This window comes from Bos indicus x Bos taurus, chromosome 4 (assembly GCF_003369695.1).
Source record: "Bos indicus x Bos taurus breed Angus x Brahman F1 hybrid chromosome 4, Bos_hybrid_MaternalHap_v2.0, whole genome shotgun sequence".
In the NCBI taxonomy this organism is placed as follows: domain Eukaryota; kingdom Metazoa; phylum Chordata; class Mammalia; order Artiodactyla; family Bovidae; genus Bos; species Bos indicus x Bos taurus.
The window spans coordinates 37,103,055-37,167,640 of NC_040079.1; the positions used below are offsets into that span (position 1 = coordinate 37,103,055).

The following is a 64,586-nucleotide window of genomic DNA, read 5'->3' on the forward strand; positions in this document are numbered from 1 at the left end:
CCAGCAAATTTGGAACTCAGCAGTGGCCACAGGACTGGAAAAGGGCAGTTTTCATTCCAATCCCAAAGAAAGGCAATGCCAAAGAATGCTCAAACTATCGCACAATTGCACTCATCTCACACGCTAGTAAAGTAATGCTCAAAATTCTCCAAGCCAGGCTTCAGCAATATGTGAACCGTGAACTTCCTGATGTTCAAGCTGGTTTTAGAAAAGGCAGAGGAACCAGAGATCAAATTGCCAACATCCGCTGGATCATGGAAAAAGCAAGAGAGTTCCAGAAAAGCATCTATTTCGGCTTTATTGACTATGCCAAAGCCTTTGACTGTGTGGATCACAATAAACTGTGGAAAATTCTGAAAGAGATGGGAATACCAGACCACCTGATCTGCCTTTTGAGAAATTCGTATGCAGGTCAGGAAGCAACAGTTAGAACTGGACATGGAACAACAGACTGGTTCCAAATAGGAAAAGGAGTTCGTCAAGGCTGTATATTGTCACCCTGTTTATTTAACTTCTATGCAGAGTACATCATGAGAAACGCTGGACTAGAAGAAACACAAGCTGGAATCAAGATTGCCGGGAGAAATCTCAATCACCTCAGATATGCAGATGACACCACCCTTATGGCAGAAAGTGAAGAGGAACTCAAAAGCCTCTTGATGAAAGTCAAAGAGGAGACTGAAAAAGTTGGCTTAAAGCTCAACATTCAGAAAACGAAGATCATGGCATCTGGTCCCACCACTTCATAGGAAATAGATGGGGAAACAGTGGAAACAGTGTCAGACTTTATTTTTCTGGGCTCCAAAATCACTACAGATGGTGACTGCAGCCATGAAATTAGAAGACGCTCACTCCTTGGAAGGAAAGTTATGACCAACCTAGATAGCATATTCAAAAGCAAAGACATTACTTTGCCAACAAAGGTTCGTCTAGTCAAGGCTATGGTTTTTCCTGTGGTCATGTATGGATGTGAGAGTTGGACTGTGAAGAAGGCTGAGCGCCGAAGAATTGATGCTTTTGAACTGTGGTGTTGGGGAAGACTCTTGAGAGTCCCTTGGACTTCAAGGAGATCCAACCAGTCCATTCTGAAGGAGATGAGCCCTGGGATTTCTTTGGAAGGAATGATGCTAAAGCTGAAACTCCAGTACTCTGGCCACCTTGTGCGAAGAGTTGACTCATTGGAAAAGACTCTGATGCTGGGAGGGATTGGGGGCAGGAGGAGAAGGGAACGACAGAGGATGAGATGGCTGGATGGCATCATTGACTCGATGGACATGATTCTCAGTGAACACCGGGAGTTGGTGATAGACAGGGAGGCCTGGTGTGCTCCGATTCATGGGGTCGCAAAGAGTCGGGCACGACTGAGCGACTGATCTGATCTGATCTGATCTGAAGAGACTAATTGACTCCTTGAATAGAGAAACTTCAAATAGAAAGAGAACAGGAGACATCCTTACTTAATAGTTATTTTTTAAAAAGTAGGAATGTGAGCAATTTTTACAGCATTTTCAAATATATATTTTTAGAAAAGAATGAATGATGAGGAAATACTGACGGTGATAGGGAGGAAAGTGATATGATCAGATCTGTGCTTTAGAAAGAAAAATAGCAGGAAGGTTGGTTGTCAGGGGAGCAATCCCGGGGAAGCAGATGCGTTTCAGAGACGGTCGCCATGAGCCACTGAGAGGTCTCTGAGGACCCAGGTCACTGTACTGACACAGTGGGGATGCATAGAAGGGCTGGTGCAATAAATATTAGCAGGTTTGTCAGAGCTTCTAAGGAATTCACGAGATAAATAAAATGACCATTAGCAAGGTTGAAAGTAAAGAAAAAGATGTTTTAACATCCTGGGACACATTCTGTGTGGTGAAGCTTCATGGTCAAGGTTGTGGGGCAGCCACACACATCCTTGTCCTTCAGGGAAATTCCTACCCATCTCACAGCAATCAGGGGCAAGTTAGGAGCTGGGTGTAAATATTCTATTTTTCCTGTGCCAACCAGATAGAGGGTGATCAAAAATTCAGGCTGCTGTTTTACAAATATTTGTCCCTTCAGTATAGAAAACTTAACTACAGAAGCTATTTGCTGATCCTTCTTATTGGTTCAACCATGCAAAGTATGACATATATAGACCCTCTCACTTTTCGGCTACATGTTGACTTGGATCTTCTGGCTCCACAAAGCATTCTCAACGGTCCATTAATTTCTGACTAGAGGAAATGAACAAATCATTAGTTTAACTTGATATTTCCTTTGAGGTACATAGTAAATATCAGTGCAATTCCTATCATCGTTTTCTAAATATGTGAGCTGTTATATTGCTTAATCATGTTTTATCCAAAAGATGGGAATTCTTTCTGTTCCAACCATTTTCATCAGAGGATCAATTTCCTACCTGGATACATTTGCAAGAACACATGCTGCATCTCTGTGAATATACAGGTCACCCTGACTCCCCCACTTCTCTTCTTTATCCTTTCATTACTTCTTGTTGGTTCTGGGTAGAGTGTAGGGAAAAGCATAAGTTTAAATGATATTTATACTTGGCTTCAAACTGTGTCTCTTCTGATATCGATGCCTTTGTGATCTTGGATGCTACAGAGTTTCTCTGAATCCCAAGTTCACCATGCATTAGGGGTGGGGGAGGATATGATAGTACCTAAGTCAGAAAAATGAGGTCAAGTTCAGGTCTGGGAATTACTTGGTGCTCAGCCATTGCCAAGTATTCCCAGTAGCCACAGAGGAAGCACAGGGTAATGGGGCCATCTCAGCCAAGGCTGCAGTTTTGTCTTCAACTGTCTGGACTGCAAGTGGCTCCTGGGAGGAAGACTCCTGTCTGCTTCATCTGTATATTCTTTACATAGAGGCCAGGCCACAGCTAACAGTTACAAGCACTAACAGTTATTGAACTTGTAATGTGTGACAAGCATGGGTCTAAGTTCTTTACATGGATTGACCCAATGAATTGTCCACAAACCCTCCAAGGTGGGAACACTTATTACAACCCTTTAATTGAGGGAGAGATTGAATCTGAGAATGTTGAACAGGGTAATTGTGTGTCCTATGTGGGGGCACCAATGCATATTAGAAAAAAATGGGTTTTTGAGGTGGAAAGGGACATGCTTCATCACAATTTTTGAACTGCACACAATAAGTCCATAAGACTTTGTACAGATGCCTCCAAAAATCCTTGATTCACTTTTGAATTTTTTTTCAATATGGCGGCCACCTCCTCCTTGAACCTATCCTCACCCAGCTGGGTACAATGACCTCCTTGCCACCATACACCCTAAACTTCAGGTTCTCACCACTAAAGGTTTTTCATTTATGAGCAGCTCTCAGGCTGCTAACAGTGAGGTCTGGAGTGCGTCCAGAAGAATTCCAGTGAAGAACTCCAGTCAAACCAACCTCTCACTTCAGTCCCCATGATTGAGCAGGAAATCATTTACCCTTTTCCATGACCTGTGAAGAATATTTCTGTCTTTCCCAGGAGGGTAGATGGGACAGTGCGACCCCAAATGCAGTAATCAAAGGGCATCTTAGTGTTTCATCTTGATGATTTTCTGTTGCTCAAGAGATTTGTCATGTCTTTTTGCCTTGAAAAACAATTCCTAGAACTCAGAAGTCAGGAACAATTCATTGCATAAAAAATCCCTCTGCAGAGAATTCTCTACATTTTCCCAATACACAAAATTTCAATGTAAAGCAGATCAGGGAAATAAATATGCAGAACAAAACCTAAACAATATTAGAAAAATATAAATGACAATAAGTTTATGCTTCAGTCTTTTTTTTTAGCTTTTTTTTTATTTTTTTAATTAATTAATTTATTTTTAATTTTATTTTATTTTTAAACTTTACAATATTGTATTCATTTTGCCAAATATCGAAGTGAATCCACCACAGGTATACCTGTGTTCCCCATCCTGAACCCTCCTCCCTCCTCCCTCCCCATACCCTCCCTCTGGGTCGTCCCAGTGCACCAGCCCCAAGCATCCAGTATAGTGCATCGAACCTGGACTGGCGACTCATTTCATACATGATATTATACATGTTTCAATGCTATTCTCCCAAATACCCCACCCTCTTCCTCTCCCACAGAGTCTATAAGGCTGATCTATACATCAGTGTCTCTTTTGCTGTCTCGTACACAGGGTTATTGTTACCATCTTTCTAAATTCCATATATATGTGTTAGTATACTGTATCGGTGTTTCTATTTCTGGCTTACTTCACTCTGTATAATAGGTTCCAATTTCATCCATCTCATTAGAACTGATTCAAATGTATTCTTTTTAATGGCTGAGTAATACTCCATTCTGTATATGTACCACAGCTTTCTTATCCATTCATCTGCTGATGGGCATCTAGGTTGCTTCCATGTCTTGGCTATTATAAACAGTGCTGCGATGAACATTGGGGTACAGTGGGATTGCTGGATCATAAGGCAGCTCAAGTCCAGAAAAACAAATGACCCAATCAAAAAATGGGCCAAAGAACTAAATAGACATTTCTCCAAAGAAGACATACAGATGGCTAACAAACACATGAAAAGATGCTCAACATCACTCATTATCAGAGAAATGCAAATCAAAACCACTATGAGGTACCATTTCACGCCAGTCAGAATGGCTGCAATCCATAAGTCTACAAGCAATAAACGCTGGAGAGGGTGTGGAGAAAAGGGAACTCTCTACACTGTTGGTGGGAATGCAAACTAGTACACCCACTATGGAGAACAGTGTGGAGATTCCTTAAAAAACTGGAAATATAACTGCTTCAGTCTTTTTTAAACTCGTAAAATAGTTAAAACACATGGTCCCTGATATAAGAGACCAAGTTAAAGTTGGTTTGTTTACTATCCAATTCCTTCTTCCCTGCAATTACAGAAATAAGAAGAACCTGAAACTTGACCTGTGGTTGTGGGTTCTCAAGCAAAAATAGGATGACCTGGGAGAGCAGGAGTATCCAGGGTGCAACAAGACAGGAAGGGTTTTGGGTTAGGAACAAGCCCATGAGTACCATTCTGGAATGCATTTGTGTGTCAGGCTGGGAACCTGTCCATTTCAGAGAGAAGTGTGTCACTTTATCTGTTACCACCAGGACAGCAGTTCTTAAAAACCAACTTGAATAAGAATCAGCTATGGAGTTTATTGAAAAATGCACATTTTCAGCCTTCATTCCCATGTTTGTATTCATGGTGTTGGGTGTCACCTAGAACTAGCACTATTATCCCAACTCAGGTGCTTCTGCTGCAAGTGGTCAACGGACCACAGTTGAAGAAACACTCCTCTGATAGAAATTTGGAGGATCCAATACACAGGAGATCACATACATGTGAATCTAACATTTCTGTTCATGCTAAGTTGCTTCAGTTGTGTCCGACTCTTTGCGACCCAATGGATTGAAGCCCACCAAGCTTCTCTGTCCATGGGATTCTCCAGGCAAAAACACTAGAGTGAGTTGCCATGCTCTCCTTCAGGGGATCTTCCCGACCCAGGGATCGAACCCAGGTCTCCTGCAGCTCCTTAATTTCAGGTGAATTCTTTACCGCTGAGCCACCAGGAATTCCACGTCCTTAAATCTAGCCCAATAAGAAAGCCATACTCCTTTCATGTATGACTTTTCAGCTGAAAGAGATACTATTCATTGTCTAATTGTTCACCCAAAGCATTCTTTACAATGAATTATTGAGAAAAAAATAATCTGTTAAATCTCATTCCAGTTTGGGACTTGGCCATGTTAATGTAGAGGATAGGGGTGTAAAGAACCCCTGGCTTGACTTGTTGAATGCAGAACAGTTCTGGTTGTGGACTGACTGAATTCAAAACAAAGTGGAAGAAGAGTACAATGGTTGACATTGTTACAGAAATCACTGTTTTCCTACACTTTCACTACCTGTAGTGAAACTCACTATTCAAACTTCGTCCCCCTCTCTTACTGGCACCCCACTCTGTCCCAGCCCAGAGCACAAACACATAACCATGCCCTGATTGGTTATATGAGGAAAATATCAGTTTGTCCAAGTGAAATATGGTACTAGCTTGAGGTTCAGGAAGTCCAAGTTTTCATTTTCCTCTTTTCTTACTCTTCATACTCCTGAATACTGAAGACGCTTCATTCCCAGCCATTTTCTCTGGATAATGATCAGATAAATGATTCAGCATAGCTAAGCTTTTCATTATTTTTTATGTTTGTGATTTGTGTTATTTTTGATAACTTATTTACTTTCTGCATCAGGTCTTAGTTGCGACATGCAGGATCTCTTTTGCATCATGTGGGGTCTTCCCTTGTGGCACAGGAACTTCTAGTTGTGGAACAGGGTCTTCAAAACATGCAGGTGTAGTTGCTCCAGAACACAAGCACCCTGCATTCCAAGGCAGATTCTTAAACACTGAACCACAGTGAGGTTCCCAACCTTTCCATGCTCCCCTAAATATTTCCCTTAACAGATCAACCCTAGGTGCCCTGTCTCCTAAAGAGGAGGTTGAATAGACTCCAGCAGCTCCTAGGCAAGTTAAAAGAAGATGAAGCCTGACAGTTGCTTGTCTGAGGCATGAAGATGGAAGCCTGCTTTTAGAAAAAATTGTGGCTTTGGTGGGGAGGGGTGAGTGACAATTGACTATTAAAGTTGGGGGATGGGCGATGAGCTCAGGATTTCACTTTGTTCAGAGTAAAGAGAATTGGCATTGACAGCAGGAAGTGAGGCAGGAATTGATCTATCCTGTGTATCCGGGCTGTTTTTTGGCAGTGACAAGCAAAATTTCAGTGCAGTGTAAAGAAAGGCTGAAACAATGTGCTTCTCCCAGACAGCGCAGCGGTACACGCCAGAATCACTTTCTTGAAGATTTGAGATTACAAATGTATATATTTTGTCTGTGCCTTCATAGCCATGGTATTTCCCTGGACTGATTTCTGGTTCCAGCACAACCTTTGAGTAGTAAAAATCATAGTAGAGAAGGCGTCGGGGTACAGTTCCCTCCTGGAATTTGTACCAGTGGATATATTGCTTGTTTTGCATAGGAAAATCACAAGGGATTACAGCAGAGGACCCAGTTGCCCTGATGATTGACATCCTGCCGTCTTCCATGTTGGAAGGTACCTGAGTGACTGCAATGGGAAAAGCAACAAAAAATCTTGAGGAAGAGGAAACAGCATTTCTTAGTATGACCCCACACACACACACACACACACACACACCACACACATACATACACACCATTGCCAAAAAATACAGAAAAATCCCAGGAGCATCCAGGCAACACACTCACCAAGAGCCAGGAACACCAGAAGCAGCACTGGGGCCCGCAGCATGGCTGGGACAATAGTGAGACTGGGGTTCCCAGCAGATGTGATGGGCAGGGGAGTTAGCGAGGATCTCTCTTAAAGACCACCAGGCTGAGCCCAGAAGGGGTGGGTGCTGGGGGAGGCCCACAGAGGAGCCCCGCCTCTCTACACCAACCCCTTTCTTGAGGGCCCCCTGTGGCAGGCTGGGAGCAGCCACCTCCCCGACGGGAGAAGAGAAGCCTGAGCTCTGAAAGCTCAGAACTGCAAGCAGAGGGATCAGGTGAGGGGTGGATGGAAAAACACGGACAATACTTGCCTGTTGCCTAGTGGAGTGAGCAGATCTGAATCAGGCTAAGTTCCCTGCAGTTCAAGGTTTCAGTGTTAATGCTGCTGCCGTGGTCTTCTCCAGTGATGAAACGTCTATAGTCCTTCCCCGAGCTACCTTTCCTCTTATAGCTATAAGCAAACTTTGAGACAACAAACAGCAAATCCAAGAAGAACTGAGCCCGCTTTATTAAAATTAAGGTTATAATGTTGGTCTGCATTTGACTCTCAGAGTCAGACACAACTGAAATGACTTAGCAGTAGCAGTAGCAGTAGCAGCAGTAAAGGGATATATGTGTGTGTGTCTGCGTTACAAATCATTTTGATAGAGAGTGTATGTTCATCCCTAAGTAAAAAGCCACCTCACATTGGGTTTCCACGTTTCTCAAAACAACAAAAATAAATAAAGCAAGGAGCTTTGCAATATTTGGAACAAACTTAAACTAAAAATATATATTTTGTTTATCTGAAATTCAGGGAAATGCAAATCAAAACCACAATGAGATTTCACCTCACTCCTGTCAGAATGGCTAATATCAACAAGGCTGGAAATAACAAGTGTTGAAGATGTGGAGAAAAGAGAAGCCTTGTGCACCATTGTTGGGAATGTAAACTGGTGTAGTCACTATGGAAACCAGTATGGAGCTTCCTCCACAAGTTAGAAATAGAACTACCACATGATCCAGCAATTTCACTTCTGAGTGTTTATCCATAGGAAAAAAAAATACTAAGAGATACCAGCACCTCTATATTCATTGTTTATAACAACCAAGACACAAAAACGACCTAAGTGCCCAAAACCAGATGGACAGATAAACTAGGTGTGGTATATATGTGTGTTGTATGTGTGTATATATATATATATATATATATATATAGAGAGAGAGAGAGAGAGAGAGATAACTACCATTTTGTGCCCTAATTATGTGGTGGATTTACAGCACTCTACTGGAGTGTCTTGGAGCTTCTTAGATGACAGATGCGGTCCAGCTACAGAAGATGGAATCCATGTGCATCCAGGTCAGATAATATTGTTCACTCCCTTCCAAACATCAATGAAAACACGTCAGTCTCACAAACATGAGCATATAAACATACAGTCAATTATAAAAACAGTTCAGTTCAGTTTAGTTGCTCAGTCGTGTCCGACTCTTTGCAACCCCATGAATCACAGCACGCCAGGCCTCCCTGTCCATCACCATCTCCCGGAGTTCACTCAGACTCACGTCCATCAAGTCAGTGATGCCATCCAGCCATCTCATCCTCTATCGTCCCCTTCTCCTCCTGCCCCCAATCCCTCCCAGCATCAGAGTCTTTTCCAATGAATCAACTCTTTGCATGAGGTGGCCAAAGTACTGGAGTTTCAGCTTGAGCATCATTCCTTCCAAAGAAATCCCAGGGCTGATCTCCTTCAGAATGAACTGGTTGGATCTCCTTGCAGTCCAAGGGACTCTCAAGAGTCTTCTCCAACACCACAGTTCAAAAGGATCAATTCTTTGGCTCTCAGCTTTCTTCACAGTCCAACTCTCACATCCATACATGACCATTGGAAAAACCATAGCCTTGACTAGACAAACCTTTGTTGGCAAAGTAATGTCTCTGCTTTTCAATATGCTATCTAGGTTGGTCATAACTTTTCTTCCAAGGAGTAAGCATAACTCTGCTTAAATATTTAATCAATAAGGGAAAAAGTAGATCTTACAATTTTACCTTATAAGAAAAAAATAATCTGTAACTATATACAGTGAAGGATATTGACTCTTGTGATGACCATTTCAATATATATAAAATATCAAATTTCTATCTTGTATAACTGAAAATAATATAATATTTTATTTTTAAAATATGTTTTTAAAAAAGAGAGAAATGTAGTGGGTTGAATGGAGTATCTGCGCAGCAGGTATAGGACCAAGCAAACCGGCAGAAGCAGCCAGTTGGAGCAAACAGGAGCCCTGCCCCGAATGCATGTTCCCAAGACACTCTGGCCTCTTTTCCAAAACAGTGTTCAGACATAAAGCAAAAATGTGGGCATGTGAAGAGTATGATCCTTTTTTAAAATACTTTGAATTCTTGGGTGACTTCATTCTTGGTTTCTTCAGTGTCTATCTCATGCCTCATGTTTGATACATAAACTGCTATAAAAATACAGAGTAAAATGTAGCTTTTTGCTTTTCACATTGCATCTCAAATTTTAGGGGTTCTGTCTTTTTAAGAATGTAAAAAAACCATAATTGAGGGAGTTCCAAAAAGGAGTGATTATATGTATACCTGTGGCTGATTCATGTTGAGGTTTAACAGAAAAGAGCAAAATTTTGTAAAGCAATTATCCTTCAATAAAAAATTAATTAATTAATTTTAAAAACGTAATTGAATGTCACCAGAAGGGAAAAAACTGAAGATGGTGTCTCCGTTTTGAAAGTTGAAATGAGGACACCCACTGCTGATGTTAGTGAATGGCTAGTAAAGAATTTATTGATTCACAGACATGGTATCATATCCACACATATATACATACACCTGACTGTGGCTGGTAAGATAATGTTCAGATCCACCCTATATTCAGTGAGACTGAGTGATCTCTTAATGAAAAGTTGGAGAAAAGTTTTGTGTTGTGTTCCTGATCAAAAAACCTCTTAGTAAATTCGCGTAGCATTTATTTGTAAGCAAAATCTCTTTCTGTTTTGATTTGCAGAAGGTAATTCTTGTTTCATGTCTCAGATTTCTTTTTATGTTTTTCAACACCTTACATTTCTTCTCAGGTTTTTACTTCATGCACATGCACTATTTGTACTACTGTAAAAAGTAGTAATATTGAAATATCAGAATGATTAGTTTTGTTTTTCCTATTTTGCATTATGTATTTGGCCTGAAGGACTGGGATCACAACAAGAAGACATGATGGGTTTTGAATGTATATAAAAGGTACCAGGCATTTTGTATTATGTATCATGAAATAATAGTTTTCTTACAGATGTAGCCCCTAAGGTAGTCTGAGTACTCTTATTTGAACCCACACTATGAAGTCATTTTCCCTTGTGTTTAGCCAGTCTGAACTCAAATGAACTCAATTATATTTTGAGTTGCCTTTGTAAAACAGAAATATTCAATGCAATGCTTCATGGGAAGGCAGCGTGTCTGTCAGTTTCCTTTCATTGCGTACCGTCATTCAAGTAATGAAGGAAATGGTCTGGCTCGGGTGGAAACTGGTCATTTATGTGGATCTAATCAACTCCATCCACGCTTGGTCTAAGAATGGGCCACAGGACAGAAATGCAGACAGAGGCTCCCTGGGAGGATGGGGTCTAAGCAGGGAGAGCTTCTTACATGGAGAACATGCTGAGTCTGGCCTTGGACTCAAACCTCAAGAATTCAGTAGTGTCATCACAATGATTTGTCCTGAGTCAGGAGTGGACTCGTGTCCACAGCAGCACCACAGATGGGGCCTGAGCTGGACATCAGGATGTGACTTTAACCTGAGAAAGGACTCCACTCCTGACACACTGGCTGCACCAGTTAGATGCAGCCAGTCCTCCTAGGAAGGCAAGGCTCCCTAGATGTTGGCTGTCAGAGCAGAGACCAAGAGGAATGAAGGATGTGACTTGAATGTGCCCTGAGGTCAGAATGTGAGAGCTGAAGCCATGACCTCAGCAGTGGAGCCCTGCTTCCCTCTGAGACTGGACAGATGGAATCCAGAACATGGACCCCCATCCTGGGCCTGCTGGGTGGGGAGGGGGTGGGACACCTGCTCTTCATGCTTGTGTTTGAGCAGCCCTCTGTCATTCACCCGTTACATTGTCACCTGATGTTAGTGCCCCTAGTAAGCCTTGCTCAGATTGACTATGAAATCATTTTTTCCTTTTAGAGAACTTACATGACTTAGTACATGACAGACTCAATTGCACAGGTGAGATCGGGCCTCCAAATCTCTGTTCTTGTGAGGAACCAAGCATGTCACATCTGTCCATGAAACTTGGTTCAAAGATTGGGTCTTGTGTCACCTAGTCTACACAGAGAAAAATGAAACCAAGAAGTAGCAGCCTCAGAAAAATCACAAATCATGGAAGATCCTAGGTGGCTGGTGGAAAGTTAGGGATGATCTTAGTGCTACAAGGAGTCCTGTCTGCTCCTTTCTTCAGGGTCATGAGCATAGACAAACATGCAGATATGAACATCCTGAGCATAAAGTTCCCAACTCACGTAGGAGCTCATCAGAGGAACTATACAAAGAAATAATGAGGAATTCGGGTCACAAAGTCTAGAGTGCGTTTGAAAACAGTCACATGTGCTTGCAGAGGGATCTTTTCTTCCATTAGCTGTGACCCTTTGAAAGTGAGCAAAGTTGGCTGTGGTTTAACTGTTCTCCTTTCCTTGCACAGTCCCAACCAGTAGAGGCCAGTTTGAGCATTTTCCATGAATCAACCACATTCCACAGAGCAGGTGAACAAAGAAGCCTGAGAAAATGAAACCTGATCAACGCATCAGCATATCAACCCCCTCCTGCTGCCACGCAGACTGTCACCCCCAGCCCCACTACCCTTCCCTCTCTGCCCCTCCCAGGCCAGGGCAGTCCAGGGCAAGTTGGGGCAGGAGGTTGCTGAGAAGTTGGAAACCACAGGAAACATGCCCAGCAGGGCCCTGACTGTGACATCAGCTGCATAAAACTTTCAGTGATTTGCACGTTTCCGTTTCTTGCCTTCTACACTTAAATACACTGTTTTTTTCACAGTGAATAAATAGTTCCAAATCTCTAAGACCAGGGCCACATATTTCATCTAAAGAAGTCTGATCAAATTCCTAAGAACCAAGGAGTTGATCTGGACTTCCCAAGTGGCTCAACGGTAAAGAATCCACCTGCCAATGCAGGAGACCCCAAGTTCGATCCTTGGGTTGGGAAGATCCCCTGGAGGAGAAAATAGCAACCCACTCCAATATTCTTGCCAGGATAATCCCATGGGCAGAGGAGCCTGGAGGGCTACAGTCCATAGGCTCCCAAAAGTGTCAGACACACCTCAGCGACTAAATGGCAAGGAGTTGAGTAGATTAGGTTTTATCTATTTTCACTTCTCCAAGTAGCAAAATCCCACATTTCACAACACTGTCCTGACATTCATATACTTTGTGAATGGAGAAAAAAAAGTGAAGTGAAAGTTGGTCGCCAAGTCATGGCTGACTTTTTGTGACCCCATGGACTGTAGTTCACCAGACTCCTCTGTCCATGGGATTTCCCAGGCAAGAATACTGGAGTGGGTTGCCATATCCTTCTCCAGGAGATTTTCCCTACCCAGGGATTGAACCTGAGTCTCCTGCTTTGGCAGGCGGATTCTTTCCACTGAACTTTCACTTTCACTTTTTTTCCCATCAAAATGACAAACATATACAGTCTTCATGATGTAAAACACTATTATGATTTCAGCATTTTAAAAGTAATAGCAAAATGTGTAAGATAATAGTGTATTATGAGGGGAAATTATTTTATAAATTATTATATATTAACCTAGCTATTCAAGCATCTCTGTACATTTGCAGAAAAAGAGCTCTAGGTTGTGTAAGTACAGAGAAGTTCAAAACAATATATGCTGAATGCTACCTTTGAGTATAAAGAGGGAAGTTAGAATATGTATACATGCATATACATTCATACGTACACTCATATTTGCTATAAAAGATTCAGAGAAAGCAAAAGCAGAATGTTAAAGAGGAAGAAAGGTAAATATAATGGTTCAAGCAAGGTTAGTTGGTGTATTTTTTAGAGTGTTTTGATTGATTTAAGATCCATGCGAAGATATTATCCAAAATTTTTGATGGATACTGTAATGAAGATTGGCTTCCTTGATAGCTCAGTCGGTAAAGAATCTGCCTGCAATGCAGGAGAGCCTGTTCAATTCCTCGGTCAGGAAGATCCACTGGAGAAGGGATAGGCTACCCACTACAGTATTCTTGGCCTTCCCTTGTGGCTTAACTGGTAAAGAATCCACCTGCAATGCACGAGACCTGGGTTCGATCCCTGGGTTAGGAAGATCCCCTGGAGAAGGGAAAGGCTACCCACTCCAGTATTCTGGCCTGGAGAATTCCATGGACTGTATAATCCATGGGGTCACAAAGAGTCAGACACGACTGAGTGACTTTCACTTTCATAATGCAGATTATTTTTTCAATGACACTTCCTGATTGATGTTCCATTTCTAAAAATAATCTACATTTTTTAAAGATGCACGTAGTCTGTCACATGACATCATTTATTTTCAGTTTCTTCTTGCTGATTATGGTTCATGAGGGGCTGCAGTAAATGGTACTACAACGAATGAACATCCAGGGACATAAATTTAGTATGTATGTTTTGTTTCCTTGTGAAATTGATAAGTGGATGGTAAGTCACTTTCAGAGTAAAGCACATCGTACACTTGTATAATGAGTTCTGTGATGGCTCCTTGTGCCTGAGATCTGAGCTGGCAACACTGGAACTATTTCAGTCACTTGATGCCTCAACCTGGCTGCACGTTAGAGTTATTTAATATTGAAGGAGATTTTAAAAGTCTGATATCTGGGCTGTGATGAACTCTGACTCTGGTAACTTTTTTTCTTATATGATTAATTACTTTTTATTTATTTATCTATTTACTATTATTATCTATGTATTACTTCAGCTTCCCTAGTGATTCAGTGGTTAAGAATCCACCTGCCAATGCAGGAGACATGAGTTTGATCCCTGGGTTAGGAAGACCCCCTGGAGAAGGAAATGGCAACCCACTCCAGTATTTTTGCATGGAGAATCCCATGGACAGAGGACCCAGCAGGTTACAGTTCATGCAGTTGCAAAGAGCCAAACATGACCTAGCAACTGAGCTTGCAGGCATGTATTATTTATTTATTTATCAATGTAATCATTTATTTACAGTTATAATAAGAAAGCCACTGATACACTGAAAAAAGCAGCAGGATTTAAGTCAGGCAGACCTGGCCCATGTGGACCCTGCCACTACTCTGTGTTTAACCTTGGGTATTTCCTAGCCTTTCTGGGACCTCCTTCTTATGAATGAATTAGAGATATGAGGCAACAAAATACAGGCACAAAGATCAGAGAAACTCGGCTCTAAATAATTATTACTTACAAAATGGTTGTAGTGAGCAGATAACTCCACCTCTTCTATCTTTAAACTGTGGACTATAACTGTACCTTCCTTCAAGGGCTCTTAGAGGATTAATGGAATTACCTGGTGAAAGATAGTAACTGTATCCCTGTTTTAGGGATGTTAGATGTTAATCCACATTTTTAGATGTTTTATCTAACATGTTAACGTTAGATGTTAATATTAGATTAACATCTAACATGTTAGATGTTAATCCAACATGTTAGATGTTTTATCCACATCTAACCTGTGTGTGAAGGAAATTAAATTAGAGATGATTCTTAGTGGTTCCATGTTTGTGTGGAACCTACTGATTCTACAGTAGAGCTACGAACAGTAGAAACTAGTTGCTGTTGAGGACTTGCATGGATCAAACATCACTGACTCATCTATTCCACATGCCCCAGGAGACAGGGCTCTGTAACTTCATTACACAGATGAGGGAATGATGGCACAGAGAGTTCAAATTGCTGCTGAGGTCACACGGATCTTAATACAGGTCCAGGGTTCAAATGCAGGCCTTCAAAGGTCATAGTCTTCATGCTTTACCCTCCATCTGATGCTCTTTTGGTGCTGGAGCAGTTCTCATGGGGTTAATGTGAGGATCAGGAGGCAGTGTTTGTGAGACTCCAGTACAATCTCAGCACAAACAGTGCAAAGAATGCTGGGTGTCACAGTATCACCATACAAATATCCCAAACCAATGAGTCTGGTGACTTTGAAAGAGAAGTCACCAGATGGGTACCTTCCTTTATCTGTGGCTCCTCTTGGAACCAATGCCCCAAAGAAAGACCATACTCACTCAGACATAGAAATGTGGTATTGACCATTATTACAACCATGCTGAATTTGATAGCTCAGTTGTCATGCTGTTTCTTATCTTGATTAGATTTCATGAAATTAAAGTACACACAGACAAAAATGGACTTTTTATGTATTTTTAAATTTTGTGCCTATTATGAAAATGAAAGTTCAGAGTTCAAGCAACAAAGCTGGAGGCTCCAGGGTGTGGGGCAGAGAGGGGCAGGGTCATGGTCTGGGTGGCTGCGCTGAGGGAGGAGACGGGGAGCTGCCTGCTGTCTGTGTTCAGGAGGCCTGCGGATTCGGGGGTGGGAGGAGCTGCTGAGGTTGTGGGGACAGTGGTGGGAGAGGCTCCCCGGACCAGCCCTGGGCCCTGCCCCGAGTAATGGCAGAATTCCTTGTTACAGAGTCAAACTCTCTGTTTGCCCAATGGCTTGAAAAATTGCTACCTAAAAATGACATAATAGATAAATACACCTATGAACTGAGACAGTCCAAACCCAGCAAGAAAGTAGAGAATTTTAGGGATAGATGATAAAGGAAAATTGACCCTTTTGTGGTCCCCTCTGTCACGAGCTCTTTCCATCACAGCAGATGCCCCTTCTAAACACAGAGAAGGTGATGAAGACAAAATAGACCACACTCTTGAGGATGAGGAGGAAGTAGGTGTAATAGGCAGAGGTGTTCATGAGCTGTAGTTGCAGGGTATCTAGTAGAAGTCATTTTGGTTAGTTTCAAGTCTTCTTTTGAGAGAATAGGATATATTAATGGAAGCAGTGGTCACAACTGTTTATTTCTAGTAACCTAGTGACACCTCTGCACCATCAAACCCCAAAGAAAACAAGTACAACCCCAATGGGCACTGTCACCGCCAGTACAACGCAGAATCCACTTGACAATTCAAGTCAATCAACAACCTCAGCTAAATTCACTAGATCCTCCCAAAATATTAAAAAGCAAGGTTATGTTTTTAATGAATGAGTCCAATAGAAAAAAGTATTTTTGATAAATAGCATTTAGCCTGTTTTTGCCCCCACCACATCTCTGAGTAATAATAGGTAATATTCACTAACCACTAATCAAATGTCAAACACCTATTCTGTGAGTTTTGTGTGTAAAATTCTACTTTTATATAAGTTTTAAAATAACCAATGAGATTATTAGTTTCAATCCCATTTTACCAGTAAACTGAACACAGAAATAATTTGCCTATGCCTTACATTTAAAAAGTACCAGAAACCACATTTCAATTGCAGCAACATGACTTTGAAGAACACAGTCTTAGCTGCTCTGTAATCCTGCATCTCCATGTGCAATAAATACTCCAGACATCAGAGTTTAGTATAAATATGAAGTTAAATTGCTGATTTGGCATCTGAGCCATTATATACTGTGCATCAATGAGATTCCTAAGAAGAATACAAGCCATGGAAATCAGGTGGGGTTCACAGTCGTGTGGGCAGGGGCTTTTAGTAAAGAGGATACTGTAAATAATGGATCAAAGTCTTGATCCCAGGTTCCTGAAACTTTAGGAGCTCAAGCCTCACTCACCTGTTTTCCTTCAATCTCTAACATCACAGCTGTCATGTTATAGGAAAATTGCACTTACTCTCCTTTGAAGTTTTGCAAGAAATATATGATGTCAAAAACTAACAACAATGATGATGGATCTGACTTGTCTACTCAATTAACTATAAGGCTGAGTTTCTTCCTGTGGAAATTTTCCTTTTCCACACTTTATTTCAATAGAGTCAGAACTCCAGAATCACTAGCATTTGGTATGGAAAGGATCTCAGAAGGTGACATGCTCTTAATTCACTGCCCTTGATTAGGTCAGATGTTAGATGAATTCCGGGTCCCCTGATACTGGGAATGGAGGAGGGGTCAGCAGGACCAGAGCCAGAGCATCTAAATTCACTAAGAACCTTCATGTAGGGAGAAAGGGCCACCAACTAGTTCTGATTCTGTGCTAGCTAAATGGATTCCTTGTGGAAGACTTTCCACAAATGTGATCTTATCTCTCTAATAACTGAGTTGGTGTGATTGTTCCCTATTGTTGTTCAGTCACTAAGTCATGACTGACTCTTTGCAGCACCATGGACTGCAGCATGCCAGGCTTCCCTGGCCTTCACTGTTCCTTGGAGTTTGCTCAAACTCATGTCATTGAATTGGTGCTATCCAACCATCTCTTCCTCTGTCACCCCCTTCTCCTCCTGCCCTCAATCTTTTCCAGCATCAGGGACTTTTCCAATGAGTTGACTATCCCAAAATGACAGAGTAGAAGGATGTACACTTTTCTCCTGAAATAACACTAAAATCACAACTAGCTGCTGAACAACCCCAGACAGGAGGATGTTGGAATGCACAAAAAAAATATACCCCAGGTCCAGGGACAAAGGAGACGCTGCAACGAGATGGTAGGAGGGGTGCAATCACGGGAAAATCAAATCCCATACCCACTGGGTAGGTGACCCACAAACTGGAGAACAATACTATCAAAGAAGTTCTCACACTGTTGCGAAGGTTCGAGGCCCCACATCAGTCTTCCCAATCTGGGGATCTAGCAAAGGGATTGAGAATCCCGAAGGAATCTGTTCCCTGATAGCAAAAGAGGAACGTATTGCTCAGAAAATATAAGGGATTTACCCATTTTTCATATAGCTAATAAAGAAAAGATCAGATCAGATCAGATCAGTTGCTCATTTGTGTCCGACTCTGCAACCCCATGAATCGCAGCACGCCAGGCCTCCCTGTCCATCACCAACTGCCGGAGTTCACCCAGACTCACGTCCATCGAGTCAGTGATGCCATCCAGCCATCTCATTCTCTGTCATCCCCTTCTCCTCCTGACCCCAATCCCTCCCAGCATCAGAGTCTTTTCCAATGAGTCAACTCTTCGCATGAGGTAGCCAAAGTGCTGGAGTTTCAGCTTTAGCATCATTCCTTCCAAAGAAATCCCAGGGCTGATCTCCTTCAGAATGGACTGGTTGGATCTCCTTGCAGTTAAAGGGACTCTCAAGAGTCTTCTCCAACACCACAGTTCAAAAGCATCAATTCTTCAGCGCTCAGCCTTCTTCACAGTCCAACTCTTACATCCATACATGACCACTGGAAAAACCATAGCCTTGACTAGACGGACCTTTGTTGGCAAAGTAATGTCTCTGCTTTTGAATATGCTATCTAGGTTGGTCATAACTTTCCTTCCAAGGAGTAAGCGTCTTCTAATTTCATGGCTGCAGTCACCATCTGTAGTGACTTTGGAGCCCAGAAAAATAAAGTCTGACACTGTTTCCACTGTTTCCCCATCTATTTCCTATGAAGTGGTGGGACCGGATGCCATGATCTTCGTTTTCTGAATGTTGAGCTTTAAGCCAACTTTTTCAGTCTCCTCTTTCACTTTCATCAAGAGGCTTTTGAGTTCCTCTTCACTTTCTGCCATAAGGGTGGTGTCATCTGCATATCTGAGGTGATTGAGATTTCTCCCGGCAATCTTGATTCCAGTTTGTGTTTCTTCCAGTCCAGCATTTCTCATGATGTACTCTGCATAGAAGTTAAATAAACAGGGTGACAATATACAGCCTTGACGAACTCCTTTTCCTATTTGGAACCAGTCTGTTGTTTCATGTCCAGTTCTAACTGTTGCTTCCTGACCTGCATACGAATTTCTCAAAAGGCAGATCAGGTGGTCTGGTATTCCCATCTCTTTCAGAATTTTCCACAGTTTATTGTGATCCACACAGTCAAAGGCTTTGGCATAGTCAATAAAGCAGAAATAGATGTTTTTCTGGAACTCTCTTGCTTTTTCTATGATCCAGCGGATGTTGACAATTTGATCTCTGGTTCCTCTGCCTTTTCTAAAACCAGCTTGAACATCAGAAAGTTCACGGTTCACGTATTGCTGAAGCCTGACTTGGAGAATTTTGAGCATTACTTTACTAGCATGTGAGATGAGTGCAATTGTGCGGTAGTTTGAGCATTCTTTGGCATTGCCTTTCTTTGGGATTGGAATGAAAACTGCCCTTTTCCAGTCCTGTGGCCACTGCTGAGTTTTCCAAATTTGCTGGCATATTGAGTGCAGCACTTTCACAGCATCATCTTTCAGGATTTGAAATAGCTCCACTGGAATTCCATCACCTCCACTAACTTTGTTCGTAGTGATGCTTTCTAAGGCCCACTTGACTTCACATTCCAGGACGTCTGGCTCGAGGTCCGTGATCACACCACCGTGATTATCTGGGTTGTGAAGATCTTTTTTGTACAGTTCTTCTGTGTATTCTTGCCATCTCTTCTTAATATCTTCTGCTTCTGTTAGGTCCATACCATTTCTGTCCTTTCTCGAGCTCATCTTTGCATGAAATGTTCCTTTGGTATCTCTGATTTTTTTGAAGAGATCCCTAGTCTTTCCGATTCTGTTGTTCTCCTCTATTTCTTTGCATTGATCACTGAAGAAGGCTTTCTTATCTCTTCTTGCTGTTCTTTGGAACTCTGCATTCAGATGCTTATATCTTTCCTTTTCTCCTTTGCTTTTCACTTCTCTTCTTTTCACAGCTATTTGTAAGGCCTCCCCAGACAGCCATTTTGCTTTTTTGCATTTCTTTTCCATGGGAATGGTCTTGATCCCTGTCTCCTGTACAATGTCACGAACCTCATTCCATAGTTCATCAGGCACTCTATCTATCAGATCTAGGCCCTTAAATCTATTTCTCACTTCCACTGTATAATCATAAGGGATTTGATTTAGGTCATACCTGAATGGTCTAGTGGTTTTCCCTACTTTCTTCAATTTAAGTCTGAATTTGGCAATAAGGAGTTCATGGTCTGAGCCACAGTCAGCTCCTGGTCTTGTTTTTGCTGACTGTATAGAGCTTCTCCATCTTTAGCTGCAAAGAATATAATCAATCTGATTTCGGTGTTGACCATCTGGTGATGTGCATGTATAAAGAAAAGAACTGGTGTTTAAATTTCAGTCTGTGATACTCAGAAGCCCATGCACTTACACCCTTGCCCACAGGCCTTACTGTCTCAGGGCCTGGCTTTGGGATTCTTGCTCTATATCTATATCATAAAGGAGGAATAGAGAATCGAGTAAGTGTATAAACCATTTATTCAGATGGCCTGGGTTGAATCCCCAGATCTAGCTGTGTGGCTCGTTCAAGGGACTTAATTTTAATAGCTTGCTCCCTTCAATAATATTGAAGGGGAAATATTATACCACCTCCTGGGAGTTGAATGAGGATTAAGCAGAAAATACACGCATGCAAGAGACAGTACAACACCTTGTTCATAAGAAGCTTTCAGTTAGTGTCAGATTTCATGTGTTAGCTACTAGCATTGAATACAGATGAAAAATATCTAGAAGCAAAGAGAAATCAGGTTTCCCTGGTCATTAGAAGCAAAGTCACACTCTTCTTAGATACACTCATAATTTAAAAGTAGACATTTAATTTCCAAACCCATGGGGTTTCAAAAGTATCTTGGATATTAATCTCTCATTTTGATATTAATTTCTCATTTAAATGCTTTCTTCTCTGGTGGCTCAGATAGTGAAAGTCTGCCTGCAATGCGGGAGACCCGGGTTCGATCTCTGGGTTGGGAAGATCCCCTGGAGAAGGAAATGGTAACCCACTCCAGTATTCTTGCCTAGAAAATTCCATGGATGGAGGAGCTTGGTGGGCTACAGTCCATGGAGTCACAAAGAGTCGGACACGACTGAGTGACTTCACTTTCTTTCTTTCACTTTCTCTATAATCACTTTCTATGTTTTCTCCGTCTTTCAACTTTATTGAGGCTTTCAATGGCTTAATCAAAGGTTTCTCTTGGTAAACATTATGTTGCCCTTGAAAATGAGGCTTCCCAAGTGGCGCTAGTGGTAAAGAACCCACCTGCCAATGCAGGAGAGAAAAGAGACACGATTCAATCACTGGGTCAGGAAAATACCCTGGCAAAGGGCATGGCAACTCACTCTAGTGTTCTTGCCTGGAGAAGCCCATGGACAAAGGAACCTGGTGAGTCCATAGGGTCACAAAGAGTTGAACACAACTTAGCCTGCACTAGAAAATATGTGGGCTGTTTTCAAATATCTTTTGATATTGATTTATAACATAATTCCACAGTGATAAGAGAACAGACTGTATGATTTCAATACAAAACTATGAAATTTTTGCACCTTGCTTTATGTCCCCAGACATGTTGCAGTGTTTCCTGGTTTATAGTCTTTGGGAACTTAAATAGAATTTGTATCCTGCTGCTGTTTGAAAATTAGATAAATCTTAATTATGTTGAGTTGGTTCATAGTGATTTTTCATATCTACTATATCATCCTACTTTTATGTATATTCATTCTATTAATTTTTCAGAGTTTGGTATTGAAATTCCAACTAAAATCTTAATTTATCTACTTAAAAAATAACTGTAATATATATTGAAACTATATGTAAGTTTGTTCTGTATTTTCCACATCTCCTGTTAATGTGTTATTGTACTTTCAGAGAAAAAAATTTTAAATAATTTTTAAAAAGAAACAAAGCCACACTAATGAATGAAGCCCATTGTTTAGATAATTCAGGGTCTATCACTATATCCTCTAATTTACAGTCCACTCACACCAAAACCAGCATTTACCATATTAAGATGGGTCCTAGGAAATGATCGGAGAAGGCAATGGCACCCCACTCCAGTACTCTTGCCTGGAAAATCCCATGGACGGAGGAGCCTGGTAGGCTGCAGTCCATGGGGTCGCGAAGAGTTGGACATGATTGAGCGACTTCACTTTCACTTTTCATTTTCATGCATTGGAGAAGGAAATGGCAACCCACTCCAGTGTTCTTGCCTGGAGAATCCCAGGGACGGAGGAGCCTGGTTGGCTGCCATCTACAGGGTCACACAGAGTCGGACATGACTGAGGTGACTTAGCAGCAGGAAATGATAGTATATTGAATTAAAATATCACTCAGTCTATTTTTGCAAATCCAGTCTGATTTTTCTACCTTAAACCAAGAAAGTTCAAAACTTAAGTTTATCCAGAGGAAAAAAAATATGCTGTAGCCTGACATAAAGGCAAACATAGACAAAACTTACTGTTTTCATCGTTCAGACGTGCTTTTGTAGAATGAACATCAGTGACTTCTGGAAGAAAGGAGACCAAGTATTAGTTTATTGTTCATACCTAGTTTTTGACACTGTAATATGAATTTTGTGTGTGTGTCTATATACACACTCATAATCTACATATTTTATCATGTATAATCTATGTATTTAAATATATATATATATATATATATATATATATATAATATATAATATATACTTTGCCAGTAAAGAGTCAGGAGAGATACTGATTAAAAATATCAGCCCCACAAATCCACTATAGTCTTTCCCACTATAGACCAGGGAAGTTAAAAAGATAATTTGATTAGGAGGGGGAAAAACTAGAGGATGAAATGAATGCATATATATTCAAAAATTTACCATTTTCCTATGTTGGACAGCTTTTGTAGAATAAATATCAGTGCCTTCTAACAGAAATGAATCAAATATTATCAGTCAACCTTACCTATTATTTTAGAGTCTGTTCATATGTCTGTACATATACATGTGTGTTTGTGTGCATACATCTGTACATATGTATGTATATTCTCCTGACAGAGAGACAAAAGAGGAGTCATTAAAAGTTTGACAATGATGAACCCCACAATTGCAGATAATTGGTCTTTTTTACTTTGCTCAGTTGCTCAGTCCTGTCTGACTCTTTGAGGCCCCATGGACTGTAGCCCGCCAGGCTCCTCTGTCCATGGAATTTTTCTGGCAAGAATACTGGAGTGGGTTGCCTTTTAAGCCAGGAAAACTTCAAAAGGAAAAATAATCAGAAAGGAAAAATGACTGAAGCCTGACTTACAGGCAAACATATACAAAACCTTATCCCTTTCATCCCTCAAACCACCATTTGAAAGTTCAGTAGTAATGACAATTGAAGTGACAACTACAAGAAATGAGAACAGTTATTAATAAACTTTTCATGCCTGTTATTTGACAGTGTGCACATGGGTTTATACATGTGTTATTGTAACACACACACATCTAAGTATATACTCTGCTGACAAAGAAACATTCATTAAAAATAGGAGCCCCATGATCCAGGAATAATTGGTCTGATTCTGTGCAATTCAGTAGGTCAATTCAGCATCAAAATGAACTCATCTGATCCCAGAAACTAAAGTGGAATCTCATGTTTGAAGGAGTCTGGCTCAAGCAAATTTCCAATCTGGGAAAAATAAACAACCAGCCACACCTTTCTATATCACTCATATTTCCATTATCAGCTTCTCTTGCACAAGATTCTACAGATGTGGTGTGGGTGGGAATAAAGAAAACAATATTGAGAGTCTAACAGTCACTGAGTGATTATTACTGTGCCAGGCACTAATTTAAATACTTCACATGCAATGTCTTGTCCCAGTGACAGTGGAGGGAACTGTGTTTTGGAAGATTTCATGATATGAAACAGGAATAAGAATTAGAGGGTAACTTGCCGAGAGTCATACCAGTGATGGCAGAGCCAGCGTTCCAAGGATCACGGTGGGGCATTAAATGAGACAAAACATATGGAACGTACTTTGTGAAAATTGGAGAAGGAAATGGCAACCCACTCCAGAACTCTTGCCTGTAAAATCCCATGGATGGAGAAGCCTGTTGACTAGAGTCTATGGTAGGCTACAGTCTATGGAGTTGCAAAGAGTGGGACACGACTGAGCGACTTCACTTCACCTTGTAAAAATAATCCATAGAAATGCAAAAAATTAATCTATAGAGCGAAAACAGAATTCCACCACTATGGACACTAAAACCCTCTTCTCTTCCATATATATCAAGTATTCTTAGCAATGACAGTTTTATTACGGGGGCTTGGCATTTCAGTGGAATGTTTTAAAGGACAGAAAAATAGGTCAAATCACATTTATAATCCCCTGACTAAAGAAAACCTGAGGCAAGAATTGTATTTATTTGCAATTTTTAAAAAGGCATCAGTTCAGTTCAGTTCAGTCACTCAGTCATGTCCGACTCTTTGCGACCCCATGAATCGCAGCACACCAGGCCTCCCTGTCCATCACCAACTCCCAGAGTTCACCCAAACCCACATCCATCGAGTCAGTGATGCCATCCAGCTATCTCATTCTCTGTCATCCCCTTCTCCTCCTGACCCCAATCCCTCCCAGCATCAGAGTCTTTTCCAATGAGTCAACTCTTCACATGAGGTGGCCAAAGTACTGGAGTTTCAGCTTCAGCATCATTCCCTCCAAAGAACACCCAGGAATGATCTCCTTTAGAATGGACTGGTTGGATTTCCTTGCAGTCCATGGGACTCTCGAGCACATGTATACCTGTGATGGATTCATTTTGATATTTGGCAAAACTAATACAATTATGTAAAGTTTAAAAATAAAATTAAATCAAAAAAAAAAAAAAAAGAGTCTTCTCCAACACCACAGTTCAAAAGCATCAATTCTTCAGCGTTCAGCTTTCTTCACAGTCCAACTCTCACATCCATACATGACCACAGGAAAAACCATAGCCTTGACTAGACGGACCTTTGTTGGCAAAGTAATGCCTCTGCTTTTGAATATGCTATCTAGGTAGGTCATAACTTTCCTTCCAAGGAGTAAGCGTCTTCTAATTTCATGGCTGCAGTCACCATCTGCAGTGATTTTGGAGCCCAGAAAAATAAAGTCTGACACTGTTTCCACTATTTCCACATCTATTTCCCATGAAGTGATGGGACCAGATGCCATGATCTTCGTTTTCTGAATGTTGAGCTTTAAGCCAACTTTTTCACTCTCCACTTTCACTTTCATCAAGAGGCTTTTGAGTTCCTCTTCACTTTCTGCCATAAGAGTGGTGTCCAAGGAGTACGCGTCTTTTAATTTCATGGCTGCAATCACCATCTGTAGTGATTTTAAAGGCATACATATAAGTAAAACATTTTTTGTATAGATAATGGTTTGTTGGATAGAGGAAAGCAGAGTCACAATAGCCAACTGGGTTCCTCCTTAGAAATTTGCTGCAGAATGAAATTAACAGAAATGCCCTCATTAACTTTGATGCCGTGAGTAGCCTGTGGGAAACGTTTGTCTGGTCAATTAAGTGCCAAGTGTAACACATTATAACCCTAACCTTCTCTCCTTTATGATAATATCACCATGAAAGTTACTTGAATTCTTATTTTTTTCTGATCACTAGAAAACTTAAAATCTAAGGACGATTAAGTCCGTAGTTATATTAAACCAGCACTTTGTCTGTTTGCTTCCTCTTTATTTCTTAGCCACGGAAATAAAGATTCGGGGCTATTTTGTAATCTTAAAGAGTCTTATAAAAAGTACAAAAAAAAACCACAATAAATATATGAATAAATACATCTGTGTTGTTTTTGAAAGCAAGCATTTCCACTGTCATTACTTCACTTACTCTTCATTGTAGTCCCAGAACAAAATGTTCAAAGCAAGTGGTTCAACCTCACTGGACAAACTAAGGATCAGAGAAACTTACTTCAAAAATACGGATGGCTCAGTGCAAAAGTCTCCGTACATTTTATTATATTTGGGGCATGCTTCCCACTGTTTAAAAAGGGTTTTTAACCAAAGGGAAAAAAGTTCAAACTGACCTTTGGGCAGTTGTGTTCATACTCAGGACTTTAAGTGATTCAGAACTTTTGAGTGATTACAGAAAAGCCATATACTCATTACTGTAGGGCATCCTCCTAGAAGAGTAATTCACCCCAGTGTGTTCATCCAGAAATCCCTCCAGGCCCAGCATGTGCTAAGGCTGCACTGAGAGTTGTGGGAGGAATTTTCCATTAGCAAGAAATACATTCATTGTATAGAATGTAAGTCTCTACACTTTAGCCTCACCCTATTTTTGTCTACAAAATTTTACCTTATGGTGGTATATAAAACACAAATCTTGAAAACATAAGACCATGGACCATGACTAAAGTACAGTAGTTGAATTATTCCACTTTCTATTGAGCTGCAATCTGACTCTCTCATACAAACACCATTTTGTCAATAATACACATTTATGGATCATAGTTTGAGTAAGCAAGATTGAAATGAGGTGACTTTGCTTGATAAGCAGAATATTCATAAAAGACACAATTATTCTTCCTTCCTGATCACATAAGATCAACAACAGTGGCATTTGTCTTTGTGTGCTTACGCTGGCATGCTGCAGTCCATGGGGTCGCAGAGTCAGACACGACTGAGAGACTGAACAAGTAAGTATGCTATGAACTCTATAGGTGCTTCCTATATTGTAAAACAATATACATTGTTTTATTTAAACCATATAACAATCTTAAAAGGCATCATTATAAACTTAATGTTTTGGCTGATGAAATCAAGATGGGTAATATTTAAGCACATTTATCTCTTTACAGGCGAGTTGGTGATGGACAGGGAGGCCTGGCGTGCTGCGATTCATGGGGTAGCAAAGAGTCGGACACGACTGAGCGACTGAACTGAACTGATCTCTTTCTTAAGCCTCAAACCCTACACTTTTTCCATTCTGTAAGGAAATAGCTCAACATTTAAAAAAAGATTTATATTTGTTTTTCATTAATGCTTTACAGAAGATATGGGGTTTTACCTTTGAAAAAAATCCTCTGGAAGGCTGCATAGGGTATATACATATACCTTCATTAACTTAAGAAAAAAGATCTCCTGATCTTTTCATCTTTTATTTTTCTCGTGTTTGTTGATACATATGTGTTTTTTCTCCATGGATTTTTCAGTCAGGGTCAATCAGCTGAACTTCAAGTATGTGTCAGTGGTCTTTGTGGTGTTTCCCTGTTGGGATGGCAGAGCTCTGTTGCCATTTTTTTCTCTCCAATAAACTTTAAAAACATGAGGGAAAAATTCTCCAGAAGACAAAAGTATGTTCCAGCACTATCGTGGTTGATTTCAGTAATTGAAGGAAGAAACATAGTGGGCTTGGGGGACATGTCTACATCAAGGTCTCTATCTGTAGGGGAAAATAAAGTAGTCATTTAAAAGAGTTGCTAGTTAAATACAAACGTGGTGTGGATTGAAACAACCCAGCAAGAGGTAAAAGGAAGAAAAATTGCCATTGAATTACAGGCTGGCTGTTCATCTGCAGTAGATGGTTAGTGGTCACTGCTGTTCTTATTTTCAATGGGAAGAGAAATTCAAGCCATCATGTAACTTGAAAAAAGTCCCAGCTATTAAGTAACAGAGGATAGATTACACGTTGGCCTTCATTCTTTCTCCACATGTTAAAGTGAGGTGTGACTTTTAAGTGCCCCATATCAAGGCTTCCAACATTCATGAACACATTTTTAAACAATCTCTTTTATTAGGAGAATCGGCATATATACACTACCAAGTGTAATATAGATAACTCGTGAGAAGCTGCTATTTGACACAGCAAGTCCAGTTTGGCACTCTATGATTACCCAGAAGGGGGGCGAGGAGAGGGAAGGGAGGCTCAAGAGGGAGGTGATATGTGTATATTTATGGCAGAAACCAATATAACATTGTAAAGAAATTTTCCACCAATTATAAAATAAATTTTAAAAACTAGAAAAAAATATATTTGAAAAATCTCTTTTGGTCTATCATAGGGGAGCCTATTTCAGGGAGGATAGGTCGTATGGTCCTGGAGAAGAAAATGGCAACTTCCTCCAGTATTCTTGCCGGGAAAATTCCATGGACAGAGGAGCCTCATAGGCTGCAGTCCATGGGGTCGAAGTTGGACACAATTGAGCAACTTCACTTTCACTTTCAGGTGGTATGGTGGGAATGAGTATACAAAAGGAGACCAGGTACCTATGATGATCTCTCTACAGGACATACAAAAACATACATTTAAATCTAATTTTTCTCACCAAATGGGATAAAGCATGCTAAAGAGAGACAAGTAACTCAAATTCAATTTTTTGTGGGTGAGTGGACAGTCATGTCTCATCACCAATACCTTACCTGCCTAACCCTCTCTGCAGGGTCACCAAATGAATGACATTAAATTTTATGATGCTTGTACTATTGATGCACCAAAGGCATGAACTGGCTTTATTTCAAGACTATTTCTTCCATTTTATAGAATAGATGTTGAAGTCAATGATCCCCTTTTCCTTCATTTTCCTTCCAAAGACTCCAGCATCAAGGTCCCTTTCTAATTTTATGGTAGGAAAAACATATCTTACTGTAAAATTTGGTGTGCTCCCTTATCACACAGAAGTTAATTATAACTGTTATTCCACTACATTTTTCATCTTTTAAATTTTTTGCTTACTTTTTTTTAATAGAGATAGAAGAGATTGAAATCTTATCCTGTGCTTCCTGCTAGGTCATCACAGGCCTCTTTCCTTCTACTTCCCTGAGTGACATTGATCTTCTAGTCTTATTTTTTGCCATGGTCTGTACCTATGTATTTTATCTTATGTCTTCTCAAATAGATTTTGGAAACTAGCATTTTAAATTTTAAACTAGCATTTAAACTAGCATTTTAAATAATTGTGCATTATAGCTTGTTTCCTTTTCTGCCCTGGGGGTTGATAATTTAGTAAGTTCTAACTCCAATATGGCAGCAGGAATCAGATAATATGTTTGCAAATCTTAATTCTTTGATAAAGATACAAAATATACAGAATTTATAAAAATTGTGCCTGTTTTAAAATCGTGTCCATATTGTTTCAATACTTACAGAAATGTAGAGAGAAACTGGCCGGGCTACCATGACACAGAGGTGACTTCCAGCAAATAACATACAGTATGAATGTGTCAGGAACTGAAGAACCGTCCCTTCTCTGCCTGGGCTGCTTAACTTACGTCTGTTTCCGTCTTACATCAATTGGGAGTAGGGTTTCACCTTTTCTCACCATTTTGCCTGAATGTTTTAAATCTCCTTTCAAAAACTTTCATGTATAAAGTCAATTCTTTGCCGAGAGTGTGATGCAGAGTTAATATGTCTCTACTTATCAATGAGGAATATTTATAGGAATAATATACTTGAGCATTTAATAAATGTATGTTCCATATGTTTTACAGGTATTTTTGTGATTTGTAGTGTTGAGGTGTAAGTATCTCAAATGATTCTAAAGAAGCTTCATTCCAGAATCGATCCTCATTCAGGAGACCACATGAGTTGTTATGAACTTTTTTTGCAGTATAATTATTTTACAACATTGTGTTAGTTTTTGCTGTGCAACACAGTAGCTGTGTGCCTGCTTGCTAAGTCGCTTCAGTCATGTCGGACTCTTTGCGACCCTATGGACAGTAGCCTGCCAGGCTCCTCTATTCATGGGTTTCTCCAGGCAATAATACTGGAGTGGGTTGCCATGCCCTCCTCCCGGGGATCTTCCCAACCCAGGAATCAAAACCACCTTCCTACATTTGCAGGCAGGTTCTTTACACTAGAACCACCTGGGAAGCCCCATGTATAAATTTATCCTCTTCTTGAACCTCCCTCCCATCCCTCCATCCCACACACCTGTGTCATCACAAAGCTCCAGGCTGAGCAACCTGTGTTATACAGCAGCTTTCCACTAGCCATCTATTAATGGCACCCCACTCCAGTACTCTTGCCTGGAAAATCCCATGGACAGAGGAGCCTGGTGGGCTGTAGTCCATGGGGTCGTGAAGAGTCGGACACGACTGAGCAACTTCACTTTCACTTTTCACTTTCATGCATCGGAGAAGGAAATGGCAACCCACTCCAGTGTTCTTGCCTGGAGAATCCCAGGGACGGCGGAGCCTGGTGGGGTCGCACAGAGTCAGACACAACTGAAGCGACTTAACAGCAGCAGCAACAGTGAATATATGTCCATGGTACTCTTTCAATCCCCATGGGTAGTGGATATATGTCCAACCCTCCCCATCCCCATGGGTCCACAAGTTGGTCCTCTACATCTGTGTCTCTATTCCCACCCTACAAATAGGTTCATCTGTACCACTTTTCTGGATTTCATATATATGCATTAATATACAATACTTGTTTTTCTCTTTTTGACGTATTTCACAGACTATAGGTAACAGACTTTGAATTCTGAATGATGAGCTTGTAAGCTATTCATTGCTGAAAGACTGCTCCTTTTGACTTGAAAATTGACTGATATTTTCTAGGGCATTAAATGAATATCATATCTTGCTCAAAAGAGGTTTTATTGGGTTTGGTATTTTCTGCAGTATTTGGCTGGGTGTTTTCTACCTCCATCATGATTGGAAGCAGCCATGGGATATGAAATTAAGTACAATGAACTTTAGTACAAATGCTCCATTTCTTTTAAAGCTTCAATATTTCTGACAAATATGATGCAAAACAGAAAGAAAATTCAATGCAATGGTGTCATTCTGTTGAGATACACTAAGAATCCTATTTTGAATATTTAATAAGTCTATATTCAATATGACTTCTATAAACTTCTTAGGGGGAAGAGAAGTCATTTTATTGCCATGATTAGAAGCAGAAGCATTGTTTTCACACATGAGTAGTAAAACAACTTATGAGCTAATTGAAAAACAGTGGTTCCTACTGTTAGGAACAGTTAATACTCAGAACATAAAAATATGACTTAAATATTTCTCATATGACTTAATTGTTCAGACCATGCACTTTAGAATAGACAAGTCTCTATTGGATCCTAAACTTTGTAATGTAACCTGTCATAATTTTAAGCAGGTACCGGAACTTCTCTAAATCTATTTCCTTACCAACAAAGTGGGAATAAGAAGATTACTGTTGAGGAAAGAGATAAGGCACTGAAACGCCTTATCATGGTGTCTGGCCCTCAGAAAATAGTAGCTAATATTAAAATATTCAACAGGATGGTTTAGGAAGATTTCATCAAATGCTTTCATCCAACATAATAACTATTACACCAATTAGGAAGAGAAATAAGCTCATCAATTCAAGAACTCCTGCCTCTGAGCTACACACCATAGAACATGGGTCCCAACCAAGCCAGAATCTAGAATGCTTTCCTAGAGTAGAAGCTGTTTGAGCATTAGGACTTGTTCTATCTGTGTCTTGTTTACCCTTTTATCTCAGCATCCAGCACAGAAAATGTCCTCAATAAGTATTTGCTGAAACAATAAGTAAATGAGGACGCACAACCATGCAGACCCTTTTCATGGACTTTGGAGCTGAGATGGCTCATTGAGCTCACAAATTCCATGAAACTGGTCCATATCCAGGCAATGTAGCCAGATATGTGACTGCAGGAATTTCAACTGATCTCAGGCTCTCTCCAAGAAGTTAAGTGGAATTTATCAATATCTATAGTCCCTGGAGAATCCCAGGGACGGGGGAGCCTGGTGGGCTGCTGTCTCAGGGGTCACACAGAGTTGGACATGACTGAAGCGACTTAACAGCAGCAGCATAGTCATGTACTATATGAATTTTTATGCACAGATTTTAAGGATGAGATGAAAACCAATAATATAGGTTTTAAAGATTATTGTGAGATAGGAGCACTGCGCTTTATCTCAAACTCTAGAGGACAAATAATTAAGAAAAGTGTTTCTCACTTAATATACTGTCTATAAGAAAAGGAACTTGAACCAATAACTTTTACCAACATAATGATATAGTATATTAAAGGTGTAAGAATATTGAAACATAAATGAAACAATAAAGCATACATGGTCCTCAAAATGGTTTACTATCTAATTTTAGTCTATTGTGTGTGTGTGTATTTTAAAAGGAGAATTTTAGTCTACATCCAAGCAGAAAACATATTAGTTGCAAAGTAATTTAGTTTCCCTACACAATGACCAGTAGCTGAAGAATTGCTATTCTTATGTTGAGGCCAAGAATGTGACAGTCAGATAAAAGGAATATTAATTTTAAAAAATCTGTCAGTCTTTTATAACCCAGGTAAAAGTAGAAAAAAAGTTACTGACAAGGGGGAGCTACTATGAGCTCAATCACTTTTCCAAATATTTTATTCCTTCCTGGACTGTCACACTGATTAAAGCTCCTACAAAAATCTTAGCCTTCTCCTAAGCTTCAGGCCATGACAGCAGTTTGTCCTGGCAATTTGGTCTTGTGGATTGTTTTGGAAGTCCTTGAACATAGGTTAGGGTTAGGGTTAAGCATTTGATGTTTTACAAGTTTTCCTCACCTAAATGGACACAAATGTTTGTTTTCCTTGGAGGAGAAATCATTGAAAATACTGATAATAGATGAAGGAATTAAAAAGAGAAAAAGAAGAGTATGGCACCAACTGGTTAGCCACCTACTCTTCTACATTTCCAGGAAAAGGATTCAAAGAATTAAACCTTTTTTTTTTTTTTTTTAAATTTCCAGATGTTCAACTCTGTTGAAACTGCTCAGAAAATGCATCAGATAAAGTCTCTTCTGTTCTCACAATGACCAGGGCCAGTCTGTTAGCAATTTGGGAATGTATTTCTGAAAAGAGGAATCTCTTCAGTAACTGAAAATGCAAATATACCATCACAAGTGTCTTTGTGAAATGTGAGCAAAGTTCTCCATTTATCGGGCAACAAGATTCTTTATCATGCCAACACAAGATGAGAAAACAAGTCCTGGGATAACTTATTTTTCCTAGGATAAAGAAAGAAATTTGTAGAATTCTTTCTCCTTTGAAATAATAAATTCTTTATTTAAACTAAAACTTGAAAGTAATATCCATTTCTCTGATATGTTGAAAGTAGTCTCTTGGAGCCTGTAGTGTAATCTTAAACCATTCATCCTCAATCATGGGAAAAAGAAGTTGCCAGAAGCAGCTGAGTGCTCCATTGAGCACAGATGAGCTGACCATCTGCCAGGCCCCAGAGAGGTCAGGCCCTGACTATTCCCATGTCCTCACTAGATCCACCTGCTCCCATCTTTAGTCCAGGAGGCAGTCATTGCTTCTGCCCTGAGGATGAAAGTAAGAAGAGGACACGGTGGGCAACTGCTCATTCACAGCAGCCCACATCGCTCAACGTCATAGAAGAGGAAGAGAGACCTGGGTGGATATTTTGTTGAAAACATTTTTTTGGTAATTAAAAATTAAGTTATTAGTGCTTTCAGTTGTCAAATACTCTTTGCACCTATGTAGTTTTTTTTAATTTAAATTTATTTATTTTAATTGGAGGCTAATTACTTTACAATATTGTATTGGTTTTGCCATACATCAACATGAATCCTCCATAGGTGTACACGTGTTCCCCATCCTGAACCCCGGCCCCATCTAGATTTGAATGATACCTACTCGGTACCTCTCTGATACCTTGTGATCTGTTTTTTTCTTATTCTAAGCCCATGAATTGAATTGTCAGGAGCTTTAGGAGTTGTATATATTTCAAAATTTACAAAAGTTTTGAATAATAAAATGCAAAATATAAGTATGGGGTTATAAAATCGTTTATTTAATCATTTATTAACTTTTAAGGATATACAAGAACTATAAGAAGAAGAGTATTAGATTTTAGTAAAGGGCATTAAAATTAAACCTGAATAAATGAAGACATATCATAGTTGTAAAAGAAAAACTGAAAATCATAAAGATGCTAATCTTTCCTAAATTCATGTATATGCTTATAATTCCAATCAGAATTAAGAAAATATTTTGGTTTTGTTCTATGTTACAAGCGTTGGGGAGTAAGCTAGTTAAGTTATATAAATACGAAATAATTAAAAAATTATTTTTTAAGAATAATAATGAATAGACATTTGGCATAGCAGAACTCATCTGCTATTGCAAATAATATGATAATGGTATAGGAATATTGAGACATAAATGAAACAGAAATCTTCTAGCCAATACTCCAAGTATATACTGAAATAAAACTAAAAAGCATCTTTAAATGTTGGAGAAATGATAGATTATTTTAAAACTAGATTTGAACCATTGGTTATTTGTTGCAAAAACAAAAATAGCTTTCTATCAAATACCATAAGTTAGATATATATTTTAAAGCATCTAGAGGTGTGAGCTAGAAAGAACAAGTGGAAACTAATTGGGTCCTTGGATAGAGAAACTTGGAATAGAAAGATGACAAGAGAACAGGAGACGTACTTAATTTTTAAGAAAGAAGAATGTAGACAATCTTTCCTTTCTACAGCATTTCCAAATCAGTATTTTTTTTAAAGAATTCATTACAAGAAGATACTGAAGATTGTAGAGAGGAGAGTGACATGAGCAGCTCTGAGCTTTAGGAAGATAAAGTGCAGGATGGTGAGTTGGTCAAGGGCACAATCCCAGGGAAGCAGACATGTTTCAGAGATGGTCGTCGTAAGCCACTGAGAGGTGTCTGAGGACCCAGGTTACCGCAGTGACAGTGAGGATGGACAGAAGGGCTGGTACAATAAATATTAACATGTTTGTCAGAATTTCTAAGGTATTCACATGAAAAATTCAAATTATTAACAATGCTGAAAGTAAAGAAAAAGATGTTTTAATATCCCAATACACACTCTGTGCGGTGGAGCTTCATGGTCAAGGTTGTAGGGAGCCATCCTATCCAAGTCCTTCAGGAAGATTTCAATCACTTCACAGCAAACCAGGGTAAAGAGGGAGCTGGGTGCAAATATTCTATTTTTTTCTGTGCCAAGGAGATACAGGAAGTTTGAAACATTGGGATGTTCTTCTCCAAAGACCTATTCTTTCAGTATAGAAAATGATTCAGAAGCTGTTATACTGATCCCTCTTACTGGTTCAACCATGCCAAGTGTGACAAAAGTAGACCCTCTCATTTTCTTATTTAGTGAAGTGAAAGTCGCTCAGTTGTGTCCGACTTTTTGTGACCCCCATGGACTGCAGTCCATGGGATTCTCCAGGCCAGAATACTGGAGTGGGTAGCCTTTCCCTTCTTTGGGGGATCTTCCCAACCCAGGGATTTAACCCAAGTCTCCCACATTGCAGGCGGATTCTTTACTAGCTGATCTACCAGGGAAGCCCTTTCTTATTCAGCTACATATTAATTTAAATCGTCTAGCTCCACTAAGACTTCTGACACCTCCTTGGTGCTCAGCCCTTGCTGAATGCTTTTGGCAGCAGAGAGGAAGCAGAGAGTAATGGGCCTATCTCAGCCAAGGCTGTGGTTTTGTCTTTCAACCATCTGGGCTCCAAGTGGCTCCTGGGAGGAAAGCTCATTGTGGAGGACTCTCGTCTGTCTCACTAATACCCTGTTTACTCAGGGCTGAGGCCACAGATAACATTGACAAGCACTAATGGTTATTAGTGTGTGACAGGCACAGGTCTAAGCTCTCTCTATGTATTGACCCAATAAATCTTCCAGCAATCCTACAACATGGGAACACTCATTACATCCTTTCAATTAATGGAGAGACTGAAGTTGAGAACATTGAACAAGGTTGCTATATGTCTTGTGTGGGTACCTACACATATTATAAAAAAGGGTGTCATAGGTGGAAAGGGACATGCTCCAACACAGTTTTTGAACTGCGCACAGTAAGTCAATTAGCACTCTGTACAGCTGCTTCCGAAAATCCCTGATTCACTTTTGAATTTTTTCAATGTGGTTGCCGCCTCCTCCATGAACTTGTCCTCTCCCAGCTCAGGCACAGTGACCTCTTAGTCACACCATACACCCTAGTGCTCAGGTTCTTATCACATTTCTGAGCAGCTCTCAGGCTGTTACCAGTGAGGTCAGGAGTGTGTCCAAAAGAATTTCAGTGAAGAATTCCAGTAAAGAAAGTGGTCAAACAAACCTATCAATTCAGTGCCCATGACTGAGCTGGAAGTCCTCTGCTCTCTTTTCCTGCCACCTATGGAGAATATTTCTGTCCTTCCCAGCAGGGTGAAATGGAGCGGTGCAGTACCAAACATGATAATCAAGGGGCATGTCTTTGTGTTCCATCCTGATACTTTTCTTTGGCTCGATAGAGTTGTTATGCCTATTTTTTCTCATAAAAAATTCTTAGAACTCAGATGTCAGGAAAAATTTATTATATAAAATATTCTCTGCAGAGAGTTCTCTACATTACCCCATACCCAAAATTTGAATTCAAAGCAGATCAAAGAAATAAATGTGCAGAACAGAACCTAAACAACATTGGAAAAATATAAATGACATTAAGTTTATGCTTCAGGCTTTCTGAAGTTGCAAAATAGTTAAAATACATGGTCCCTGGCCCAGAGAAGCAAGTTCAAATTGGTTCCTTTACTATCCAATCCCTTCTTCTTTGTAGTCACAGAAGTGAGAAGGGCCTGAAACCTTGACTTGTGGTTGTGGGATTCTCATGGAGAAGTGTGGTGACCGGGGAGAGCAGCAGCATCCAAGGTGCAACAGAACAGGGGGATTTGGGGTTGGGGATAAGCCCATGAGCAATAGTCTAGAATGCTTTCCTGTGTCAGGCTGGGAATCAGCCCATTTCAGAGGGAGACATGTCACTTTATCTGTTACTGCTAGCACAGCAGTTCTTATAAATCAACTTGAATAAGAATCAGCTATGGAGCTTAAGAATCCACCTGCAATGCAGGAGACCTGGGTTGGATCCCTGGGTTGAGAAGATCCCCTGGAGAAGTGAAAGGCTACCCACTCCAGTATTCTGGTCTGGAGAATTCCATGGACTGTATAGTCCATGGGGTCGCAAAGAGTCAGACATGACTGAGCAAATTTTACTTTCATGTGGAGCTTATTGAAGCTTCATTTCCAGCTGTCAGTCCAAGATTTGTGATCATGGTGTTGAATTCCACCCAGAACGTGCACTTTTACTCAAATCCAGATATTTCTGAAGCAGGTGGTCCACGGACCACAGTTTAAGAAACACTGTTCTGATAGAAATTTGAAGGATCCAGTATAAAAGAGACATATACATATGAATCTGGCATTTCTGTACTTCAGTATTAATTTATGTTCTTAAACCTAACCCAATAAGAACGTCTCACCCCTTTCTTACTTTCAGTTGAAATAGATACCACTCATTGCCTGGTTGTTGACCCAAATTGTTTTTTCAGATGAATTATTGAGAAAAATATAATCTGATAAGTCTCATTCCAGTTTAGAATTTGGTCATATAAAAGTTGGAGACTGGGTGGAAAGAATCTCTGGCTTTGCTTGTTTAAAACAGAACAGTTCTGGCTGTGGGTTGAACAGAAGCTGTAAGTAGAATACAACAGTTAGCCCAACTACAGCAATCACCTTTTGCCTACACTTTCCCTGTGTTGGCCATGCCCTGGTTGGTGATGTAAGGAAAATATCAGTTTGTTCAAAATATAAGTCAGATACCAGCTTGAGGTTCAGAAAGGCCAAGTTTTCATTTATCTTTTCTCATTCTTCATAATCCTGAATAATGAAGGTGCTTCATTCCCTGTCATCTGCTTTGGATAATGATTAAATAAATGATTCAGTATAGCTAATCATTTCATTCTATTCTCCTAAATATCTCCAGGAACAGATCAATCCTAGGTGCCCTGTCTGTCCTAAAGAGAAGGTGAAATAGACTCCACTAGCTCCTGTTACTGCTGCTGCTGCTGCTAAGTCGCTTCAGTCGTGTCCGACTCTTAGCGACCCCATAGACGGCAGCCCACCAGGCTCCTCTGACCATGGATTTTCCAGGCAAGAGTACTGGAGTGTGGTGCCATTGCCTTCTCCTCCACTAGCTCCTAGGGGACCTAAAAGAATATGTTGCCTGGCAGCTGTTTGCCTGAGGCCTAAAGGTGGGGATCTAGTTTTAGAAAAAATGTGGCTTCTGAGAGGAGGGGTGAGTAGTAATTGAATATAAATGTTGGGGAATGGGCACTGAACTCAGGATTTCTCTTCCTTCAGAGTAAAGAGAATTGGGGGCAGTAAGTGAGGCAAGGGCTGATCTATACTGTATACCACGGCTGTGCTTGGCCGTGACAAGCAAAATTTCCAGTGCAGTGTAAAGGAAGTCTAAACCAACGTGCTTCTCCCAGGCAGCACAGTAGTACATTCCAGAATCACTTTCTTGCAGGTTTAAGATTGCAAAAGTATAGCTCTTCTCTTTATAAACTTTGTACTTCCCTTCACTGACTCCTGATTCCAACACAACCTTTGAGTAGGAGATGTCGTAGTAAAGAAGGCGTCGAGGAGCTGTGCCCTCCTGGTACTTGTACCAGTGGATATATTTGAGGGTTTGGGTAATAAGATCACAAATGATTTCAACAGACGACCCAGACCCAGTTGCCTTAGTGATTGACATCTTCTCCCCTTCTGTGTTGGAAGACACCTGCGTGACTGAAAGTGGAAAAGCAACAAAAAACAATGAGGAAGAGGAAAGATCATTTCTTAGTATGACCACCCCGCCCCGCAACACACATACACCATTGCCACAAAACACAGAACAATCCCCCCAGCATCCAGGCAACACACTTACCAGGAGCCAGGAAAACCAGAAGCAGCGCTGGGACCCGCATCATGCCTGGGACAGTGAGCCAGACTAGATTCCCAGTATAAGTGACAGGCAGGTCAGTCAGCGAATATCTCTCTTAAAGACCACCAGGCCGAGCCCAGAGTGGGTGGGGGCTGGTTGAGACCTGGGGAGGAGCCCCACCTCTCTGTACCAACGCCTTTCTGGAGGGCCCCCCTGTGGCAAGCTGAGAGCAGCCGCCTCCCCCACAGGAGAAGAGAAGCCTGAGCACTGAGAGCTCAGAACTGCAAGCAGAGGGATCAGATGGAGGGGCAGGCAGAGAAATGTGGACAAGCTTGCCTGTGGCCTAGTGGAGTGAGCAGAGCTGAGCTGGGCTAAATTCCCATCAGTTCAGTGTTTCAGTGTTAGTATTTATGCCATGGTCTTGTCCGGTGATTAAACGAATTTATATTCTTTCCCTGAACTATCATTCTTTTTACACCTGTAAGAAAACTCTGAGGCAACAACTCGCAAACCTAATAAGAATTGAATCTGCCTTATTATAAAAATTAAGATCAGTTATGTTGGTCTACATTTGACTCTCCTTAAAAGTAAATGGATGGGTGTCTGTGTGCATGTCTTATAAATCAATTTGATGGAGGATTTATGTTCATTCTCAAGTAAAAGGCTGCCTCATATAGAGTTTCCAGATTTCATTTAAAAAAAAGGAGCTTCGCGGTACTTTGAACAAACTGAAACTAAAAAAAAAAAAAACAAAAAAACCAGTTTTCATTTATTTGAAATTCAGGGAAATCAAAGCATCAAAGAGGTATCACGTCATCCCTGTCAGAATGGCTATCATAAGCAAGGCTGGAAATAACAAGTGTTGAAGATGTGGAGAAAAGAGAACCCTTGTGCACTGTTGATGGGAATGTAAACTGGTGTGGTGCTATGGAAAACAGTATGGAGCTTCCTCCATAAGTTAGAAGTGGAACTACCACCTGATCCAGCAATTCCACTTCTGAGTGTTTATCCGTGGAAAACAAAAACACTAAAATATATGTAAATGCCTATGTTCATTGTTTATAACAGCCAAGACTTAGAAACAAGTTGAGTACCCATAGATGGATGAATAAAGTTGCTGTGGTATATATATATATATAATTACCAATATGTGGTCCCTAATTTCCTGACTGCTTTACAGCTCTATCTCTTGACTTGCTCTTTTTCTCTCTCTACTGTTGTATTTCTCTTCTCCCCCACTGTACTGCTCTTCATATCCCTCTGTCGGTCCACCTCTTTGTCCACAGATCTTTCCCTTTCTTATTGCAACCCCACCATGGCTCCTTCTCTGTCTTTTTGTTTTTTTCCAGATCTGACTTCTTTCCTTTCCCTCTTTCTCTTTATCTCTCCTCTGTTTTACAATTTCCTTCTTCATCTCTATTTCTGTCACTTTCTCTCCCTCTACTTGTCTGTCTCTAACACCTATCTTTCCTTTTCCATTTCTCCATTTATGATTCTTAGGGATTTTACTTCTCTGTCTCTGCCTCTCTTTCCATTTCCTCCCATGGTCACTGTAACAACTTTAATTTCTCTGTTAATCCAACATCTGCAATATCCCAGGATTGACATCTGTTAATTTACCTTTCCATATTAAGATGCTGAGATTTTCTGAGTTCCCTGTAAGTTGAGTAATTGGGCATTGTATCCTGCACATTTTGGATATTAGGTTATGGGCTCTAGGAAGTATTTTTAAATATGATGGCAAGTGCTGAGTTTTTCTGTTAGCTGAGAATTGACCTAGTTATGGAATGTGAGTTCCTACCTGCTCTTGAAGGGCAAGTCCAAATACTGCAGTTTTTGAGGACTTTGCAGTGCTATTCACACTGTGTGGTGTGTACCACTGAGAGTAGTTCCAAAGTAAAATGTATAGAATATGGTTGTGATATTATAACCATACCTTTCATACAGTAGATTTTATAAACATTTTTCTTAGAGGTATAAATTTGTGAATATTGAAAAATACCTCAGAGTCCCAATAACCTAAATAATGTTGACTTAATTCATTTTGTTGACTAAACCAGAATGTCTCTGTGTCAGACATTAACTACAAACCCTAACTTCTGCAGGCAGCAAGAGTAGCAGTCCTGGGAGGACGGTACTGTCCTTGTTTCCATTTACACGGAGACAGGTGAGACTGAGGGTGAGTGATTGGTCCAGGGTCCCACAACTGACAGGGGCAGAGCCAGGACTCAGGCTCCCCATCTGATACCAGGATCTGCTCTGGTCCTGAGCAGCATGGATGTTTCTGGAGTGTACAGGAGCTTCTGAGATGACAGACATGGTTCAGTCACAGCAGATGGGCTCCATGTGCCTTCAGGTCGGAGCACATTGTTCCGTTCCTTCAAATCATCAAAGGAAACCTTTTATTCTCACAAATTTGAGCAAATAAATATACAGTCAATTGTAAAAGCAGTAATTCTGCTTAAATATTTAACCAAAAAAGGAATGAGTAGATCTTAAAACTTCGTCTTGGAAGAAAAAAAATAATCTGTAACTATATACAGTGAGAGGTGTTGACTTAGTATGGTGACCATTTCAGCATATATACAAATATCAAATCACTATGTTGCATGACAGAGACTAATGTAACATTTTATATCAATTATATCTCCACTGAAAAATAATTAAAAAATTTTTGAAAGAAGGGAAAAACAGTGGACTGAATGCAGTAGCTGGGCACTCGCATAGGAGCAAGTGAACTAGCAGAGGCAGCCAGGGTCACAGCAAACAGAAGCCCTGCCCTGCATCTGCGGTTCTCAACACATTTCAACCTCTCATTTCCACAACAGTGTTCAGACATAAAGCAAAAATGTGGGCATATAAAGAGTAGATCCTCTTCTAAAATGCTTTAAAACAAATTCTTGGGTGGCCTCAACCACGGTCTATGCAGTGTCTATGTCACAGTTAATGTTTGGTACATGAACTTTGTTACAAAAATACAGGGTAAAAAAACAGATTTTTGCCTTTTCATGTTACATTTCAAGTATATTTTGTGTTCTGTCCTTTTCTGCATGAAAAAAAAAAAAAACTTTCATTGAAAGTCATGAGAAGAGAAAAAAATCTTGAAGATGGAGTTTCCTTTTTGAAAGTTGAAATGAGGACACCCACTGCTGATGTTAGTGAATGGCTAGTAAAGAGTTAATTAACTGTAATTACCTCACAAACATGATACCATATCCACATAAGTACCATATCCACATACATTTAATCACCTGCCTGTGGCTAGTAAGATCCTGTCATGGTCCACCCTATATTCAGAGAGACTGAGTCTGATCCTTTAATGTAAAGTTGGAGACAAGGCTTGTGCTGTGTTCCTAATCAAAAGATCTCTTAATGTTTGAGTAGCATTTATTTGTAAGTAAAATCTCTTTTTATTTTGGTTTGCAGAATGCAATTTTTTGTTTCATATCTCAGATTTCTTTGGTATTTTTTAACACCCTACATTTTTCTTCTGCTATTTAGTGCCAGGAGCCAGCATGAGGAACTCCGCCCATGGCAAAGGTCATGAGGAAGGAGGCTCAGCATACACAAAGGCAGGGTCGAGCCTCAGGAGTCCCTCTGGAAATTCTCGAGCATCTACCCCTAAAACCAGAGTCTGCATACTTTACTGCTTTGTGCTCTCACCTACACCTCTGACTTTACAGGGGGCTGTCCCCCACCACCTCTTTCGGAGAAGGAGTTAATTTAGAGCTCCAGTTAATAATAATTCCTGGGTGTGACAGAAGTGTTTCAACCTAAAAACTCCTCTGAAGGTTCTCTAGCCTGCCTGACAGGTTTGTCTGGCCACATGTGATTGTTCACAGCCTCCCAATCGTGAGAGGCATGAGATGCTTTAAACCTTCTAAAAACAGATACTTTTGAGAGGTTAAGAAATTATTAGTGTAGTATAGTGAGTTGATTAGAAATTGTATTGGTGAAAGGTTTTTCATTTGTTGAGCCAATATTTGCTGCTACATCTCCATATCCTTTGCCCCTTATACACATTAATGAATATGTAGAAGAAATAAGTATTAACCTTTGATATTAATCACATTAGACCTTAGGCTAAGCAAATTCTTTCCTTAATTAAAACCCACCACACCCTCACCCTATAGGAATGTAACTTTATCTGGTGCCTTCGGAAGGTGGTGTCTGTTTTAAGAATAATCACCCCTGGAGAAATAAGTGTTCTGGTTGACTGACCGCTGTCACAAGAAGAGGGTCATAAATTGTTAGCAGGCCCCCTGGCCAGAAGATGATGTAACACCCCTAAGACCTTTGTATACATTTGTATGAAGCACCTGATTTTGAAAAAAGTCAGAACTGCTGACCCCACATGACTTTTGTATTACATCTCTGTGTATAAAAGTGGACCTGGAAAATAAAGAATGGGATCAGTTCCTAGAAAGACTGGTCTCCCCATGTCGTTCTTTCTCTCACCTTCTGGCTGAATTCCCATCTGGAGCGTGGAGGCTCGTCAAGCCTACTAATTATGCCTGGGCTTCTAAGATCTGACCAGGGAGGCCTTAGTGTCTCCTCTCCTTCGGGAGAATGGGAGGATGCCTGCGGCCTACGTAGGTGATGCAAATTCCTTGTCTGGAATTTTATTGGCTTTCCATGTAAACCAAGTTATTCAGCCTCTTTTCTCCGCTGAATTTTCCTACTGAACTATCCTTATTCTATTACTCTTTATATCTCTAATTAATATTTAATTAAAGCTATCGTATCCTGATCGCCGATGCCGTCCCCGCTTCAAATTCCCTGGATCCACTGGGGCTGGACCGCATATTCACTATTTGTACAACTGTAAAAAATAATAAAACTAAACATATCAAAATGATTAGTTTTGTGTTTCTTGTTTTGCATTGCATATTTGGCCTAAAGTCTTGGAATCACAATAAGAAGACATGATAGATGGTGAATACATATAAAAAGTACCAGACATTTTGTATTATGTATCATGAAATAATAGCTTTCTTATAGATGTATTCCCTAGAACAGTCTGAGTACTCTTATTTTGAACCCACTCTATGAATCATTTTCCCTTGTGTTTAGCTAATTTGGATTAAAATGAACTCAATTATATTGTGAGTTGTTTTTGTAAAACAGAAATATTCAATGCAATGCTTCATGGGAAGGCAGTATGTCTGTTAATTTCCTTTCATTATTCACCATCATTCAAGTAAAATCCAACTGTATGATGGAAATGGTCTGGCTTGGGTAGAAATTGGTCATTTATGCAGACCTAATCAACTCCATCCATTCGTAAGAATGGGCCACAGGACAGAAGTCAGACAGAGGCTCCCTGGGAGGCTGGAGTCTAAGTAGGAGGAGCTCCTTACATGGAGAAAATGGGGGAGGGCAAGCACCAGGGTCTGGCTTTGGACTAAAACCTCAGGAATTAAGTGGTGTCATCACAATGAGAATGTCCCACATCTACAGCACGACCACAGATGGGGCCTGAGCTGGATGTCAGGGTGTGACTTTAACCTGAGAAGGGACTCTACCCCTGACACTAGCTGTACCAGTTAGATGTGGCCAGTCCTCCTAGGAGGGCAAGGCCCCCCAGATGTTGGCTCTCAGAGCAGAGACCAAGAAGATTGAAGGATGTGACTTGAATGTGCCCTGAGTTCAGAACGTGAGAGCTGAAGCCATGACCTCAGCAGTGGAGCCCTGCTTTGCTCTGAGACTGGACGGATGGAATCCAGGGCATGGACCCCCATCCTGGGCCTGCTGGGTGGCGAGGGGGTGGGACACCTGCTCTTCAAGCTCATGTGTCTGTGCAGCCCTCTGCTATTTACCCATCACGTTGTCATCTGATGTTAGTGCCCCAGTAAGCCTTGTTCAAGTTAACTTGTCATTTTGTTCCTTTTGGGGAATTTACATGACTTAGTACATGGCACTCAATTGCACAGGTGAGAGAGCAAGGCCTTGGAACCTCTGCTCCCATGAGGAAAAAAGCACTTCACATCTGTCTATGGAACCCCACTCCAGTACTCTTGCCTGGAAAATCCCATGGATGGAGGAGCCTGGTAGGCTGCAGTCCCTGGGGTCGCTAGGAGTCAGACACGACTGAGCGACTTCACTTTCACTTTTCACTTTCATGCATTGGAGAAGGAAATGGCAACCCACTCCAGTGTTCTTGCCTGGAGAATCCCAGGGACGGCAGAGCCTGGTGGGCTGCTGTCTTTGGGGTTGCACAGAGTCAGACACGACTGAAGCGACTTAGCAGCAGCAGCAGCAGCATCTGTCCATGCAGCTTGGTTCAGGGATCAGGTCTTGTGTCACCCTGCTTACACTGAGAAAACGAAACCAAGAAGTAACAGCCTCAGTAAGTCACAGATCATGGAAGAGCACAGGTGGTTGGTGGAAAGTCAGGGATGATTTTAGAGCTGCAAAGAAGCCCTGACTGCTCCTTCCTTCAGGGTCCATAACATGGCAGAGGAGCAGCATTTGAACAGCCTATGTGTAAGTTTCCCAACTTATATAGGAGCTGATAAGAGGAACCTTATATGTGTATCATGGGGAACCTGGACCCATAGCCTAGAGTGTTTTGATAACAATCACATGCGAGCATAGAGGGATATTTTCTTCCATTAGCTGTGACCCTTTGAAAGTGAGCAAAGTTGGCTGGGGTTTAACTGTTCTTATTTCCTTGTGACACCCCAGCTACCCCTTGCACAGCCTCAACCAGTAGGGGCCAGTTTGAGCATTTTCCAAGAATCAACCACGTTAAACAGGGAGTGTAAACAAAAGAAGCCTTGGAGAAAATGAAACTCCATCAGCATATCAGTCCCCTCCAGCTGCCATTCAGGCTGTCACTCCAACCCCCACTGCCCTCCCCTATCCGCACCTCCCAGGCCAGGGCAGCACAGGGCAAGTTGGGGCAGGAGGTTGCTGAGATGTTAGAAACCACTGGAGACACTGCCCAGCAGGGCCCTGGCTGTAAAATCAGCTGCACAACACTTTCAGTGATTTGCAAGTTTCCCTCTTGCCTCTTGTACTTGAAGTGAAGTGAAGTCATGCAGTCGTGTCCGACTCTTTGCGACCCCATGGGCTGTAGCCCACCAGGCTCCTCAGTCCATGGGATTTTCCAGGCATGAATACTGGAGTGGGTTGCCATTTCCTTCTCCAGGGGATCTTCCAGGGATCGAACCCGGGTCTCCTGCATTGTTTTTTCACAATGAAGAAATATTTCCAGATCTCCAAGATCAGGGCCACATATTTTGTCTAGAGAGGTCTGATCAAATTCATAACAACCAAGGAATTGATCTAAATTCGATTTCATCCATCTTGTATCTGATTGGTCTTTTGTGTTTTGGAATGGGAACCTCTATGTGGTTTTCCACGGATTTATTTCACAGTGAAGCTGATTGTATGCAAAGAAACAATGTGATGGTTCCTTGATGCCTGAAATCCGAGCTGGCAGCGATGGAACTGTCACCTGCTGGCTCAACCTGGCTGCACATTAGAATTACTGAAGGAGCGTTTTTAAAGTCTAATACCCGGCTTGTGATGAAGTCTGGACCTCAGTGACTATTCTTTCTTATGCATTTATTTACTTAGCAATCTGTTTCTCTAATCATTTATTTACAGTTATAATAAGAGGGCCACTGATATATAGGGAAAAAAAATGTAGCCCGTTTTAAGTCAGGCCGACCTGGCCCATGTGGAACCCAGCACTGCTCCGTGTTTAAATTTGAGCGTATTTTTAGTCTCTCTGGGACCTCGTTTTATTGTGAGTGAACTAGACACACTAGGAATCATGAGATTACTTGGTGAATAATAGAAGCTGAGTCTCTGTTCCATCCACATCTAACCTGTTTGTGGGGAATGAGGTTAGAGATGGTTTTCAGGGTTTTTGTGTACATATGGAATCTATCGATTTTACAGCAGAGCTATGACAGTAGAAGCTAATGTTGTTCAGGACTTTCACGGATTAAGCATCATTAGCTCATCTATTCCTCATACTCCAGGAAGCAGGGCACTGTAACTTCATTACATAGTTGAAGATTCAATGGCATAGAGAGTTCCAATACTGCCTGAGGTCATGCAGATGCTAATACAGACTCAGGGTTCAAATCCTGGTCCTCAGGGGTCAAAATCTACATGCTTAACCCTCCACTTGACACGCTTCTGGTGTTGGTGCAGTTTTCATGGGGTTACTGTGAGAATCAGGAGTCGATGCTTTGTGAGACACTAGTACAATCTGAGCACATGCAGTGCAAGTCATGCTGGGTGTCACACTGTCACCATAGGAACATCTCAAGCCAATGAGTCCGAATCTGGCAACTTTGAAACAGAAGAACCCTGGCATTTTAGTTTGGCTGTGGCAACCTGCTCCAGTATTCTTGTCTGGAAAATTCCATGGACAGAAGAGCCTGGGGGGCTACAGTCCATAGGGTCATAAAGAGTCAGACACGACTGAGCTCACACACACATACACATACACACATACACACACCCAACTGGAGCCAGTGGCCCCAAAGAAAGCACCATAATCATGTTAAATGTAGAAATGTATTAATGACCATTATTACAACCAATGCTGAATTTGATAGCTCAGTTGTCATTCTGTTTCTAACCTTCATTATATTTCATGAAATTAAAGTACTCAAAGACAAATGTGAGCTTTTGATATGTTTAATTTTTTTGTGCCTATTATGAAAATCAAGGTGCAGAATTTAAGTACCAAAGCTGAAAGCTCCAGGGTATATGGCAGTGAAGGTCCCAGCCATGGTCTGTGTGGAAGAGCTGAAGGAGAAGACAGGGAGCTGGCCACTGCATAGGCTCAGGAGATGCAAGGACTCAAGGGCTGGAGGAGCTGATGAGGTTGTGGGGATAGTGGTGGGAGAGGTTCCCCTAGACCAGCCCTGGACCCTGCCCCTGATTAATGGCAGAATTCCTTGATACAGAGTCAAAATGTCTGCCCAAAGATTTGAAAACTCTTACAAAATAAAGATATAATAGACAAATACCACATGAATAGAAATAACCCAAATGCAGAAAGGAAGCCAGGCTAGATCCTCAGCAGATACTTTTTGAGACAATAGATGATGAAGGCACATTGACCCCTTTGGGGCCCCTCTGTCACAAGCTCTTCCCATTGTTGCTGACACCTGTTCTCTTGTACATGCAGAAGGCGATGATGACAAAGTAGACTGCACTCTTGAGGAGGAGGAGGAGGAGGAGGAGGAGTTAAGTGTAATGGCAGAGGTGTTCATGAGCTGCAGCTGCAGGCTATCTAGGAGAAGTCCTTTGATTAGTTACCTGTTCTTTTGAAAGGTCAGGGAATAGAGATGGGAGAAGGTCACAATTAGTTATTGCTGATGACCTACTATAAAGTGACACCCTAGCACCACCAATCCCCAAGGTAAACAAGAACCACCACCAGAACTACCCAAAATCCAACTCAAAATTCAAGTCAATCAACAACTTCTGCCAAATTCACTTAGAACCTTCTCAAATATTAGCAAATAATCTGTGTTTTTAATGAATGAGTCCAGAGGGGGGAAAAATTCTGAGATATTTTAGTATCTTCTTTGCCCTCACCATGTCTTCTAATAATAATAACACCTAATCTTTATTTAACCACGATCCAAATACCAGGCACTTATTCTGAGAACTTTGCAAGCAAAGCTCTAATCTAACTTCATTATACAATAATCTATGAGATTGTTATTTTCATTCCCATTTTACAAATCAACTGAGGATGGACTAATTTGTCTGATGTCACACATTTAGAAAATACCAGAAACCATATTTCATTCCCAGCAACCTGACTGGGAAGTAAAGAACGCGTTCTTAACTGCTCTGTAACCCTGCATCTCTGTGTGCAACAAATACTTCAGACATGAAAAGGTTTAGCATAAATATCAAGTTAAATCGCTGATTTAGAAGCATCTGAGCCATTACATATTGTGTACCAATGAGATTCCTACAAAGGGTAAAACCCATGAAATCTGCTGGCCTTCACAGTGGAGTGGAGTGGAGGTTATTAAAGAGAACATTGTATAAAATGGAAGAAAGTGGTTAACCCAAACTCTCAGACTCTTTAGGAGCTCATGCCTCATTCACCTCTCTGTCTTGAATGTCTCTCATCATGGCTATGATGTTATAGAACGATGGTACTTACTCTTCTTTGAAATTTTGCCAGAAATACATGATGTCAAGAAATAATTAACATTAATGATGATGGTTCTGCCTTGGTTACTGAATGAACCACAAGGCTGAGTGTGTTCCTGAGGAAATTTCCCTTTTCCATACTTCATCTTCACAGAGTCAGAACTCCAAAACTAGCATTTGGCGTGGAAAGACTATCAGGGTCTCACCTGCTCATAACTTACTCCCCTTGGTCAGGTCAGGTGTTATCTGAGTTTCAGGCCCCCTGGTACAGGGAGTGAAGGAGGGATCAGAGGGCCAGAGCCAGAGCTTCTATTTCACCTCAGAACCTTCATGTAAGAGAAGGGACCACGGACTAATACTGATTCTGTGCCAGCTAGATAGATAACTTGTGGGAGACATTCCATATGTGTGATCTTATCTCTGTAATAACTGAGTTGATTGTAATTACTCCCAATTGGTCAATGAGGACAACATAATGAATTTTTGCATTTTCATATAGCTAATAAATAAGAACTGGGGTTTAAAGTTTAATCTGTGATACTCAGAAGCCCGTGCACTTACATTCCTGCCCATGAGGCTGTCTTGTCTTAACGCCTTGGTTTGGATTTCTTGTTCTCTGTCTGTATCCTAAAGGAGGGATAGATAATTAACTATGTGAACCATTGATTCGGGTAGTCTGGGTTGAATCGCCAGATAGAGCTGTGTGGCTTCATTTGAAGGAACTTAATTTTAACAACTTACAAAAACACATCTATAAAGTAGGGGCAGGGAGAAATATTGTAACACCGCAAGGTGAGTAATGAGGATTAAATAGAAAATGCATGCAAGATACAGCAGAATATCTTCCACATAAGAAGATTTCAATAAGGGTCAGTTCATGTAATAGCTACTAGCACAACCAAAATTCTAGAAGCTAACAGATACCATGCTTCCCTGGTCATTAGGAACAAAAGCCACACTAACTTATGAAGTCCACTGTTTAAATTCAGAACCTATAACTACACTTTCTAAAATTTAGAGTCATCTCACACCAAAACCAGCATTTAATGTGTCAGGATGACTCCTAGGAAATGTTGTTGTTGTTTAGTCATTAAGTCATGTCCAACTCTTTCAGATCCCCTTCAGATCCTACCAGGCTTCTCTGTCCATGGAATTCTCAAGGCGATAATACTGGAGTGGGTCACCATTTCCTTCTCCAGGGAATCTTCCTAACCCAAGGATGGAACCCACATCTCCTGCATTGGTAGGTGGATTCTCTACCATCTGAGTCACCAGGGAAGCCCCACATAGTGAACAGCATAGTGCTATTCCTGTCATTATTTACACAAATACTTGGGCTGTTTCATTACTTAATCATGCTTTATGCAATTAATAGAAATTCTCTGTGTTTCAAACATTTTGTTCTATATCATGGAACAAAAGTAAAATCTTTTCTTAATTCTGATAGGAATTATAGTCAATTTACATACATGAATTTAGGAAAGATTGGCATCTTTATGATATTGATCTTTTCTTTCCTGAATATGTTATGTCTCCCCATTTGTGCAACTCCAATTTTATGCAAAATTTAAATTCAAAGTGGATCAAAGAAATAAATGTGCAGAACAAAGCCTAAACAACATTGGAAAAATATAAATGACAAGAAGTTTTTGTTTCAATCTTTTTTAAAGCTCCAAAATAGTGCATGGTCCCTGGTACTGAGGCCCAAGTTAAAGTCAGTGCATTTACTATCCAATTCCTTCTTGCCTGCAGTCACAGGAGGGAGAAGGACCAGAAACTTTGACCTGTGGTTGTGGGATTCTCATGGAGAAATGTGATGACCTGAGAGAGCAGCAGCACCCAGGATGCAACAAGAAAGGAAGGACTTCTGGGCTGGGGATAAGCCTATGAACACTGTTCTAGAATCCACTCCTGTTTGAGGCCAGGAACTGGTCCATTTCAGAGGGAGACATGTCACTTTATCTGTTACTGCTAGCACAGCAGTTCATATAAATTGACATAAATCAATTTGAGTAGGATAAGCTATGGAACTTATTGAAAAATGCACATTTTCAGGCTTCAAGATTTGTGTTCACTATATTGGGTGCCATCCAGAATGGGGACTTTTATTCCAACCCAATGCTTCTGACTCAGGTGTGGTCCACGGCCCACACTTTTAGAAACACTGTTCTGGTAGAAATTTGGAGGATACTATACACAAGAGGAGAAGGGGACGACAGAGGATAAGATGGCTGGATGGCATCACTGACTCGATGGACATGAGTCTCAGTGAACTCTGGGAGTTGGTGATGGACAGAGAGGCCTGGCGTGCTGCAATTCATGAGGTCACAAAGAGTCGGACACGACTGAGCGACTGATCTGATCTGTTCTGATACACAAGAGGGGCTTCCCTGGTGACTCAGTGGTGAAGAAGCTGCCTGCGATGCAGAAGATGCAGGAGACCCGGGTTCAATCCGTGGGTTGGAAAGATCCCCTAGAGGAGGGCATGCAACCCACTCCAGTATTCTTGCCTGGAGAATCCAATGCACAGTACAGCCTATCCCTGGCAGGCTACAGTCCACAGGATCTCACAGAATCAGCCACAACTGAAGCAACTTAACCCACGAGAGACCACATACATATGAATATGGCATTTCTGTACTTGAGTACTAATTTTATGTCCTTAAACCTAGCCCAATAAGAAAGTCACACCCTTTCTTACAAGACTTTTCAGTTGATACAGATACCACTCATTGTCTAATTGCTCACCGGAAATGTTCTTTAACTTGAATTATTGAAAAAAAAAGTTTCTAAGTGTCATTCTAGTTTGGGACTTGGTCATGTCAATATTGGGGGTGGGAGTGAAAAGAACCTCTGGCTTTACTTGTTTAATACAGAACAGTTCTGGCTGCAGAGTGAACTTCAGCAGAAGGTGTAAGTAGATTACTATGATTGGCATAACTATACCAATTCCCCTTTTCCTATATTCTATGTCCTGGTTGGTTATATGAGAAAAATAACAATTTGTCCAAAAGATAGGTCAGATACCAGCTTGGGCTTCAGGAATCCAAGTTTTCACTCTATCTTTGCTCATATTTCATAATCATGAATAATAAAGATGCTTCATTCAAAACCATCTTCTCTGGAAAATGATTGGATAAATGATTCAATAAAAATAACCTTTCATTTTGTTCTCCTAAATATTCCTCTTAATATATCAATCCGAGGTGCCCTGTCTGTCCTCAAGAGAAGGTTGAATAGACTCCACCAGCTCCTAGGGAAGTTAAAAGAGTGTGCTGCCTACCAGCTGTTTGTCTGAGGCCTTAAGATGGAGACCTGCTTTTAGGAAAAATCTTTGACCATAACAAACAATGGCTGTTGAGGGGAGGTGGGGGGTGGCAATGACTGGGACTGGGCATTGAGCTCAGGATTTCTCTTCATTCAGAGTAAAAAGAATTGGGGGCAGGAAGTGAGTGAGATAGGGGTTGGTGTCTCCTGTGTATCAGGGCTGTTTTGGCAGCCACAAGCAAAATTTCCAGTGCAGTGTAAAGGAAGTCTAAACCAATGTGCTTCTCCCAGACAGCACAGTAGTAGGTGCCAGAATCACTTTCTTGCAAGTTGGAGATTAAAATTTTGCCTTTGTAAACACGATATTTCCCTTCACTGATTCCTGAATCCAACTCAACCTTTGAGTAGTAGACATCGTAGTAGAGAAGGCGTCGGGGTACAGCTCCCTCCTGGAATTTGTACCAGTGGATATAGCTTCCTGTAAGATCACAATCCATTACAACAGATGACCCAGTCGCCCTCATGACTGACAACTTGTCCTCTTCCATGTTGGAAGATACCTGTGTGACTGCAATGGGGAAAGCAACAAAAAATCATGAGAAAGGGGAAACACCATTTCTTAGTATGACCCTCCCCCTCACCATTGCCAAAAAGTACAGAAAAATCCCCAGAGCATCCAGGCAACACACTTACCAGGAGCCAGGAAAACCAGAAGCAGTGCTGGGACCCACGGCATGCCTGGGACAGTGAGCTAGACTGAGTTTCCCAGAAGATGTGACAGGCAGAGCAGTCAGCAAGGATCTCTCTTAAAGACCACCAGGCTGAGCCCAGAAGGGGTGAGTGCTGGGTGAGGCCTGGGGAGGAGCCCTGCCTCTTTGCACCAACCCCTTTCTGGAGGGCAGGCTGGGAGCAGCCGCCTCCTCCACAGGAGAAGAGAAGCCTGAGCTCTGAGCTCTCAGAACTGCAAGCAGAGGGATCAGATAGGGGGTGCACAGTGAAACATGGAAAAAGCTTGCCTGTTCCTTGGTGGAGTGAGCAGACCTGAATCAGGCTAAGTTCCCTGCAGCTCAGTATTTCAGTGTTAATGATGCTGCCATAGTCTTTCTCTCAAGGAACCACCTTTCTATCATTTCCCTGCACTACCTTCCTCTTTACATCTGTAGGTAAACTTTGAGGCTGCTGCTGTTGCTGCTGCTAAGTTGCTTCAGTCATGTCCGACTTTGTGCAACCCCATAGATGGCACCCCACCAGGCTCCGCCGTCGCTGGGATTCTCCAGGCAAGAACACTGGAGTGGGTTGCCATTTCCTTCTCCAATGCATGAAAGTGAAAAGTGAAAGTGAAGTGGTTCAGTCCTGTCTGACTCTTTGCGACCCCCTGGACTGCAGCCTACCAGGCTCCTCCGTCCATGGGCTTTTCCAGGCAAGAGTACTAGAGTGGGGTGCCATCGCCTTCTCCATACTTTGAGGCAACCACCCACAAATCCAATAAGCATTCACCCGTCTATTATTACAAGAAATTGATACCAGGTATATTGATCTACATTTAACTCTCCTCAAAGTTAAATGTGTATGTGTGTGTGCTTACAAATCAATTAAATAAGAGAAATTTTTTTTCATCAAGTAAAAGCACTTCACCTAGGGTTGCTGGATTTAGTGGAGAAAAATGTCTTACGTAGTACTATGTAACATTCGGATATACTGACACTAAAAAAACATGATGTTTTCTGAAATCCAGGAAAATGGATATCAAAACAACAATGAGATATCATCTCAGCACTGTCAGAAGGCTGTTATCAACAAGACTTGAACTAACAAGTGTGGGTGCGAATAAGGAGAAAATAGACCCTTGTGCACTCTTGGTGGAAATGTCTATTGGCACAGTCACTATCAAAACGGTAGGAAGGGTCCTTGAAAAATTGAAAATGCAACTACCATGTGACCTGGCAATGCTACTTGTGGGTATTGATCTGAAAAAAACAAAACAAAACACTGACTTGAAAAGGTATCTTCACTCCCATGTTCATTGCTGCTTTGTTTACAACAGGCAAAACTCAGAAAAAACTTAAGTGTCCATCAGCAAACAGATGAATGGGTAAAGAAGCTGGAGTATATGTATGGGATGGAATACTCCTCAGATATCCCCAACGATATGGGTGGAACTTAAGAGCATTATGCTGAGCGAAAAAGCAAGACAGAGAAAGACAAATATCATAAATCTCTCTTACATGTGGAGAAACAGAGAACAGATCAGTGGTTATGAGAGGCAAGTGGCAGGAGATGGGAGAAACACTCGAATGGTTTGTTTGTTTAAATAAATTGAGTTTTAAAAGAAAGAAATCATTCAAAATAGACAAAATGAAAAACAAAAGTAAAGAACATGAATAGTTCCTGCATATACAGTCAGTTCAGTTCAGTCGCTCAGTGGTGTCTGACTCTTTGCAACCCCATGAATTGCAGCAGGCCAAGCCTCCCTGTCCATCACCATCTCCCAGAGTTCACTCAAACTCACATCCATCGAGTGGGTGATGCCATCCAGCCATCCTATCCTCTGTCATCCCCTTTCCTCCTGCCCCCAATCCCTCCCAGCATCAGAGTCTTTTCCAATGAGTCAACTCTTTGCATGAGGTGGCCAAAGTACTGGAGTTTCACCTTTAGCATGAGTCCTTCCAAAGAACATCCAGGGCTGATATCCTTTATAATGGACTGGTTGGATCTCCTTGCAGTCCAAGGGACTCTCAAGAGTCTTCTCCAACACCACAGTTCAAAAGCATCAATTCTCTGGTGCTCAGCTTTCTTCACAGTCCAACCATCACATCCATACATGACCACTGTAAAAACCATAGCCTTGACTAGATGGACCTTTGTTGGCAAAGTAATGTCTCTGCTTTTGAATATGCTATCTAGGTTGGTCATAACTTTCCTTCCAAGGAGTAAGTGTCTTTTATTTTCTTGGCTAATTACCACAAGGAATGATAAACCTATTGAAAGGTGTTCAGATACACTGTGTTTCCACTATGAGGCATACATCTCACAGAAATGTTTGTTCATGTCACCAGGACTCAAGGACAAGCATGCTTGTGGTGACATTATTAAAATTTTCCCGTTTGATTTACTTGGACTCATAGATGGATAAGTAGGAGATCAGACAAGGATAGTGAAACCACAGTGGAACTGAAATGATGTGCACACAGATTTTCACCCACTACTTTTGTAAAAATGCTGGGATATATGTTTAAAATATGTATAATAAAATGTTTTGGCCACTCTCTCTCAGATAATTCATTTTCTAGGCTCATGACAGACAGCTGGGGAGTGAGGAAGGGACAGGACTAAAGCTGGTCTTCCCTGTGCCACCAGGACCAAAGGTACAGGGGACAGGAACTAATCTGAGAGCAGAGTGTTCCAGGCTGTTGTACATGAAGCGAGTGCGAGTGCCCTGGAGTCCTAGAAAATCCTTTTGGGAACAGAAGCTTCATGGTTTAAAAATAAAAAAGGGGAGGAATTTGCTGGCAGTCCAGTGGTTGAAGCTCCATGCTTCCACTGCAGGGCGCCAGTGAGATCACTGGTCTGGGAACTAAGATACTACATGCCAAGCTACATAGCCAAAAATAAGTAAATAAATTTTTTTAAAAATGAGAAAAATTCCATTAGTCTAGAGTGGAAAGAAAATTCTTCAAATACACACACAAAAAAACAGTAAGAGAAAAAACCAGAATGTGAAAGAACTATCAAATATGATGTTGAAAAAATTTCAATATATTGGCACTAGAATATATTCATTAGACACAATGTACCGAAAGAAAGAGAGAGATAGGGGTGCAGGGTGAGAACTTGGAAGAAAAAAAGAAAGAAAGGAAAAAGATAAATCAGAAAACACAGCTCTCTTAAGCATTTTTCAGCTGTCTCTTGCACTGGCTGTCTCGCTCTCTCTTTCTCTACTCTTCTGTTTCCCTATCTCTTCACGGCTTTCTCCACGACTTGTCTGGACTGCTCTCTGTCTCTCCATCTCTGTGTCCACAGATCTTCCGTATTTACTATCACTGCTCACCCCTCTAAGTCTTTCTCTGCCTTTCTTTCCAGCTCTGTCCCCTTCCCCTTCTCTGTTTCTCTTCATCTCTCTTCTGTCTTTCTCTCTCTCTCCTTGTCTCTATTTCTCTCTTTCTATCCCTCTGCCTGCCTACTCTACCACCTGTCTTTCCTTTTCTAATTCTCCATTTATATCTCTCTCATCTGTGTGACTTTCTATCTCTATGTCTGTCTCTCCATTTTCTTCCACGGGCATAAAAAAATCCTGTGATACGTCAGGATTGGCCTCTGTTTACTAGCTTTTCCACAGTGTGATGTCGAGATCTTCCTGGTTCTTCACCGTTGGGGAATTGTGGACCGTATTATGCACATTTTCAATACAATGCTATGGGCTCTAGATAGTGCTTAAATACTATGGAGAAAGCTGGGGTTTTTTTGGGAGGCGGGGGGGCTGTGGTTTTTGTGCTGTTGTTAGCAGAGAATTAATTGACCCGAAGGCAATGGCATGCTTCATTCCAATATTTGTGTTCCCTATATTGGGTACCACCCATAAGAGGGACTTTTATTCCAACCCAATGTTTCTGAATCAGGTGTGCTCCATGGACGACAGGTTAAAAAACACTGTTCTGATAGAAATTTGGAGAATACTATACCCAAGAGATTGGCGAAGAAAATGGCAGCCCACTCCAGTATTCTTGCCTGGAGAATCGCAGGGACAGGGGAGCCTGGTGGGCTGCCGTTTAGGGGGTCTCACAGAGTCGGACACTACTGAAGCACTTAGCAGCAGCAGCATACACAAGAGGGGCTCCCCTGGTGACTCAGTGGTGAAGAATCTGCCTGCGATGCAGAAGATGCAGGAGACCCGGGTTCGATCCCTGAGTTGGAAAGACCCCCAGGAGGAGGGCATGGCCACCCCCTTCAGTATTCTTGCCTGGAGAATCCCATGGACAGTACAGCCTATCCCTGGCAGGCTACAGTCCATAGGATCTCACAGAGTCAGGCAAACTGAAGCGACTTAGCCCACATGCATACACAAGAGACCTCATACACAAGAAACCACATACATATAAATATAGCATTTCTGTACTTCAGTATTAATTGTATGTCCTTAAACCTAGCCCAATAAGAAAGTCATTTCTTATATGACTTTTCAGTTGATACAGATACCACCCATTGTTTAATTGTTCCCCCAAATGTTCTTTAACTTGAATTATTGAAAAAAAATCTAAGTCTCATTCCAGTTTGGGACTTGGTCATGTCAATATCGGGGGTGGGAGTGAAAAGAACTTCTGGCCTTACTTGTTTAATACAGAACAGTTCTGGCTGTGGGCTGAACTTCAGCAGAAGGTGTAAGTAGAATACTATGATTGGCATAGCTACATCAATCCCCCTTTTCCTACATTTCACGCCCTGGTTGTTTATATAAGAAAAATCTCAAATTGTCCAAAAGATAGATCAGATACCAGCTTGGGCTTCAGGATCCAAGTTTTCACTCCATCTTTTCTCATATTTCATAATCGTGAATAATGAAGATGCTTCATTCCTAGCCATCTTCTCTGGAAAATGATCAGATAAATGATTCAATACAACTAACCTTTCAATTTGTTCTCCTAAATATTCCCCTTAATAGATCAATACAAGGTGCTCTGTCTGTCCTCAAGAGACCGTTGGATAGACTCCACCAGCTCCTAGGGAAGTTAAAAGAATATGCTGCCTACCAGCTGCTTGCCTGAGGCCTTAAGATGGAGACCTGCTTTTAGGAAAAATCTTTGTTGGCTAAACAACAAACAACAGCAGCTGAGGGGAGGTGGGAGGTGGCAGTGACTGGGGCTGGGCATTGAGCTCAGGATTTCTCTTCATTCAGAGTGAAAAGAATTGGGGGCAGGAAGTGAGCAGGGGTTGGTCTATCCTGTGTATCAGGGCTGTTTTGGCAGCCACAAGCAAAATTTCCAGTGCAGTGTAAAGGAAGTCTAAACCAATGTGCTTCTCCCAGACAGCACAGTAGTAGGTGCCAGAATCACTTTCTTGCAAGTTGGAGATTACAAACGTGTAGCTCTTCCCTGTGCCTTTGTAAACGTGGTATTTCCCTTCACTGATTCCTGAGTCCAACACAACCTTTGAGTTGGAGACAATGTAGTGGAGAAGGCGTCGGGGTACAGCTCCCTCCTGGAATTTGTACCAGTGGATATAGCTTCCTGTAAGATCACAATCCATTACAACAGATGACCCAGTCGCCCTCATGACTGACAACTTGTCCTCTTCCATGTTGGAAGATACCTGTGTGACTGCAATGGGGAAAGCAACAAAAAATCATGAGAAAGGGGAAACACCATTTCTTAGTATGACCCTCCCCCTCACCATTGCCAAAAAGTACAGAAAAATCCCCAGAGCATCCAGGCAACACACTTACCAGGAGCCAGGAAAACCAGAAACAGTGCTGGGACCCACGGCATGCCTGGGACAGAGCTAGACCGAGTTTCCCAGAAGATGTGACAGGCAGAGCAGTCAGCAAGGATCACTCTTAAAGACCACCAGGCTGAGCCCAGAAGGGGTGGGTGCTGGGTGAGGCCTGGGGAGGAGCCCTGCCTCTTTGCACCAACCCCTTTCTGGAGGGCAGGCTGGGAGCAGCCGCCTCCTCCACAGGAGAAGAGAAGCCTGAGCTCTGAGCTCTCAGAACTGCAAGCAGAGGGATCAGATAGGGGGTGCACAGTGAAACATGGACAAAACTTGCCTGTTGCCTGGTGGAGTGAGCAGACCTGAATCAGGCTAAGTTCCCTGCAGCTCAGCATTTCAGTGTTAATGATGCTGCCATAGTCTTTCTCTCAAGGAACCACCTTTCTATCATTTCCCTGCACTACCTTCCTCTTTACATCTGTAGGTAAACTTGAGGCAACCACCCGCAAATCCAATAAGCATTCACCCCTCTTTTATTACAAGAAATTGATACCAGGTAAATTGATCTACATTTAACTCTCTTCAAAGTTAAATGTGTATGTGTGTGTGCTTACAAATCAGTTAAATAAGAGAAATTTTTTCATCATCAAGTAAAAGCCCTTCACCTAGGGTTGCTAGATTTAGTGGAGAAAAATGTCTTACATAGTACTTTGTAACATTCGGATATACTGACACTAAAAAAACATGATGTTTATCTGAAATTCAGGAAAATGGATATCAAAACAACAATGAGATGTCATCTCAGCGCTGTCAGAAGGCTGTTATCAACAAGACTTGAACTAACAAGTGGGTGGGAATAAGGAGAAAATAGAACCTTGTGCACTCCTGGTGGAAATGTATATTGGCACAGTCACTATCAAAATGGTAGGAAGGGTCCTTGAAAAATTGAAAATGCAACTACCATGTGACCCGGCAATTCTACTTGTGGGTATTGATCTGAAAAAAATAAAAATAAAAACACTGACTTGAAAAGGTATCTGTACTCCCGGGTTCATTGCTGCTTTATTTACAACAGTCTAAACTTGGAAAAACCTAAGTGTCCGTCAGCAAACAGATGAATGGGTAAAGAAGCTGGAGTATATGTATGCGATGGAATACTCCTCAGATATCCCCAACGATATGGGTGGAACTTAAGAGCATCATGCTGAGTGAGAAAGTAAGACAGAGAAAGACAAATATCATAAATCTCTCTTACATGTGGAGAAACAGAGAACAGATCAGTGGTTATGAGAGGCAAGTGGCAGGAGATGGGAGAAACACTCGAATGGTTTGTTTGTTTAAATAAATTGAGTTTTAAAAGAAAGAAATCATTCAAAAGAGGCAAAATGAAAGAAAAAAAAAAGAGAGTAAAGAACATGCATGGTTCCTGCATATACAGTCAGTTCAGTTCAGTCGCTCAGTCGTGTCCGACTCTTTGCAACCCCATGAATTGTAGCATGCCAGGCCTGGCTGTCCAGCACCAACTGCAGGAGTTCACTCAAACTCACATCCATCGATTTGGTGATGCCATCCAGCCATCTCATCCTCTGTCATCCCCTTCTGCTTCTGCCCCCAATCCCTCCCAGCATCAGAGTCTTTTCCAATGAGTCAACTCTTCACATGAGGTGGCCAAAGTACTGGAGTTTCACCTTTAGCATGAGTCCTTCCAAAGAACACCCAGGGCTGATATCCTTTAGAATGGACTGATTGGATCTCTTTGGTGTCCAAGGGACTCTCAAGAGTCTTCTCCAACACCACAACACCACAGCTCAAAAGCATCAATTCTTCGGTGCTTAGCTTTCTTCACAGTCCAACTCTCACATCCATACATGACCAATAGAAAAACCATAGCCTTGACTAGACAGACCTTTGTTGGCAAAGTAATGTCTCTGCTTTTGAATATGCTATCTAGGTTGGTCATATCTTTCCTTCCAAGGAGTAAGTGTCTTTTAATTTCATGGCTGCAATCACCACAAGGAACAATAAACCTATTGAAAGGTGTTCAGATACACTGTGTTTCCACTATGAGGCAAACATCTCACAGAAATGTTTGTTCATGTCACCAGGACTCAAGGACAAGCATGCTTGTGGTGACATTATTAAAATTTTCCCCTTTGATTTACTTGGACTCATAGACGGATACGTAGGAGATCAGACAAGGATAGTGAAACCATAGTGGAACTGAAATGATGTGCACACAGATTTTCACCCACTACTTTTGTAAAAATGCTGGGATATATGTTTAAAATATGTATAATAAAATGTTTTGGCCTCTCTCTCTCAGAAAATTCATTTTCTAGGCTCATGACAGAGAGCAGGGGAGTGAGGAAGGGACAGGACTAAAGCTGGTCTTCCCTGTGCCACCAGGACCAACGGTGCAGGGGACAGGAACTAATCTGAGAGCAGAGTGTTCCAGGCTGTTGTACATGAAGCAAGTGCGGGTGCCCTGGAGTCCTAGAAAATCCTTCCGGGAACAGAAGTTTCATGGTTTACAAATAAAAAAGGGGAGGAATTTGCTGACAGTCCAGTGGTTGAGCCTCCATGCTTCCACTGCAGGGCGCCAGTCAGATCACTGGTCTGGGAACTAAGATACTACATGCCACGCTACATGGCCAAAAATAAGTAAATAAATTCAAAAATATATATATAAGGAGAAAATTTCCATTAGTCTAGAGTGGAAAGAAAATTCTTCAAACACACACACACAAAAAAATAGTAAGAGAAAAAACCAGAATGTGAAAGAACTATCAAATATGATGTTGAAAAAATTACAATATATTGGCACTAGAATATATTCATTAGACACAATTTACCAAAAGAAAGAGATAGGGGTGCAGGGTGAGAACTTGGAAGGAAAAAAGAAAGAAAGGAAAAAGATAAATCAGAAAAAACAATTCTCTTAAGCATTTTTCACCTCCGTCTCTTGCACTGGCTGTCTCGCTCTCTCTTTCTCTACTCTTCTGTTTCCCTATCTCTTCATGGCTTTCTCCACCACTTGTCTGGACTGGTCTCTGTTTCTCCATCTCTGTGTCCACAGATCTTCCGTATTTACTATCACTGCTCACCCCTCTAAGTCTTTCTCTGCCTTTCTTTCCAGCTCTGTCCACTTCCCCTTCTCTGTTTCTCTTCATCTCTCTTCTGTCTTTCTCTCTCTCTCCTTGTCTCTATTTCTCTCTTTCTATCTCTCTGCCTGCCTACTCTACCACCTGTCTTTCCTTTTCTAATTCTCCATTTATATCTCTCTCATCTGTGTGACTTTCTATCTCTATGTCTGTCTCTCCATTTTCTTCCACGGGCATAAAAAAATCCTGTGATACGTCAGGATTGGCCTCTGTTTACTAGCTTTTCCACAGTGTGATGTCGAGATCTTCCTGGTTCTTCACCGTTGAGGAATTGTGGATTGTATTATGCACATTTTCAATACAATGCTATGGGCTCTAGATAGTGCTTAAATACTATGGAGAAAGCTGATTTTTCTTCTTCTTCTTTTTTTTTTTTTTTGGCTGTGGTTTTGTGCTGTTGTTAGCAAAGAATTAAAAGACCCGAAGGCAATGACACCCCACTCCAGTACTTTTGCTTAGAAAATCCCATGGACAGAGGAGCCTGGTAGGCTGCAGTCCATGGGGTCGCTAGAGTCGGACACGACTGAGCGACTTCACTTTCACTTTTCACTTTCATGCATTGGAGAAGGAAATGGCAACCCACTCCAGTGTTCTTGCCTGGAGAATCCCAAGGACGGGGGAGCCTTGAAGGCTGCCGTCTATGGGATCGCACAGAGTCGGACACGACTAAAGCGATGCAAAAGCAGCAGCAGAAAGGGACATTAAACTCCTACCTGCCTTTGATGAACAGTTTGAGTCAGTACAGTGCTGTTCACACTGCACTGTGTGTGTCACCCAATGACCAGTCTAGGCCCCGAAAAGGAAGTGTTGGTCACTCAGTCGTGTCCGACTCTTTGCCACCCCATGGACTGTATGTAGCCTGCCAGGCTCCTCTGTCTGTGGGATTTTCCAGGCAAGAATACTGGAGTGGATTGCTGTTCTCTTATCCAGGGGACGCTTTGTGACCCACGGCTTGAACCCAGATCTCCTGCATTGCAGGCAGATTCTTTACGATCTGAGCCACCAGGGAAGCTGAGTATAGGCCCTAGGTGGTTGTTTACACTTCATATCAATTTGCAAAGCCTGTTTTTCCTCACATTTATGCCTCTGCATATGGGCGGGGGGGCAGGGGAAGGGGTGATCCTAGTTCAAACACCAATTATATCAGATTTTTTTTCTTAATCTCCTCTCTGCAATCTCTATACCATTTTCCAACTCATAGAAACTGTCCCTCTGGTTCTTGGACCAGATAAGTGGACTTTAGTATATTTGCTCTGCTGTGCATTTCTGCAACCGAGGCTGCCTTCTGTGCCAAGAAGGGAGACGACAGAGAGAGAACAAAAGCCACTGGGATTCTCCATGTGCTCTTGGGACCACAGGTTCTTGTGTGAGAGAGAAGGTCCCTTCCCTCAGGGTTTAGCCTCCATGGCACCAGGATGTGGGTGTGGGGTGGGGGCGTAGGTGTGGGGGGTGAGGGGTGGGAAAGAATGAGAAAGGACAAAAGAAACACAAGCAGAAACAGACAAGCAGGCCTCCGGGCCCATTGAGTGCCCCCTTCCTTCTGTCTGCACCTGATGCACAGACAGGCTTCAGGCTCTTTTTGAGTCCAGGCCAGGGAAGACCTGCAGTGAAAAAAAAATAAGGGACACTCACATTTGTTCAATAACACTCACTTTATGATTTCCTTTTCTTATCTGCTTGCTACCCTTTATTTTACAGAGTCCTCAGATTCAGGAGTTATAACTGTGATCATTGAGAGATAGGGGACTAAGTGTGGTCACAGTAATATTTCCAGAATTGGAACTCACTCCTTGCGATGTGAATGTCAGCCCCTCAAACGAGAGGTGCCAGTCTCCTCATTAGTTATGGAGCGCTAGTTCCAAATCCAGACCTTGCCAACTAAAGCATGTTGCTCACTAACTGGCTCTACTAGGATTGGGTCATTAACCCATTAACCACTGCAGCTACTGATGTTTAACACACCACGAAAAAACTGCAGGATGAACACCAGGATTGAGGTAATCTGTGCTTAGGGAAGCTGGCAAATCAAAACTTTGGATAGTTAGATATTATCAGGAAAACATTTATGAATGCAAAATTTTTCACCTTCCCATGCTTAGAAATGAACTAAAATTATTAACTAAGATCTGACTCTCATGACTAGCAGCAACCTTCTACCCAGATGTGTACTTGGTTGCATGTACTCCTTCATTAATATCATATATACACTGACTTCCCCCCTTACTTCTTTTTTTAAAATAAATTTTTATTGCAGTATAGTTGATTTACAATGTTATGCTTATTTCTGCTGTACAGCAAAGAGAGCAGTCATGTACAGATATGAGAGCTTGACCATAAAAAAGGCCGAGTGCTGAAGAATTGATGCCTTTGAACTGTGGTGTTGGAGAAGACTCTTGAGAGTCCCTTGGACTGCAAGGAGACAAAACCAGTCAATCCTAAAGGAAATCAACCCCGAATATTCATTGGAAAGACTGATGCTGAAGCTGAAGCTCCAATACTTTGGCCACCTGATGTGAAGAGCTGACTCATTGGAAAAGACCCTGATGCTGGGCAAGATTGAAGGCAGGAGGAGAAGGAGATGACAGAGATGGTTGGATGGCATCACGGACTCAATGGACTTGAGTTTGAGTAAACTCCAGTTATTGGAGATGGACAGGGAGGTCTGGCGCGCTGCAGTCCACGGGGGTCGAAAAGAGTCAGATACAACCGAGAACTTTCATGTAGGAGAAGGGGCCACTGAC

The 64,586-nt window shown here is 41.3% G+C and overlaps 3 gene segments (V, D, J or C); all 3 read right to left on the reverse strand.

The window, feature by feature from the left end:
* Window positions 1-27,330: 27,330 nt before the first annotated feature.
* Window positions 27,331-38,943, reverse strand: LOC113890895. The segment is given in 4 exon segments: window positions 27,331-27,550; window positions 32,449-32,499; window positions 38,401-38,718; window positions 38,858-38,943. Coding segments are annotated over 4 exon segments (632 nt in total).
* A 9,019-nt stretch (window positions 38,944-47,962) lies between these two features.
* LOC113890896 lies at window positions 47,963-53,136 on the reverse strand. The segment is given in 3 exon segments: window positions 47,963-48,040; window positions 52,501-52,832; window positions 52,958-53,136. Coding segments are annotated over 3 exon segments (453 nt in total).
* A 5,014-nt stretch (window positions 53,137-58,150) lies between these two features.
* On the reverse strand, window positions 58,151-58,793 carry LOC113890897. The segment is given in 2 exon segments: window positions 58,151-58,575; window positions 58,701-58,793. Coding segments are annotated over 2 exon segments (468 nt in total).
* Window positions 58,794-64,586: the final 5,793 nt, after the last annotated feature.